The sequence below is a fragment of the Hibiscus syriacus genome, unplaced genomic scaffold, assembly GCF_006381635.1.
Source record: "Hibiscus syriacus cultivar Baekdansim isolate YM2019G1 unplaced genomic scaffold, ASM638163v2 tig00110450_pilon, whole genome shotgun sequence".
Classification (NCBI taxonomy): Eukaryota; Viridiplantae; Streptophyta; class Magnoliopsida; order Malvales; family Malvaceae; genus Hibiscus; species Hibiscus syriacus.
This window is the reverse complement of record NW_024062743.1, coordinates 11365078-11437166: the sequence shown is the minus strand read 5'-3', so window position 1 is coordinate 11437166 and position 72089 is coordinate 11365078. Positions and strand designations below refer to the sequence as shown.

The 72089-nt window shown below is 32.2% G+C and overlaps 1 pseudogene; it reads right to left on the bottom strand.

The window, feature by feature from the left end:
- Nucleotides 1–26344: 26344 nt before the first annotated feature.
- Nucleotides 26345–41305, bottom strand: LOC120126228 (annotated as a pseudogene).
- Between the last annotated feature and the right edge of the window lie 30784 nt (nucleotides 41306–72089).

Here is a 72089-nt window from a genome sequence, read left to right as displayed (position 1 = left end):
TAATTGTCGTAGAACTTCTTTTGCATGAGTCTAATATCGTGAACAAAATATGCAACAACAAATTTCTTTAAAACTTCACTAACTCAACCATAGTTTTAATACCACTTGTTAAGATTTTGGAAGCGGAAAAACAACCAAGCAAGACTAAAATAGAAAATATGACACACAATATGCAAGATTTAATGTGATTTGGCCTTGTCTACCTCTACAGATGAGAAAACAATGATCCACTATAAATGTAGATAACAAAAGATATATATACACAATATTTCATGATTCTAATATCTAATATTTATATCAAAATCTAGAGAATCTCAAATCATTCTCTTAATATCCTGACAAAATTTATCTCTACAATATAAATTCAAAAAATTACACAAACTATAAAAATATCATCTCTCCAATATAAATCTCTTATAACTATAAAGTCTATGAAATATTCTTTATTTATGAAAACACCATAAACTCGGTCTTTAGGAGAATCCCTTAGTTACAAGTAAACCAAACTATTTAATGGCCATGGCCTAAGTATTGTCGGACAACTAAACCAACAAAGTCAAAGCCTGCAAATTTTGATTTTTTTTCGGCATTGTTGTTTTCCAATAAGGAATTTTAGTAGTCTAAGTGGCACAAGTAGGTCTAGTTGACTCCGGTAAGTGGAGCTGAGTAAGATCTACCAGGATTACGAGGAAAAATTGATTAAGTTTTCAAATTAAATAATTTATGTTGTTGGAACTTTTTAATCAACTCAAATAATTATTTCGTATTAAATAATTTAAATCAGTGGATAATTAGAATTGCTAATTAGTGTTGACATAAATGGTTGTGATTCATGAATTTAAGCTTGTAAGACCAGTTTGAATCCTACTACTGTTACTTTTAGTGTATAATCTGTAAATAATTATTTAAATCATAATGAAATCTTAAATATACTCTAACCCTAGATTAAAAGAGCCACCCCTAACCTAATTTTTTTTTAGAAAAATAGATAATTATAATTGTTTAAATAATTAATTATAATGTGTTATATTCTCGGAAGAACTCCTGTCCAAGTCATTATTTCACAATCATTTTCTTTAAGATATTTACGGAAAAGTTCATCCACTATGAGAATTCTTTGAAGTCTCATATCTTTTGGCTGACCTTAAACTTTGACAAAGTTATTAATTGACCTACAAATTATATCTAATTTTATAGATAATCAACATAACCTCAAGTTTGACATCGTCATTGAAGATTAGTATATAAATCTTCATGTAAGACCGAGATTTTATATTGCATTCTCTTTTAAGTCTTGTTATTTATTGTCTTTAGCTCACTGTTAGTAAAATCACCGGATATAATCATATAAGTTTTTATTCAAACTAAAATAGATAAATCATCCACAACTGTCATAATCCAAATTTTACCATAATATAATTTAATCCTTAAAATTCAATATACCTACAATAAATATTTTGTATTTCTGTTGGAAATTCAGTGGAGCTAAAAAAATAAAAAAATCAAGTCGAGAGGGAATCGTCACTATAGATAATCATAAGTTTTAGGTGATTTACACCATAAAAAGAGATTATATTTTCGAGTAAACAACATATTTAGTACTTAAAGTTTCACTTTTGATACGCTTTAGTACCCAAACATTTAATTTTTACAAAACTATATTTAATGTTTACCCTTATATTTTCCATACATTGATTTTATAATATATCTTACATCATTTGATATTTTTCTTCATCACTAATCATAGGAGCACATTTTTCACGAATGCACTTGTGCAAGAACATTGATAATAAGATGACGGGTCAATATTTGATCAAATAAAAAAATAAATTAATTGAATTGAAAAGTTTTATTTTATCGTTTAATTTTATTTAAAAAAATTAATTGAGTTAAATTGATTAATTTTTATTCAAGATTAATTGTAATTAGTTATTAAATTATGATACCAATTAATTTTAATTTAAACGATTTTTTTCTAGTCATATAAGATATAATATATATTTCTTTATATTCTTTTTCACATGTCTGAGTAATGTTTGTAATGTTATTTAATAAATAAAATATTATCTAAAATTATAAAATATATTAATAATTTTATCTTTAAAATAATATATTTTGGGGATAAATTATTGATGGAAGTATAAACGAGTTAAGGAATTGATGAAAAGAAATAATTTGTAAAAATATGCGATCTCATGACCAAATTGAATAAAACGTAAAATCGATGGACTAAAGTAAAAAATTGTTGAAAATAGGGATTAAATTGATGTGTATATTTCATTGTGATAGAGGATTATGTGGTTCAAAATTAATCAAAATTAACCTAAAACGAAGGAAAATCAAACAAATAAATAAACCATATAAAGTTGAGGAACTAAACCACAAAAAGATGACATTTATTTTTTAACAAGAGGAGTTGAAGCTACTTGATATTTTAAGTGGTTTAAAAGTATGTGATTTAAATTGGATCACAAATAACTTAAAACGAATGAGGAGTTGAAGAGGTCAAAAAATTAAGGACCAAATTATAAAACAATCAAATTATTTAACTAAAGTCCAAAATAATTCATATTAATATTCATATTCTGTTGATTCGAATATTATAAATATAATTTAACTCAAACTCATAATTCCAACTAAAATTTAAACTAACTCGAAAGATTTTAAATTAGAAAAAATCTAATATAATTGAAGCTTACTTATCCTTAATAAGAATAGTGAGACAAATTTGTGAGAAGAGAAAATGTTAAAAAGGTGAAAATAGCATATAACTAACTTCCTCGTTCATATAGGGTTGTGTGAAAAATAATTTTCCTATACAAGACATTCACCATATTATTTTTTGAAGTAGGGCTTCTTATTGGTCTGAAGACATCATACATTCCTATAATCTTCTCCATTTACTTAAAGAAGTCATGCAATCGTGAGGTCTTCTTCATTTGTGTAAAAACATCATACAATTGTAGAGTCTTCATATTTAACTTGAAGACGCGTTGAGCACCTAAAGTCTTTAGATTTATATTGTACAATTCACTTTAGATGGGAAATAATACCCATATTAGATTATATTAAAAATTAAAAAAATCACTTATATTATCTCAGCCATTTTACCCATATAACTTTATAAAGTTAAAAATGAAATTTCAATAAATATATATATCCTAAAAAGGAATATTGAAAAGGGAAAAAGAAGAGGATTGAAATGACTCCTCAGCAGACAAAAAGGAGAAGCTAATGACACCACCTCTCTTGGTGATGTTTGTCAATTCAATTATAAAATAATTATACCATGAATATTATATTTTTAATATAAATTAAACAACGCGTGACAGTACAATTTTAAGCGTGTTGTTGTACATACCGATAGTAGCTATAATTTTAGAATGTATGTCAAACATTGATAGTACAATTAATATTATAAGATAAAATTTATATTTAGACATTCAATTATGTTAAAATAATTTTTAGGCACTAAGCTTTCAAAATTTATGCAATAGGCATCAAATTTTAGATTTTATTATAAAACGACCATAACACTATTATCTATCTTTAAAGATGTGACTTGCATGTTAAATTAATATAAAATATCTCATTTAGCTCTTTAATTGTAACTAAAAATATTTTACCACAAATTTTTAATTAAAAATATTTTTTATATGTTTATTGAATTAAAAAATTAATATAAATAAGTTAAACATCATTTTTAGTGTCATATTATTTTTGATTAATTATTGTTGTAGTTACTCATTTTCATCCGGAGTTTTTTAGTATATATATATAAGATATAATATATAGTTTTTATAAAATTTAAAAAACATATATATATTATATAGTTTTTTTAAAAAAAACGTTTCAAAAATATGTATAATATATAGTTTTTAAAAAATATTTTAAAAATATATATAATATATAGTTTTTGAAAACATTTTAAAAACATATATATAATATATAGTTTTTCAAAATATAATAATATATAAATTTTGAAAATATTTTTAAAAAATATTTCATGCATTTTATTATTTATTATATTATTATTTATTTTATTTTCTTTTATTTTTTTGGTCCAAATAGGTTCAAGTCCAACAGTCCAAGAGGCCCAGTAGGGAACCCAACTTGGCGGGCAAGCCTGACCCAGCAAACCGAATCGACCAGGAGCCCAACACACCAAGCTGACCTAAGTTCCCCTGACCCAACGAATTAGGGTTTCCAATTCAAGAAAAAACATCGCACGATTTTCAGCCATAGGATCAAGCCAATCCAACGACCCAAAACAGAGATCGGTCTTAGGTTTTTCAATAGCCCTCATCCGTCGTGGAGTTTGGTCGATTTGAAGAAACCATCCCCTAGTGGGAAATAAATTTTTCCAGCAACAACAACAATCAACCCAACAACTTGATTCAATATGATTCAAAAACAAATATTTCTATCATAATGAAACACAAAAAACCGAATGTAAAATAAGGGACTCCTAATGCTATAAATCCCTGCAAAAAATGAAACCAAAGACAAAAGAGATCGAAGAAAAAAGACTTGTAACTCTTGAACATAAACACAATAAAAATGTATTTTTTTTTATCTTGCTCGGCATTTTCACTCGCATGAGATGTTTGATTGTTTGTTTCCTTTTGTTTTGACTAGAAAAATTACGAAAATAGGATAAACTGAGGATTGAGGGGAGAGGTTTTTCGAAAGGTCTTTTCTAGATCTAGCCCTCCCCGAGGCTCTTTTGTAAAAACCAAAGTTATTTTTGAAGATAGGTTGGAAAAAGCTTTCAAAGAGAAAAAAAATTCATCGCCGAGGAGCGACGGCCGACAAGGCCGCGCACAGTCAGAATCTGGGTTTTTATGAACCCTGGCGGAGTGTTCTTCATAAAATGAAGAATACGATGAATATGTTCAGAGAAAAAAGAAAAAAAAAGGGGTTTGATCTATTTGTGGGAAGAAGGAAAATGGATTTTTGTTTATGAATTTGGGATTTTATAGCCGACCCAAAAACCCGACCGAATCCCCTAAGGATCCGTGTGTTTTGTCGTGGATAGGGTCTAATCACAGAATTGGTCCGTTAATTATTTTTAAAACCCATTTTGTGCTTTCGATTTAATTTTAGTTACAGATTGGCTACTTAAATTTACCACTATTTTTTATTAATTCTTTAATTTGGTTATTCTTTTATTTAATTCATGTTTTCATTTAATTTTTTAGGTTATTATATCTTATGAGTTTTTAATCCAACATTTTTATTTATTTCTTTGATTTCCTTTTATTATTATTTTTTTATTCACTTTACTTTCTTTGTTTTAATTTAATTAATTTTCATATTTGTTTGTATTTAATTTTACAATTAACGTTTTTTTATTTAATTGACTTTTTCTTTACATTATTTTTTATTACTTTGTGTCTTCAATATGTGTTATTTTAAGTTTCCATTATGTCAATTCCTTATTTCTCGGCATGTATTTTTCTGTTTTGTCTAATATATTATAATTTAACTTTTGCATTTTTTTCTTTTGATCAATTCAGTACTTCATTTTTTAACATCATTTTTGACCTTTTAGGGATATTTTAAATCGATTAAAGGTAAGTAATTTGGATCGAATTTTTACTTTTTAATTTAACTTACAATTTTCTTAATTAAGACAACTAGAAATTAAATTAGTACCGAAAGGGCAGTACAAGGGTGCTAATCCTTCCATGACTGTAACCGACTCCTGAACCCGATATATTTTTTGTAAGACGCAAATTAGGTAAGAAAATAAACCAAGGTATCCGATCAACCTAGTTTTTATTTTTAAAAATAAATTATCTGTGGTGACTCTAACCCATTTATTTAAGTCGAAGCCCAATTCCGGACCCAACCCGAAAGACGGTTGTGACAACTTAGTGGCTCTGCTGGGGACAGGTAAGTGAGTCAGGCTAAGACTAATTTTCGGTTATCTTCTTAAGTGAAAATTGTAAGTTTAAATTTTAAGTTAATTTTTCGATCCTTATTACTTACCTTTGATTATTTTTCAAATAAATAGTTGTACTGACGTTTTTAATGATTTCAGATTATTAAACATTTTCATCTCAGGCTCTATACCCGAGCTCCAATCATTTTCTTAAGTGGAGGTGAAAGTGACGCCTTCGTGGGAATTTATTCTCCGTATAGGCCTAGCAAGTAACCTTCAGGATTCATATACCTTATGTCTTTGTGTGAATTTATTCTCCGTATGAACATAAGAGAACGTATCCTCTCGAGTTTAACTTGGTCCACATAAGCTTATAATGGCTTAGGACTGAGGGTTTGGCAAGCTCAATGTGACATCAACAATGAGAACTCTGGTATTTTTTTTAGAACCTAAACCAGAAGACTACAAGGAATTAGAGCCCACCCCAACACTCCATTTCAAAACCTAAGATGTTTTTACTTTTATCATGCAATTTATCATTTTTTTTTACTTTTTCTATCTTACTAACTGATTCTTCTTTCATTTTTTTATCATTTGCATCATAAAAAGAGGTAATTGACCAAAAAATGTATTTGTTACACACAAATAAACCGCATTAATGGACAAAGGGGTTGTAATTCAAGAGGTGAAAAATGCCGAGGTATGACTATGGTCAAAAAATACTCAAAAATAAAAGGAAAACAGTCTGCAAGAAAACTATGTGTCAAATCTGGTTGACTATGCTTTTGTCAGCCTAAAGCAGAATGATGTTTAAGAACTACAGAGTATTTGGGACAGCTGGAAAAGTGACCAGAAAAGGAGGTTTTTCCAGTGGTATGGTGATATTGCACTTCTACTCTATGTCAAGACAGATGAGCCCCTAATTCGAGCCCTAGTACAATTCTGGAATCCGGGGTGCAATTGTTTCACATTTAACCAAGAAGACATGGTACCCACAATCAAAGAATATACTGCTTTGCGAAGGAATTAGAATGGATCGGGTTTACATCAAACACATCAAAAGTCAACCTTTCAAGAACGGGTTGGCAAAAATGGCAGGGGTAGATGAGAAATGGGTAATTGACCTGATTCAGCATAAATATAGGGGGGGAACAATTGCTTGGACATATATCAAGAAACTAATGAAGAATCACCCCGATGAATGGAGGGCAATGGAACTTTTTGTACTGGGCATTTATGGTTTGGTTATCTTCCCAAAGACTTTGGGATACATTGAAGCGGTTGTGGTGGAACTGTTCGAACAACTCCTGAAACATGTAAATCCAGCACTGGAAATTTTAGCTGAAACTTTTCTCTCCCTCAACCATTACAGGAAGACTGGTGGAGGAAGATTTATAGGGTGTGCACAACTTCTTCAAGTTTGGATCCATAGTCACTTCTAAAAGACTAATGGAATTTCTTACCGCCGATTCAACACCACTTATTCTTCTTTGGGGGAATTCCTCACATTGAAATGGAAAGAATGTATTCACACACCTTCAAGATAGGGATATTATCTGAAGAACCCCCTGGTTAACCTATAGCGACATTCTTTTTCTATGTGGAGACTCAGAAACTATGACTTTACTCGAATTATGGGAAGGAGTCGGATACTCTCCACTTTTGGCACTTTGAAAGTATGGGGCACGCCAGTTTGTCCCAACAACACATGGAATATCTGGATCAGAATTTGCATATCATGGGGACAATTACAAGAAAAAGGTCAAAGAAGTAACTGAGTCATGGAAGAAAATGTTCCGTATGGATGTCGTGGCCACTAAAGACATGCTTATTCCTGACTATTTGGAATGATGAAGGTTAAGAAAAAATGACACCATCCCAGTGCCAGACCATGAAGACACTCGAACCATAGAAGAACATCTTAAGCATGTTCCCTCCGAGATAGAGATATCAAGGAAAGAATTTGAAGCCAAAAAGCAGGAGCTGAAACAAAGTCTGAGGGAACTCGAGGCTGAAAGATTCTAGTGGAAGTTGGATGCTGATACCCAGAAGGATCAGGCAGATAAGTTAGAGAATGAACAAAAGAGAATTTATTTTGAGCTTAAGGATTTGAGAAAGGGATATCAAGAACAAGTCCAGAGTAATTCCAATCTGAAGAGGTCTTCTGAGCACTGGAAAAGTGAAGCTAGCAGCCTGAAAAGGAAGTTTGAAGAGCAAAATGAAATAGATACCTTGAAAGAATAGCTAAAGACTTCCCAGAGACGTTTGTTAGACAGCCAGTACCAGAATAAGTGTTTGAGGATCCAGGTCACTGATTTAGAGAAATATCTTCAGAAACAACAAGAACGGGATAGCAAAACCATAGCTGAGTTGGAGGCCATTGTGAACGTGTTCAAGAAACAAGCAAGTGAGCTTCAGATAGTTCCATTTGATGGGGTATTTGAGTGGCGCTTTTGTTGGGAACATGCCAGCAAAGGTTGAAAGCTAGAAATGCAGTTATCCGAGATTTATTGGAACAAGTACAAAAAGTAGCTCGTCACTTGCACAATTTAGCAAGGGAAGCCGGAGTGGTCCGACAAGGTATTCAACCAGTGATAGATGAAGGAAGAAGACTTGTTAGCCTGTTAGAAGTTGTTCGGGGTTTAAAGGATTTAGTTAGGATATACCTTTAAGATATCTTTGTCTCTTAAAAAAATAAAATACTTTTGTCTCAATAAAGATTGTTTATAATAACAGACACATTTCCTGGATCAATGCCTCTAATTCTAATGCATCATACATTATTTTCATACCTTGCATTTAATTTTTTATTTTCTATATTTTTACATTCACATTAGCTAACAAAAAATGTCTAGGGAAGAGACATCGGGTATACCTCCACAAGCCCTGGACACACATCATACTTACAACACTCGCACAAAGAAAAGATAAATAGAAGCCAAAATTGCTCAACTCAAAGATAACATGTTGAAGTTGCAAAGGGAGTTAGAAGAAAAGATAATCCAAAATAATCAAAGTACTCTGGAATTGATCACTAAAAGCCAAGAGTCTTTGGTTGATCAAATTGTTGCCAGGCTATCTGGCTTGAATCAGGCAAGCACGCCTGTGACAGGATCATCTGAAGGGGTAGCTATTATTTCACCTGGAATTTTACCATGACTATAGGGGGACTCGTCTCATACAAAAGAGAAAGCCTCGTCTGTTGTAAAGATACAAACTTCTATATCCAACCCTAAGAATAATCCGGATGATTACCATATATCGGATTTTGATGAAAAAGACAAGGCAAAGAAAATAGAAGAAAAGATCAAACTGCTGGAAGACCAAATGAAGATGGTTAAGGGGGACCATAATTATTATGAAGTTGATGCTTTAGAGTTGAGTTTAGTCCCAGATTTGGTGCACTCACCAAAATTCAAAACTCCTGAATTTGAGAAATTTGATGGGAACAGTTGCCCTTCAGCCCATATTACCATGTTCTTTCAAAAGATGACATGATATGTAGAAAATGATCAACTCCTGATTCATTGCTTCCAGGAAAGTATGTCTGGTTCATCCATTTGATGGTACAGTCAATTGAATCGATCTCATAGCAAGACCTGGAAAGATCTAGCCAAGTCATTCTTGGAGCAATACAAGCACATAAACGATATGTGACTAGATCGAGTCACGCTACAAAGCATGAAGAGGAATCATAATGAGAGTTTCAAACAATATGCACAGAGATGGAAGGATTTAGTTGTGCAAGTTCATCCACCCTTGGATGAGAAAGAAACCAAGAAGCTCTTTGTGTAAACCCTGAAGGCTTCTTATTTCAGGCATCTGGTTGCAATCACGTCAGGAAATTTTTCTGACTTACTTATGGCCGGGGAAATGATTGAAATGGCCATAAAATAAGGCAATATAGAGGGAGAGGAATCAAGCAAGAAACCTTATATGAAGAAGAAAGAGGGAGAAATTAATATCATCAATACCTACAATGCCAATAAATTTGTTACAATCTCCAACTCAAAAACAGCTACAGCTATACCATCAGGTACTTCTAGTCAAAATCCAAGGGAACCTAGGAAAGAAAGAGAAAATAAGCATTTCGATCCTATTTACATGACAGATAAGGAACTGTATCAGCAACTCTTTGACACTCATGTAGTGTCACCATACCCGGTGGAACCTATGAAGCCCCCATACCCCAGATGGTATGATGAGAATGCTCAATGTGAATATCATGGTGGTGTGTCGGGGCATACTATTGAGAATTGCCTCGCGTTCAATAGGATCTTGCAAAGAATGCGTAACAAGAATTCGATCCACTTTGACTCAGGAGCACCGAATGTTGCACAAAATCATTTGCCTAACCATCAAGAGGTTGGGATTAACGGAGTTACTACAGATAAAGGCATGAAAGTTAAGACTGATATTTCTGAAATAAAGTCTCATTTGGCTTGGGTATGGAGATAAATAGCGAAAGCAGGGTTTCCTGCACCACATTTTGATTCATGAAGGAGTGAATATGGTAACCATTGTTGTTACCACAATGAAGAAGGGCATGAAGTGTAAGATTTGATCTAGCTCATGATGGATAGGAAGAAGCTGGAATTCTATGACAAAATCCAAGATTCTCCAGAAGTAGATGTTTGTGCAACTGAATAGTCATCCAAAAACGGATATGGTATGGTCGTCCTTTGGTAATTACCCCTAAAGCGAAGATAGCAGAGAAAACACAAACAAATGTGGTGATCACAGCACCCTGACCTTTTTCCTACAATGACAACAGGCAAGTGCTTTGGAAGTATGAATGCCAAGCACCCTGAAAGAAGATAATAACAAAGTGGAGCATGCTATGGGGAAGCACTACTTCTAAGAGGCTAAGTCCCCCAGAGACCACTTGAGCCCTTCAAAGGGGATGTGCTGACAATAAACGTGCCAATAAAGGAGGAAGAAGCTATAAAGTTCCTGAAATTTTTAAATCACAACGAATATAGCGTCATAAACCAATTACATAGTCTGTCGACACATGTTTCAATATTGGCATTGATGCTAAGTTCAGAGGCACTCAGGGAAACACTTTTGAAAGTCCTAAATCAGACTTTTGTGCCAAAAGGCATACCAGTCAACAAGATGGATCGACTAGTTAACAATATTCAAGCTGATAATCTCATCTCAATTTCTGATGATGAGATCCCGGTAGGTGGAAGAGGTCGAGCTAAGGCATTATACATCATCACTCATTATAAAGGGCACGCATTACCGAGTGTGTTGATTGAAAATGGTTCAACCCTTAATGTGATGCCTTTGGTTACGTTGAAAAGGTTGCCAATAGATGCTTCCTACATGAGAACATGCCAGAGTGTGGTCCAAACATTTGACGAGACCAAGAGGGAGGTAATTGGCAAGATTGAGGTGCCTTTAACCATTAGACCTGCTACTTACAATGTTAAATTTTTAATAATGGACATCATGCCTTCTTACAACTACCTTTTGGGAAGGCCCTAGATCCATCAAGCTGGAGCAGTACCATCTACGCGGTAACATCCATATCTCGTATACGAAATACAAATGTCACATCACTTTAAAAATGTTTACTCATTTAAAAACCCTTAAAATTTTGTTTCAATCTTAAATCCACCTAAGTTAACACAGTAAATAAATATTCATTGAGAACACACTACAAAATATTTGATTAAAATTTAATTACATGCCAAATAAGTTTCCAAAATGATCACTATTGTCATAATGTTACTGACAGGTCAACCTTAATTGATGATATATGCTGCTATGAGTGCACTCCTTACTTGATTAGTCTCCTCTTTAACCTACGCGTGAAATCAACACACGTTAAATATTTTCTTAGTGAGACATAATATTGTAAAGTAACCTTTATGAATACATAAGTATGTCATATTATTTAGTTTAAACCAAATTATATATTCTTTGAGGATTCTATAATCCTTCTCAATTAAACTGTATTTCATTCACAATCATTATAATTAGTTTTAGTATGCATAGCATACCTATCTTTCTTTATATTTTTCTATTTCCCTTTAACTCTTTAGTCATTATTCTTTATTTTCATTAATAACATCCATTCATGCTTATAATGCACCATTATGCATTTTCATTTATAAAATCTTTTAATGCCAATAATGCACCCATATGCATTTCAATTATGGCATCTTTTTATGCCAATAATGCACCCATATGCATTTCAAATATGTCATCCTTTCATGACAATAATGCACCCATATGCATTTCAATAATGACATCCTTTCATGCCAATAACGCACCCATATGCATTTCAATTATGGCATCATTTCATGCCAATAATGCACCCATATGCATTATTTAATACATTCATTTTAGAGCAGTTCATACTCTAAAACTCATTCACAATATCCTTTCCATACATGAAATGAAAACATATTACTACTGTAAAACATACATTAAATTAAAACATTCTAACTTGACTCATTGTGAATCATCTTCATCTCAGTTACATACAATAAATGTACTCACCTGGTAATCCCCGCTACGAAGATGTAGAAACGTATGGCTAATCAGCAACTTTATCTTTCCCCCCCTTTTTTTTGCTAGATTAAGGAGATTGGTTACAATCTACGTAAGTGTCCATTAAGTACACATAAGATACCAATATTAGTATACTCCTTACTTTATACTTTAATAATATTCAAAGTATTATTATTTCAATTTCTATAACAATTTCAACCTATCTTGCCTTTCCAAGCTCAATAGTATCGGTACTACTACCCTGATATCGATACTTCTATATTATGGTACCGATACTCCCTTTCAGATCGATACCCTTCTGTCAGTATCGATACTACTATACTATGGTACCGATACTCCCTTTCAGTATAGATACCATTTTGACATTCTGGATCCATGGTATCAATACTTCCCATTGTTAGTATCGATACCCCATCAGTATCGATACCACTTGCATCGGTACCGTTATTGATCATCCAATTTTTATCTATTTACACATATAGTATTGGTACTGTTCTATCAGTACTGATACCATTGACCATATTTACCATTTTTCAACTCGATTATCACTTAATTTTCCCTCTAACTTTAAACTTTTACCTCCTACAATACTATTTAACTTTTCTTTACTTATCCCAACTAACTTTACTTCATTTTACCACCTTTAACATCTAACATCTTCATGGAACATCTCAACTCAAGAATCATACCATTTTTCTAAACATGTTTTTAATCATATCTTATGCTTCTAATATCTTGTTCAATCCTTTGACATGTCAATTTTACTAATAAACCTCAATAAAAACACATATATCAATATATCATTCAAAAACTCATTTATTTAAATCTCCTATAAAACATCCACCATTTAGTTTTAGTCTTCTTTAATCATTCCTTAAGCTTACATATCACTTAATGTTACCACAACAACCCATAATTTAAAGGAAAAACTAACAAATGAAAGTTTACCTTATGCTAGAGAGGAGAGCACTACCACGAGAGTGAAGAAGAATGAGTGAAATATGGCTAACTTTCCCCTTTTCCCCCTTTAAAATCCCTAATAAGGGAAAATATTAAAAAATCATTTTCCTTCTTAAAAGACCAAAGTGCCCTATTAATTTATCTATTGTTACAATTTATTCTAAACACTATTCCAAATCATTTCCTCATCTTTTACCACTTATTTAATAAATCTTCAATTTTTAATTCTTTTCAATTAAGTCTCTGACATGATATTTGGGGTATTACATACGTTGCACCAGAAAGTCAAGTTTGTCATCGACGGGGTTGTGGTAATTGTTAATACTGAAAAAAATATCGTGGTGAGTGTGACCACTGATGCCCCATACATAGAAGCAAATGATGAAGCGGTAAAATGTTCATTCTTCTCCTTAGAGTTTGTGAATGGCATATTTGTGGTTGAAGGATGAAAGATTTCTAAACCACGACTCTCTAAATGCACTAAAATAGAGATCAAGCAGACCTTGGGAAGAGGTGCCAAGGTAGGAAGAGGATTTGGGAGTCTGTTACAAGGAAGGATCAATCTCGTCCTTCCTATAACAAAGCTAGACCAGTTCGGGCTTGGTTTTCAGCCCAGTCAACAACAAAAGAGGAAGGAAATCCATAAAGGCTGAGATAGAAGGTTAGCCATATTAAACAGGAAAGATTTTCAAAGGGAATCCATGATTTTTCCACTTCTTTATAAAACATTTAAATCCGGTGGTTATGAGTTTGGGACGATTTCACCAAATTTAGAGGCTGCTTTGAAAGATTGAAATGTTAATGCTATAATAACAGAAAATGTCGAAAATACTAACGGGTTAGGAATCCACCCTTTGCCACCTGGATCGGTGCTTAGCAACTGGACGCTGAAGAATTACCTATGGTTTTCAAATTTCTTTCAGAGTAATACTTAAACTATCCCTATTTTCTTACACTAGGGGCAATAGGTGATCTTTTGTAAGGGTGAATAAATGTTTTTTTAAATTCAATAAAAGATGCAATTTCTTTCATGACAAACATTTTTCTTATTTCTTTTGAACTCAATTTTCTTTCATTTTGTACTTTTCTTTTGAATTCAATTTTTTTCGTTTAGTACTTCGTTTCATTCTCTTGGGAATTTAATCTTCGGTCATTTCGTGTGGGATATTTTTCTCTCACACATAAAAGTTTCATTTCTCCTTCAGGTCTCAAGATAATGATAATGCAGGCGTTGATGATACTGGCCCAAAAGTGGATTTTGAACAGTTTGTTTGTCTTAGGGAAGTTGATGAATGTGATAATGAAGACGAGTGCAGTTTATCCTCTGAATTGTTAAGGATGGTAGAAAGAGAAGACAAGAAAATATTCCCACATAAAGAGAAAATCAAAATCCTGAATCTGGGTAGAGAAGAGGAAAGAAAGGAAGTCAAAATTGGCACAACTCTTTCGACTGAAGCAAGACAAAATTTAATATTCTTACTTCAAAAATATAGGGATATGTTTGCAAGGTCGTATCAAGACATGTCGGGGCTAGATACATATATAGTAGTCCATAAGATGCCTATCAAGCTAGAATTCAAACTCGTGCAACAAAAGTTAAGGAGGATGAGACCTGAAATGCTCCTTAAGATCAAGGAAAAGGACAAGAAACAATTCGATGCCGGCTTCCTTCAAGTGGCCAAATATACATAATGGGTGGCTAACATAGTGTCGGTTTTGAAAAAAGACTGAAAATACGCATGTGTGTCGATTACCGAGATCTTAACAAGGCGAGTCCCAAATATAACTTTCCTCTGCCGCACATAGACACTTTGGTGGATAATACTACCGGGAACGCTTTCTTCTCATTCATAGACGGATTCTCATGATATAACCATATTAAGATGCATTCTGAGGACATGGAAAAGACCACATTTGTTACAATATGGGGAACTTTCTGCTACAAGGTGAGGCCCTTCGGATTGAAGAATGTTGGGGCAACATATCAAAGAGCTATGGTGACCTTGTTTCATGACATGATGCATAAGGAAATCGAGGTTTATGTTGATGACATGATTGTCAAAGCACAAACCGAAAATGAATATGTCGAGAATTTGAGAAAGCTCATTCAAAGATTAAGAAAGTTCCAGTTGAAACTGAACCCCAACAAGTGTACCTTTGACATCTAGAAAGTTGTTAGGCTTTGTGGTCAACATGAGAGGTATCGAAGTCGATCCAGATAAAGTCAAAGCCATCCAGAATTTACTCCCTTATAAACACAGAAAGAGGTTCGAGGTTTTTTGGGCAGGTTAAATTACATAGCTCGGTTCATATCTCAACTGACTAACCAGTGTGACCTAATTTTTCGCCATCTTTGAAAAATAACTATGAATCATGGGATGAGGATTTCCAGACTGCATTCGAGAAAATAAAATAATATTTATCTCGCACTCCTATCTTAATATCCCCCATCCATGCAAACCTTTGTTCTTGTACTTATCCGTATTCGAGAATTCAATGGGGTTTGTTTTGGGTCAACATGATGAATCCGGGAGGAAGAAAAGGGTCATTTACTTCCTAAGAAATAATTTTACTGATTACGAAGTCAGATATCCTCTCATCAAAAAGGTTTCTTGTGCTTTAGTCTGGGCTACACGTAGACTCAGACAATACATGATGTACCACACCACTTGGCTGGTTTCCAAGTTAGACCCACTAAAGTATATGATGGGTGTACCTGCTCTCTCTGGAAGGTTAGCCCGATGAAAGATGCTATTGTCTGAATTTGACATCGAGTACGAGAGCCAAAAAGCTATAAAGGGAAGTGTCATATCGGATTTCTTGGCAAGCAAAATTGTTGAAAATTACGAGCCACTGGACTTTGACTTCCCAGACAAAGACTTGATGGTCATATCATTAGAAGAAGTAAATATTTCCACATATAATTCCTTGAATATGCATTTTGATGGTGCATCAAATGCATTATGACATGGCATTGGGGCAATACTAGTCTCCCCTGAAGGAAATCATTACACATTCACTTGCAGACTGAATTTTTATTGCACCAACAACATGGCAGACTGAAGGAAATCATTATAGCTACTATTGGAAAAAAATATAAAGACCTTACGGGTCTATAGAGATTCGGATTTAGTGATCTATCAGCTCTGCGGAGAATGGGAAATGAAGGATGTAAAGCTGGTGGAGTACCAAAAGCTAATATTGGATCTACTTGAAGAATTTGATGAAGTCTCCTTCCATTATGTGACAAGAAAAGAAAACAAAATGGTCGATGCTTTAACTACCTTGACAGTCGCATTCAAGGTTAGCGATGAGTCTGATATGATTCCAATTGACATGCAGTCGTGTGAGTACCCGTCTCATTGTTACCAAATTGAGGAAGTAAAAGACATTAAACCCTAGTATCATGACATTCTGCAATACATCAAAAATTGAAGTTATCCAGAGGAAGCCACCGAAACAGATAAAAGAACTATTAGAAGGATGGCGGCTGTATATGTTCTTGATGGAGAGGTCTTGTACAAGAAAAGCCATGATTAGATCCTGTTAAGATGTGTAGATGCAGAAGATGCAAAGATGATATTAGAAGAGGTACATAATGGAGTTTGCGGAACACATGCGAATAGACATATGATGTAGAGGCAAATTATGAGATGCGGATATTTATGGTCCACATTGGAAAGCGACTACATCAATTATGCTAGAAGATGTCACAAATGTCAAATTTATTGAGATAAAGTCAATGTTCCACCTCAACCTCTTCATGTAATGACCGCACCATGGCCATTCTCTATGTGGGGCATGTATATTATCGGGCAAATTCATCCAAAGGCTTCAAATGGTCGTTGTTTTATTCTTGTGGCAATTGACTATTTCACAAAATGGGTAGAGGCTAGATCATATACCAGTGTCACATAGTTCACTATTTGTAAGTTCTTGAAAAAGGAGATTATATGTCGGTATGGTTTACCTGAAAGAATCATTATCGATAATGTCACGAACCTGAACAATAAGATGATGGACACTACTTGTGAACAATTTAACATAAATCATCACAATTCTACTGATTATATACCGAAGATGAATAGAGTAGTAGAAGCAGCAAACAAAAACATCAAGAAGATAGTGGAGAAAACAATTGAGACATATAAGGATTGGCATGAGAAATTACCTTTTACTCTATTTGGTTATCGAACCTCGATACAAACTTTGACTGGGGTAACCCCGTTCTCATTAGCATATGGGATGGAGGCAGTACTACCCATTGAGGTAGAGATTCCATCACTCCGAGTCCTGCCAAAAGTTAAACTAGATGATGCAGAATGGGTCCAAACTCGATATGATCAGTTGAACCTAGTAGAGGAAAAAAGGTTGAAAGCTATTCACCATGGTCAACTCTACCAAAAACGAATGATTCGAGCACATAATAAAAAGGTGCGCCCAATCGTATTCCATGAAGGGGATCTTGTACTAAAGATGATTTGGCCAATCTAAAAAGATTTTAGAGGAAAATAGATGCCAAATTGGGAATGACCTTATATCGTAAAAAAAGATTTCTTCAGAGGAGAACTGATTCTGGCTGAAATGGATGGGCTGAAATTACTAAATCCCATTAATTTAGATGCAGTAAAAATATTTCACTTAGGATGAAAACCCGAAAAGACGCCCTAAGTTGAAAAAAAAACGTTTAGGGTGAAAACCCGAAAGGGTGCCTTAAATTAAAAAAAATGTAGGTCCAAGATGAAAACCCGCAAAAGGCGTCCTAAAACCAAGGATGGATCCAAGTTGAAAACCCAAAGAGAAATTTGGATGAGGATTCAGGAAAGGTTATGTGTCACGACATCTAAATATTCTACAGACTTAAAAATTCGAGGAAATATGGCACTTTCGAACATTGTCGCATTTTCAAAGTCCCCTTGATAAAGACTGTACTCAAAAGTCATCTAACGATATATCAGTTCAAAGGTGTTCGCATTATTGTGATCTAAGGCATCTACTTATATTTCTTTTTTGACTTTCCAAAAATGTTTGTCATATACTTTGTTCCTTTTTCCTTATAAATAAATATGGCCATTTCTCCAAGTCAATTCCTTTTAAGCATATTGGGTTGAATTTAAACTTAATGATTTATTCACTCTTGAAAAGATAATTGTGTATTACTGTACAACAATTTTCTTGAAAGGTACATGTATTTAGAAGCCGATCAAGGCATATGCACTATACTTGAGATAACTAAAAGGCATTGCCTAAACCAAGACTAGAAATAAAACTTTGTACATCGGTTTTAAACATAATGAAGAATCCAAGATCAAGATCAGAAATTCAAGATTCCAGAATCAAGAGTCATCAGGACCAACAACCAGAGATTGAAGATTTCCCTCCAAATCCTAAAATAACAAATTTCATGTATGTATTTTAGGCACACATAAACATTGCATCCATAGCATCACATATATGCATAATTTTGTAGATTCTTGTTAGATTCAATTTCAACTTCATAGCAAAGGATATTAAACTCGAGACAATGAAATTTACAAGATTTAATTTCAACTTCACAACGAAAGACATCCAATTCAAAGCTCAACTTCACAGTGAAGGAGCCATCCATGATGTCAATTTCATGAAGAAGGATATCGTGCTCAATGAATTGACTTAGTGTCATAGTAAATGAGTCATCCACAACAACAGGGGCTACCTCCCAGCCTAGTACAACATAACTCAAGGTGAGAAGAGTTATCTATTAACAAGAACCTTCGATTTCGATTCCATTCAGCTCGAGGACATATTTACTGCAAGGTTATATCAAGGGATTACTCTCCGGTCAAAATTTTCAGAGCAAGGTCTTTAAATCGAGAAGAGGATCAAGGTTGACTATGATTTGGCAACAAGAAGCCACTTTTCGATTCAAATCTTGAATTACGATTTCAACTTCAAAATGAAGGATATCATGTTCAAAGAAATCTCAAGAGTCACCCGCGGGTACGACTCAAAAACAAGGAGTCATCATTTTTCTTCAAGTCTCAATTCCACAGTAGATGGTAGTTGATAAGGATTCAACGACAACATAGAGTTGGATTTCAAACTCAGAAGTCGACAACTCCCACAGGAACATGTTTGTTTCCAAGCCCATATGTCGAACGAAAATTTGTGTCTTTTTGTCTTTGCCCTGTTTTCGTTACACGATAATGGGCAAAGAGGGGCAGTTGTAGTAACTCATTTTCGTCCGGGTTTTTTTTAGTATATATATATAGTTTTTTTTATAAAATTTTGAAAACATATATATAATATATAGTTTTTAAAAAAATATTTTGAAAATATATATAATATATAGTTTTTGAAAACATTTTAAAAACATATATATAATATATAGTTTTTGAAAATATATATAACATATATTTTTTGAAAATGTTTTGAAAATATACATAATATTTAGTTTTTGAAAACATTTTAAAAATATATATAATATATAGTTTTTGAAAATGTTTTGAAAATATATATAATATATAGTTTTTTAAAACATTTTAAAAATATATAATATATAGTTTTTGAAAATATTTTGAAAAAAATATATAATATATAGTTTTTGAAAACATTTTGAAAATATTTATAATATATAATTTTTAAAAATATTTTTTAAAAAAACATTTTCATGTATTTTATTATTTATTATATTATTATTTATTATATTATTATTTATTTATTTTATTTATTATTTTTATTTTGGTCCAAATAGGTTCAAGTCCAACAGTCTAAGAAGCACAGCAGGGAACCCAACCGGGCGGGGAAGCCTGACCTAGCAAACCGACTTAACCAGGAGCCCAGCACACCAACCCGACCCGACTTCGCCTGACCTATCAAATTAAGGTTTCCAATTCAAGCAAAAAAGCCACACGTATTCAGCCATAGGATCAAGCCAATCCAATGGCCCAAAATAGAGACTGATCTTAAGTTTTTCAACAGCCCTCAACCGCCGTGGAGTTCGGCCGATTTGAAGAAACCATCCCCTAGTAGAAAACAATTTTTTCCAACAACAACAACAATCAACCCAACAACGTGATTCAATAGGATTCAAAAACATATATTTTTATCTTAATGAGAAACAAAAAACCTAATGTAAAATAAGGGACTCCTAATGCTATAAATCCCCACAAAAAATGAAACAAAAGACAGAAGAGATCGAAGCAAAAAGACTTGTAACTCTCTAACATAAACTCAATAAAAAAGGTATTTTTTGTCTTGCTCGGCTTTTTTCACTCGCATGTGATGTTTGGTTGTTTGTTTTCTTTTGTTTTGACTCGAAAAATTACGAAAATAGGTGAAGCCGAGGATTGAGGGGAAAGGTTTTTCAAAAGTTCTTTTATAGATCTAGCCCTCCCCGAGGCTCATTTGTAAAAACCAAAGTTATTTTTGAAGAGAGGTTGGAAAAAGCTTTCGAAGAGTAAAAAAAAATTCATCGCTAAGGAGCGGCGGTCGGCGAGGCGACGTACAGTCGAAATTTGGGTTCGTATGAACCCCGGCGGAGTGTTCTTCATAAAATGAAGAACATGATGAACATGTTCAGAGAAAAAAGAAGTTTGATCTATTTGTGGGGAAGAAGGAAAATGAATTTTTGTTTATGAATTTGGGCTTTTATAGTCGACCCGAAAACCTGACCGGATCCCCTAAGGATCCTCGTGTTTTGTCGTGGATAGGGTCTAATCACAGAATTGGTCCCTTAATTATTTTTAAAACCCATTTTGTGCTTTCGATTTAATTTTAGTTACAGTCTGGCTACTTAAATTTACCACTTATTTTATTAATTCTTTAATTTGGTTATTCTTTTATTTAATTCATGTTTTCATTTAATTTTTTTAGGTTATTATATCTTATAAGTTTTTAATCCAACATTTTTATTTATTTCTTTGATTTCCTTTTATTATTATATTTATTCACTTTACTTTCTTTGTTTTAATTTAATTAACTTTCATCTTTGTTTGATTTAGTTGACTTTTTTTACATTATTTTTATTACTTTGTGTCTTATATATACGTGTGATTTCAAGTTTCCATTATGTTAATTCCTTATTTTTCGGCATGCATATGTTTCTTTTTTATGTTTTGTCTAAAATATTATAATTTAACTTTTACTTCTTTTTATTTTGATCAATTCAGTAATTCGTTTTTAGCATCTTTTTTGACCTTTTATAGATATTTTAGATCGATTAAAGGTACGTAATTTTGATCGGATTTTTATTTTTTTAATTTAACTTACAATTTTCTTAATTAAGACAATTGGAAATTAAATTAGTACCGAAAGGGCAGTACAAGGGTGCTAATTTTTCCTTGACTATAACTGAATCCTGAACGTGATATATTTTTTGTAAGACGCAGATTAGGTAAGAACATAAACCAAGGTATCTGATCAACCTAGTTTTATTTTTAAAAATAAATGATCGGTGTCAACTCTAACCATTTATTTAAATCGAAGCCCAATTACGGGCCTAACCTAAAAGACAGTTGTGACAATTGTCATATTATAAACATTGAATTTATACCATATAAATTATTTGATACATCATTAAAAGTTAAGGATTGTTTTGATTATTTTTTATTTAAGTCTGGATGTATTTTTTCTTATTAATATGATACTGTAAATTAATTTCTAGATATTTTTTTTAAAAATTGTGTTTAAACTTCTTAAACAAAAGTCAATTACTTGAATTACATTGTTTATTAAAAATTAATTATATTGTTTGATAAATTTTTTGAATCTCAAAAAAATTAAACTTTTTATTTTATAAATACAATAACAATTAATAAATAATTAGTTATAAAACAATTTGATAAATGAAAAAATTAAAAATTAAAAATTTTTAATTTTAAAAAAAAAATTTAATTTTTCATATGATTTTTAAAAAACTAAATTTTTTTATTTTTTCTTAAAAATATTACTTAAAAATATTGAAAAACATCAAAAATAACATCTTAGTTATAATTAAGGGGTTAAATAAGATATTTCTTATTAATTTAGTATATCTCGTCATTCTCTTAACAATATTTCATGGTCGCTACATATTTTTTTAATAAAATATTAAGTTTAATATCTATTTTGTAATTATTAAAAATCTAATAAAAATAAAATTATTTTAATAAATTTAATGATTATTTATTAATGTTATCATAATTGTATATTAATAGTGCATATCGGACATAATTAATGGTGCACATTAATGTGAGTCATTCACTCTCAATTAATCCCTTGACCAATTACATGATAAAATGTGTTTCCAAAGAGGATAGATCTCTAGCTACATACAATTTGATAAACGATATTTTGATTTTAGCAAACGTTAGAAAATAAGGGTAAACTACATGTATGGCCATTCAACTATTATCTCCTTTTACTTTGATAACTAATATTTTGATTTTATCAATCATATTATCTATTTAAATGCTTCAATCAAGTTAATAGAATGTTAAGTTTTAATTAAAAAAGTGACATGATAATTAAAATATTTTAGTTGAATTACATATTTAATCACTATTATTTACATATTATATCATTTTAGTTCTAATTTTTAACTGTTGACATGTCTTTTTTTAATTTTTTAATGATGATGTGATATTATATTATGGTAACACATCAACATCATCATTAATTTTAACAATGAGTGACCAAAATAAAACTGAAAGACAACATTAGGTATCATTTTGTAACAAAAAATAGTTGATGACCAAAACTGAATAAAAATAATAATTTTGGCATTAAGCACACAGTTTACCCTAAAATAAATTACATACGTAAGAGGATAGTCGTATAAGCAAAAAGAAGAAGAAATGTAGGAAGCTGGGTCTGATGAGAGGAGAGGGCGTGTGGGTGAAGGGTAGAAACGACAAGTCAAACGTCAAATCGAGCTCATCAAAGATCACAGTGTGCTGTCAATCCGTCAGATTTTCTTGTTTTTATTTATACTATTCTTAGCCTTTCTTTTTCCCAGAAACAAGACAACTGCTGCTCTGCTCTCCTTGTTTTTTTTTTTTGGTGATTTTACTGCGTAACAATTTAATATAAGATTTTGAGGTGTAATTAAAAATATAATAAGAATTATAGTATTTTATGTTGGTTGTATCTTAAAATATTATAATCATTTAAATATTTTTATTTAAATTTAAAATATTCCAAAAAATATAAAATTTTCTAAAAATATAATGAAAAAAGTAATATTTTCAGTTAATCGAAAATATTAAAAAAAGATAACATTTTATATTATGATTAATCTAAATATTATAATTTTTATCATATTTTCGATTATACCTAATATTATTAATTTTAAATTTTAAATTAAGTTGTATGTAAATCCTTTATTTATATGTATTATTTTGTATGTAATCTTAAATTAGATTATCGTTTCCATTTTTTATAGTGTTTTATATTTGTATGTGATACTTTCTCCTTGTGCACGTCCTCACACTTGCCTTATTGCAGGTTTTGGTCGCCTAACCCGTTTACATATTCAGCTCTAGTGTAAACAAAATTTGATTCAATTTATTTAAAAAATATTTTTAAAATTTAGATTATTTGAATTAATTTTAAATGATGATTTAAATTTTAAGTTTGAAAAAAAATTTAGATTTAATCAATATATAATATTGATGCTAAGGTGATTACAATATAATAAATGTTCTATATATTATTAACCATTTAACTATAAATGCTCAATTACCCTGCTACAACTACTGATGCTCGAACCATTGACCTCTAGAAATAATAATGATTTTTTTTAACCATTGAGATAAGTTGGTTCTTGCAAATTCTATTTAATTTTCATAAAATAAAAAATTAATATATAAAATATTTGTAGCAACAAATGGTTATTTTAATTAATTATAAATTTAATTCTAGTCTTACATAGAGGGAATGAGAATGGAATGGAGGACTATAGGAAAAGGAAGTGGAGTGTTTCAAGTAAGTCTAGAACCATGACTTATGAGAACATGAGGAAGCAAAGATAAACAACTTGATTAAACGATCAAATATGTTTATTCAATGACTAAATGTTTTTTGAAATTTTTTTTGAAATTTTTTTATTCGTTATTATATATCCTACAATAACATATGTGATACCACTAACAAAGCGAAATCAAGTCAAAATTTGAAAATTTTGAGTTAATCGAAAAATAAAAAAATTAGCTTATTATTTTGATATTTTTACAATCTGATCTTTGATTTTCTTATTTCTTTAATTCATCCTTCATTTAAACTTCATCTTTTAATCAAATTTGAATCACATGATCTTAAATAATTAAAGAATACATATGTATCTTCAATTCCTCTTTTTGATAACAAATGTTCTATTTTTTTAATTTAATCTCTCAACTTTGTATGATTTCCTCCTTCATTAATTCCTCCCACATTTTAAGACAATTTTTATCAAACTTGGACTGCATTTTTCTAAATCATTGTAGAAAAGCTATGTATCATCGATTCCTATTTTTAATAACACATTTTTATATTTTTCAATTTAGTCCCCCAACTTTGCTTGATTTACTCGTTCCTTCAATTCCTCGTTAATTTTAAGTCATTTTTTCATCTTTGAACCAAGCCCTCCTAAATCATAGTAGAATGAATATGTATCTTCGACTCTTTTTTATAACAATATTTTTTTATTTTTCAATTTAGTCCCTTAACTTTATATGATTTCCTCATTTCTTCAATTAATCTTTCGAAATGACCATCCAACTCAGTTGGTAGAGCACAAGGTTCTTAATCTTGAGGTCGTGGGATCGAGTCCCATGGAGGGTATTTTATAATTTGGAGGTCTCCTACGAAAGCTGCTCTCAACCTAGTGTTGGGGGCAGCCTACTATCTTACCTCCCCCTTACCCCATTACATATGGGAACATGGGACAACCAATCTTTCATTTTAAGTCTATTTTAACCAAATGTGAACCACATAATCCTATACCACTATAGAATATCTATATAACTTTAGTTCCTATTTTACCTACAAATTTACTCTTTTTTTAATTTAGTCCTTAACTTTGCAATTTATTTAATTTGATCATTTGACTTTATCTTCTTACAAATTCTTTGTTTCCATCAATTTCTTAACCACTCTATACTATCATCAATAGGGATGGGCATGGGTTGGGTTTGGTTCGGGGCTCTGTAAACCAGTACGACACACAGTCGACCAATTAGGTTGCTACAGGCTCATTCAACCCGACTTGAAAATTATACATCTTCCACCCGACTGACCCAGGAAATATACACCCTCCACTCGACCTGAAATAACCTGACTTTTTGAGATGAAATCCCGACCCGACCTAAAATAATATATTTATTAAAAATATTATTTTATTCAATAAATATAGGGCATTTAATTGAAAAATAATATATAAAAGCGTATTATTGTAATTATCCCTAAATATATAAGGCAAAATTATATTTTTTTGGAGTCAAGCCAGGTTGGGTATTTTTCACCCTAAACCCAAACCCGACCCAAATATAACCTCTAAAAAACTAACCGACTTGACCTGAATCTGAACCCAAGTTTTAAAAAAAAAATCGACCCAGTCGAGTTCAGGTCCCGTGCTCATTCCTAATCATCAATATTTTATCCTCAAAATACATTCTTTGAAAAATAATATTATAATTAAATTTTATAATTTTAGATTGTATTTAATCTAATAAAAACATTACAATGTGAAAAATAATATGAACAAATATATACTTATATAATATATACATATATCTTATATGGTTAGAGAAAATCAATAAATTAAAACCAATTCATATCATAACATGATAAATAATTACAATTAAACTTATACATAAACTTAAAATCCTCTATTTAACTTGACTCTACTCTATTTTATTTTCTAAAAATTAACTCATAAAATATGACTAGTAAACAATCCCTTATAATAAAATCCTCAGTTAACTTAAATTTTTTTTTTGCTAGAATCCACTCGATCAAATGTTAACCCTTAGTTTATTCTACATTGTGTGATCTGTCTTGAATGTTTCCATTGTTGAAAAAGCACCTCAATGCAATCTCATAAGCAGAAAATATAGCCCCATTGACTACAAAAGCTCGAGCAATAGCAATCCCAAGTCCTCTCCATAGAACGTTATGCCCTTCCTGCTTCACAGTTTTTTGAAGACAATCAAAGATGCCGTTGTACTTGTGTGCGGTGACCGGCGACTGAGCCTGCAGTCTAGTCTTCACAACATCCAAGGGATAGCAGCAAACCCCGCTAGCAACCCCCGCTAAACCTACTGCCATCACCATTATTCTGAGCGTTTCTTGGCCGCTCCTTCTGCACCCCGGATGAAGCTGTTCTCGCACGAACTCGTACGTCCAAAAGTAGAACTTGTCATAACGTCTCCCTCGGGATTCATTAAACTTAAAAAATTTAATTCGGAGAAAGATGATGAAATTTAGGTTTGAAACAATTTGATTTTGGAGTCACCACCGATCTTTAAGTTACGTAGGTTGAAAACGTAAAATATCATTTTAATGAGAAAAATCATTAAAAGACGAAAATATGGTATGCGTTTCACCAAAAATTCATCTTTTAAGAGTTCAGGAGTTGATTACGTGTGGGGAAGGGTGAACACCCCCACAACTCTTAAGTTTGATACCTAAACAATTATACGATGTTTAAATATTAGGAATTACAAACTCAAATATATATTTAAATTATGATCATTCTATTCATTCAAATTTATTTAAAAAGATGTCAATTTTCTCAAACTAAAACAACGTTGCTTTTCCAAATAAAAATATGATGACAAATAATAAACATAATGGGCACAAAAATTAACGAGCAAAAATATATTTTATGGAATAAAACAGTTTTATTTACCAAAAAAAATTTACAATTATTTTTATAAGAGAAATCACGTCATTTTGTACGAACAATCCTTGAAAATGCACTTCCTTTATAGTTAGGAGAATTTTTCAAAAATTTCCCTCACAAAATTATGTTTCTTTGATTTTATGGATGATATAGTTTAAAAGCGTATAATATTATATTAAATTTCTAGAAATGTTAAGATAAAAATGTTTTTTGTGCGAACAATCCTCGGGGATGCACTTCCTTTATAGTTATGAGACTTTTCCATAGATTCCCCTCACAAAAAGACATTGCTTCACATTTTTTATATCAAAGATAAAAAATAAAATGAAATAAAAAAATAAAAATAGAATGAGATAAAATAAAAAAGGTAAAAACCAAGAAGACTATCGAATACAAAAAACTTTTTGTTCGAAAAATCTTCGAAAAGATACTTTCTCTTGTAGTTGGTAGATGTATTTATAGATTTCCCTCACAACAAAAATTTATCTTTTCTATATATAACAAAAAATGAGGATATATATATATAATAAGGTTTAAATACGAGTTAAACATTGATAGCCTACTAGCCTAAACAAGTGACTGACATGCAAACTTTCTAAACCAACAACCAAGATTAAAAATACCAGCCAAATAAGAGGATAAATAAATAAGGTTGAAACGTAAATAGTGAAAAGTATAGGCACTGGATGTAAATATACCACAAGTAAGATCAGTGACTAAAATAAAATGAAGTGTAAGTTAATATGCTTAAATGCAAATACAGAAAATAAAATGTTGGAAATTAAAAAAGGACTGAAATAAAATGTTGGAAAATTATAGGACAGAAAATAAAGTACTGGAATTTAAAGTGCTAGAAAATTAAAAAAAATTGAAATAAATTATGTAAATAAAGGGTTAGTTTGTGCAATAAAATAAAGGGTTAGTAAGTTTAAGAATAACAGTAAAAATAAAAATTAGTATGTTAGTATGAACAAATAAAATAAAAAGTTTGAATGTTAGTTCGAACGATAAGATAAATGTTAGAATGTTAGTATATTAGTGACCAAATTAAAAGAAACGAAAATAAAGCACCAAAATTAAAATTAATAAAATAGCAAATATAGCATGTTAGTAATTAGATTAAAAGTACTGAAACTAAAAGTGCCAAAAATGAAATAAATAAAAATGCAGAGCTTCGGGGGATGGAATGTAAAAATGCGACAATCTTAGGAGGGCTTCAGCGTGATTTTACATAAAGGTTTGATCGTCATTTTGTAAAAACACGACAAAGGTGAGAGGGCTTAAATACGATTTTCCCAATTTTCGGCTTATAAATACCCTATTTTGGGTAAAGAAATCAAATCCTAGCCCCCTTTAGATATCATCCTCTTTTTTTTCTCTCCCTACTCTCCTTCAACCTTCTCCAGACGAAGCTTCACAACCTTAAAAAAATCGACCGACCACCGTATATCGGTGGCTAACCCTTTTTCGATAACCCTAAAAAAACTCCCTTCATTCTATTCTAACCAAAACGAGCCTAAAGAACCCAAAAGAAACAAAGCACCCATTATCTTTGTTGACTGAACCCTAAAATCCAAGCACCACTGTGAAACAACGACCTTTCACTTTCCAGCCACCATCATCGATGGCCGATCTAATCAAAACAAGCCATGAAACAACCAAGGCTCGAAACTTTCTCTACATCACTAACCTAAATATCCTTTTGGAAGGTGCAAAGACTCATAACGGCCGAAAAGTCTCCACATTTGGACTTCCGACCACTCGAAACTCTTAAAGAATACGCCTTTACCCCTCCGACGACCTTTGATCGACGGTGCATTCCAAAATCGAAGGTAAAAAGCTCACTTTATTTCATTTTGCTTCTTATATTTTTTTTGTTATTTTCTTTCGAAAAGAAGAGTAAAATAGGTGTATAAAAAAATGAAAATACCTTGTTATTGTGGGTTTCCCTTGAATCTGGAAATTTTGGGTATTTTTATTTTATTTTCAAATAGTTTTTCTTGGTGTCTTACACTATTTTTTTATAGGGCTTTTTATAGCCCGATTTTGTTTACATGAAATGAGAAAAATAGTAATATATTTTCTTTACTTTTTATTACATGACCGAGAGAGGAAATGGCTTTTCGGCGGAAACCACGCTTGATCTGTGTAGTTGGACATACATGCAAGAAAATCACGGTGACCGGTGCAAATCTTATCGGACGATGACGCGCGTGGAAGCTCTACGTTTGGTGGTGGCGGCTAGTGGGGTTTAGAAGAAAACCCTAACTGCTGTTAGGTTATCACATGGGCCTGTATTATTCTGGGCTCCCGGGATTAGGTTTTATTTCAGGTCATTTGTAAATGGACCCAAATGTAATCCAGATAAAATATAGTGTCTACAGATGCCCCTCTTTGCCCATTATCATGTAATGGAAATAGGGCAAAGATCAAATACACTAATTTTGTCTGGTTTCTCTGGTTATTTTGATTTTGGGGATTAAGTCCTTCGATATTCTTCCTTCATGTTGAGGAGTTTAGTCGTATTTTGACGGGTTGATCCCTCATTTTAGGATAACAAGCTTGTTGACGACGTTGTTCCTTCCTGTTGAGGACGATTGGTCATGCTTGAATAGTTGTGATCATGAAGACAACATTATTCCTTCGTGATGAGGAAATCGGGTTAATCCGGAGATAATACGGTGTTGAAGATGACTCTGCTAATTCGTGTTGAAGAGTTCTAGCCGCTTTCAAGTAAATTGTTTGCTGAAGATGTCGATGTTCCTTCTTGCTGAGGAAGTTGGGTTAATATGGAGATAATTTGGTATTGAAGACGACTCTGCTCATCCATGTTGAAGGGATTTGGCCGCTTTTAGATAAATTGTTCATTTAAGATTAAGTTGTTTCTTCTCGTTGAGGAAATCGGGTCAATCTGGAAATAATTTGGTGTTGAAGACAACACTGTTCATCCAAGTTGAAGTGATATGGCCGTTTTAAGATAAATTGTTCCTTGAAGATAACGTTTTTCCTTCTCATTGAGGAAATCAAGTCAATCTGGAGATAATTTGGTGTTAAAGATGTTCTAGAAGTATTTAGGTAGTTTGGAGACAATACGAATCCTTTGCGTTGAGGAAATCTGATTGTCTAAGGATGACCCTACTCATTGACTTTCAGGAGATCTGGTGGATGGATGGCATTGTTCCTCCATGTTAAGGAAGTCTAGCCATTTTAGAAGATAATTTGGAGATAACACGGTTCCTTCGTGTTGAGGAAGTCTGATTGTTTGAGGATCACATTGTTCCTTCGCGTTAAGGAGATCTAGTCGGTGGACGACATTGTTCCTTCGTGTTAAGGACTTCTAGTCATCTAGAGGTAATTTTTCTTTGAAAACGACATTGCTCCTTCAGGTTGAGGAAAACTAGTCATAGTTGCTAATGATTGACTTGAAATAGAATATTCTTCTTCGACATGGAATTGAGAAATGAAGTCTTTGTTAACGTTGAGTTCAATTTGCTCTTGCATGTTGAGGAGAACTAGTTGCCTTTGGAAGATCTGATCGTTCACTTTAGGATGTCAAATCTGTGGATGCATTTTTCCTTCGTGTTGAGGATGTCTAATCATCACCGAACTTTTATTTCCTGAAATATCAATGTAAAAATGATGCATTTATGACTGACTATCTTGAATGCTTTTATAAATTTCAAGATGAAGTTTATTTCATGTATTTGATTTGATTTTTACTTTAATAAAAATAGCCTTTTGAATTCGTCCTCACGAGAGGAGAAAATGAAATTGAGGGAGGAAAATTAAATGATGCCTTCATGAGAGGAGAAAAATGTATTTTAAGGATTTAAGGGAAAAACAATCTTAAGAAGGACTAGATTGATGTTTTTGGATGAACAATCTTGATAAAGACAAAACTAGTTTCTCAAAAGAGATTATAAAAACATATTTACTAGAAGGGAAAAAAACCTTTTTTATTGTATGCGGTGATGAATGTATGATGCAAATGTGCAAACGCATGTGATGTGTATGTTTATGTTGATACATGTTTTCTTGATCTGTGATGCGAATGGTTGCATGAGAAGTCTTCATTCTATTCCTGATTTGGTTGACACTTTTTGTTTGCTCCAGTGTGCACTTTTTCACTTCTTGCCTTGTGTTAATTTCTTCTTGCCCCGACAAATTTTTGCCCCTGATAAAAGTTTGTTTTCATTTGTCTAGACTTGTATAGGAATCCAATAGATCTTTCCTAAGGATATCATCCTCATCTTTTCCATATGGTTTGCAAAGAGAATCTATCATTTCAAGCTTTGGAGATTGTGTACGGACAGTTTCCCTGTAGCGACAAATCAAAGACCACTGCCTGGAGCTGACCACTGCAGTAATTGATGGAATATCAGACTGTCCTGGAGAACCATGAGACACATCTATTCCAAGGATGATAGTTGGACCCTTAGAAACAACTAGAATTGAAGGTGTTTTCTCAATTGCTAACATCGAATTCAGTCCTCCAAGTTTTATATTGATTTTTAGAAGCAAATTCGTATGGTATTGATCATTGACCCTAATTGAAGTCATACACTGTGTCACTTTGCCAAACTCGGCAAGATTCATAAATATTGGAATTTTTCTTATCAGCTAAAATACAAAGGAGGAACTGTGGAGCTTCATGAAGTTCAGTTGGGTTTCCCTGATCATTTCTTCAAATTCTTTCAACAAGATAATAGTGTTTGCTCTGATTGGGCTCTTGACTCACCTTGAATATAGGAGCTATTTGAATTGAATCCTGAATGAGGCTATTTGTATCACATTGTGTTGAGAAGTTAACGACAACGCGTCGCTAAATCTTAATTGGCTCCACTAGTTTCTTATTATTAAGATTTTATTGGATATTTCATGGCAATAAAATTTCGTCACTTTTAACCTTGGCACCGAAAGAACACGACCTTACATTTGAGTAAAATTGAAATTTAGAAACCTCATATGATCAAATCATTGGTCTAGCACCATAATTACTGGTATGTGATACATTCATAAACTTATTCATCATTTCATGTGGCTTCTGTCTAGATTTTCAACCAGGGAAACTCTTTGCATGGTGTTCAGAGATTTTGTATAGAATTGCAAGGACACCGAAGAGCAAAACTCAGTGGTAATGTAAATGGGATGCTTTGGCTTGCCAACATTAATGCATGGGAAATCACTAGAATAATGCAATTGTTTGTTGTGATGATGGACAAAACAATAATATATAGTAAGTTCCACTGTCTCTGATTCACCATTTTCATTTTTCATGCCTTACTGCCTCATAAATGTCTGCTCAATTCAATGATCTTATCTTTCTAGAATATATGGCCTTCAAAAATGCCCCAACATTTATTATTTTTGGATGATATGGGCCTAAAAAATGCCCCCAACACTTATCATTTCTGGCTCTAGCACTGATTCTAAGCCCGAGCTTTATGTCTGAGAGCCACGTATCAACCACCAAGATCAACTCTGAAGAGATTGTCTTGTTTGAAAATGTTTTTCTTCTTCCTTTATTTTCAAAATTTTGAAAAATATCAATTAAAAGCATTTTGAAAAATGTTTAATAAAAAATTTGAAAAAATATTGCCCCTTAATTCAAGCTCACAATTGAAGCAAATCATATACATGAGTTCACATAATATCAAAAAAATCAATTGTTCTTTAAATTTTCATTATTATATTCTTTTGACAAGAGTCAAGACTGATGGGTTAACTTCAGGTTGACTTCCTATTTTCTAAGGTTTTAGTCATCGAGATATCATCATTTGTTTATATGCCCATGTGAACCTTGTGACATGCCCTTCTTTCTCGGCTTGGCATATTGAGTGGATACAGACAAAACAAAGCAATTAGCATATTTAATTGCTAGACTTTTTGGAACATTTATGTTTCAGTTCTCTGAAATCTTCCATTTGTTCAAGCTTATTGGACTCCTCTAGCAAAGGTAGTGCATAAATATTAGTCTAAAAATGAAATTCCCGAGTGCTCGTGTGAAATTGACTATAATAGGCATTCCTCAACTCCCTTAGTCCATCTTCACCGAAACTCCTTATTTAGTAAATTCAGTTTAATTTGCCATTGTTTGGCTAGCTGAATTCATCTTTATTGTACATATATGTTTTAAAATTGCATTTATTTGGCTAGCTGAAGGATTTATGTCGTCACAAAGTATTTGACTTGACAATCACAGTGGACCAAACACCGAATTGCTAGGTACCTGATCAATTTCATTGTTTGAATGTAATCTATTCATAAAGCCATGGCTTTTGGGTTTCCTCTATAACCAATTGCTTTAGCGGAATAGCTCAGCTTTATTGTATACATATATAATTATATTATGGGTATACATATTCAATTTATTAAGCTTGTCAAGAAGAACCTGTTATAGTCTAGGTGTTGATGAATGTCAGAAAATCTCATCGTTAGAGTTTAATTTCCAAGTAACTGACCCAAACAAGATTCACCTACATGACAATTTCATCTGTGAAGATCATGATCATCATTAAACGTCATTAACAAAAGTAGAAACCAATCAGCTTTGCAATCTCGTGTAGAAGATGCCATGTTTTGTCTACATCCTTACATACCTGAATGCCAAGCCGTTAACTATCTCTTCATACGAGGAGAGGGCTAGCTCGGTCCCTGCAATATAAGGGTATGTATTCGAGTGTAACTTTTGGGTAAGATCAAGGGTCCTTGTTTTATCAATTTTCAATCTTGTCACTTTGTCAAAGATTTATAACTCTAATTATTTAAAGAACCTTTAATTCAGTTGATATTAAAAGAATTTCAAGATTGCAAATTTGATTCAATGTTCACAATCATTAAAGTAGCGTAAGTTCATTTAAATATCTTTACAAGAAAGCTGAGAAAAAAACAAATTCAAACAAAACAGTCTCAGCGTAAGGCACAACTGTAGTGGATAACAATCTCCGCTTGCTCATCTAGAATACCCCATTATTCCTAGAATGTTGGGTGTCTAATTAGATTATGGTTTTTACCCTCATTTTCTCCCCATCTCTTGATCATTCCTCGTGTCAGGACTCCCTTGTTAACGAGCCTTACTATCTCTTCCATCAATGGTATGCACTTGTCAATAGGATGACCCAATGCCCCTAGATGAAAATCGCAAGCACTATTCAGGTCATAGCTGTAAGCAGATAGGCTAGTCCTCATTCTCAAGGGCCTAGGGGTGAGGTATTAATTCTTGATTAAAGGGGATAACAAGTAAGAAATTGGCACTTGAAAATCCCCGAGGGTCGTATTTTTCCAAGACATCTTTTACGGGCAATCTCGGATTACTTCTATTTTGATTTCTTTCTTATCGTTTCTCATTTTATTCTCCTTTTTTAGAATCAAAGAAATCATGAGAGTTGAATCCTTTAACTCTACCTCACATACCCTACTTTCCTTGATTTTGCTCTTTTATTTATTCACACATTTTTCTATATGCACTTAATTTGTTTTGGCCATATCAACTCCGTTTTGGGGTTTGACTCCTAACTATTTGACTGAAACTAAATGATTTTTGACATCCACCTCTATAACTCCATGAACCAAAAGATCTTAGACTTTTTTTTGAAGTTACCACAATTCTTATTGGAGTGTCCTCGGGCCCCAACATGATATTTATAGGAAACTTTCTCATTATACCAACTCGGATAAGGGGGTAATAGAGGCTTAGCTAGACGTGTAGTAATAAAATGGGCTTCGAGCAACTTGGGATATAATTTGCTGATCATCCTGAAGTCCTAATGAATGATCATTGAGATATTCATTTTGAAGGTTCAACTTTTGACTAACGTCTTGTGGGAGACATTGGTTTTCAGATCTCTCTTCATCGATAAGTTTTGAGCTTCCAAGGAGTTTAGGCTTTCCATCTTCAAAGCATAACAACCATTCCGTGATGAGGTTTTAAACCTTTAATCTCATAATTGTACAACTTTCTGTAAAGTGGCTAAAATCTCCAGAATGATAATTGCATGAATTTTTTACACCTCGCCAATCTGGACGCAAATAAGTATTAGGCCTTGGAGGAATAGGTGTTAGAAGGCCACTTTTGAAGAGAAAGGGTAACAAGTCTGAATATGACCTTGGAATCGAAACGAGATGTATCATTTTTTCTTCTTGTTCTTTTTAGCCTTCTTTACTAGCATTTGAACTTCCTCTATGCCTCTCTTATTTGAGTCAGACTCAACTTTCATGTTAGAAGTTTCACCCTTAATTTTCATTTTTCCCGGCATGATCTCTATCATATTTTCTGGAATCACACCATACCTCTCAATAGGTTCTTGATCATCTGCTGTCATTACTTTGGCTGCACAACCCACATTCAAAGTCTCAATGAAAGTCTCTATAGCAGGATCTTCTGGTGGCTTCTCTCCATGAATAAAGACAAACATATGTGCATCAATTTAGACATATACTCTCTTGACTTGTCCTGAAACTTCTTTGCTTGAACATTAATTTCTTGCTGAATCTTAACAAGTTGTTCTTGGAGTTTCTCAATTCTATTAACACGTTACGAAATCTTATTCATGGCTCTTATCTTTCCCTAAGAAGACCAAGTTGACTTTAATTTATTTTTTTCTTTTTTAATCTCTGCCATGGAATTCTCTATGAATTACTCCCAAATTTCATGTGTAGAAAATATTAGAAACGAACAATATGCGAATATATACTGTAAAAAATGCAAATATAAAAAAAACAAAATGCAAATGCAAAAACGAAAATGCAAATGCAAATGCAAAAATGTTGATCCCAACGATGAACCTTATAGAATAATTTTCATCAGAGATAAAAATCTTCACTTTACAAGATAGTCCATTTTACAGACATGTTTTCACTTGGATGATGAGTCTGAAATGGGTCGATGTTTCATCTTAGAGCTTCGTCCTAAAAAATTATGTCCCTCAAGCGCTAAAACCTAACTCGGTTAATGCTCCTGCAGTGCTAGAATCACACGTCACTCCTTGGTGATTAGCAATAGAACGATCGTAGATAAGACTTTACTACTGGATTACTTTTCAGATTAGTGGATCATCTTTCTAGTCTCGAATTTGCTTGTTCTTCGAGTAAGTTTCTTTCTTGTACTCTTTGAACTTCTTTTAGCCATAGGTGTCTGTCTACGCGACTTCTTGATTGAAAACTTTTATCTCTCTATATGAAAGTTTTCACTTAAATATCCTCTTGCGGATCAATACTTTTGCATTATGTCATGTTGATGGAATGTAATGCAAAAAAATATGAAAATGGCACAAAAATAAAAGAAACCAGTTAGTACATGTAAGATAATCGATAGAATTAAAAAAATGTTATTTAAATATAACACCTATCCAATCATGGTATTTACCCGAGCATGCTTTCATTGAATAGCAATCCTACCCGGGAATGCTTTCTACCCAAAATGATTTATCTTCTCGAAATTGATCCTAACCGCATGGTATCTAATTCACAACTTTAAAAAAATTATTCTATGAATTTAAAGCAAAAAGTAAAGGTTTAGAGTCGTTCTTCCTTCGTGTACACCTATTTTGGCATGTACTAAAGGACAGAGGTTCTGCATGGCTCTACCTAGGATGACCGTTCTACGGTTCACTACATATATGGTTTAGGCTCTAATGGGAAGAGGTACTCGAATTGTCCTTGATGTCATCTCCCCCTTGAGCTACCAAACCCTAAACCATTACAAGCTCATACAGATCGAGTTCAATTCGAGATGATACATTCCTTTGTGTCCCTACGGGAAAATAATTTATCTCACGTAGACATAAGGTATATAAACCCTAAAGGTTACTTGCTAAAATCCATTTAGAGAAACAAGTTATCTCACATAGGCTAAGCTTTCACCTCAACTTAAAAGGGACAAAGCTCATAAATGAGCTTATGGTATGTAAATGCAAATGTTGTGTGTGAGGAGAACTCACAAACCTTTAAAAACATGACAAAACACAACATTTTGACAATTTCAAAAAATTTGTTCAAATATGAAGACCAATAAAATCAAAAATTAAATAGTTAAAAATAGAATAATGCATGATATGTTGAAAATCAAAATAAACAAAATGATCATAAATTAAATGCAATTTAAGTTTATAATTCCCAAGAATAAAAACAATGTATAATCATTTATGGCTTGACTCTCTAAAGTCCCCAGTGGAGTCGCTAAGTTATCAAACGTCTCCCTCGGGGATTTGTTAGACTTAAAAATTTAATTTGGGGAAAGACGATGAAATTTAGGTTTGATACAATTTGATTTTGGAGTCGCCACCAACCTTTAAGTTAGGTAGGTTGAAAACCTAAAATATCATTTTAATGATTTAGAAAAATCATTAAAAGATAAAAGATGAAAAAATGGTATGCGTTTTACCAAAAATTTATTTTTAAGAGTTTCGGGAGTCGATTAAGTGTGGGGAAGGATGAGCACCCCCACAACGCCCAAGTTTGGTACCTAAACGATTATATGATGTTTAAATATTGGGAATTACAAACTCACATATATATTTTCTCAAACTAAAATAACGTTGCTTTTCCAAATAAGAATATGATGACAAATAATAAATGCAATGGGCATAAAAATTAACGAGCAAAAATATATTTTTATGGAATAAAACTATTTATTTACCCCAAAAATTACAATTATTTTTATAAGAGAAATCACATCATTTTGTATGAACAATCATTGAAAATGCATTTCCTTTATAGTTAGGAGATTTTTTCATGAATTCCCCTCACAAAATGATGTTTCTTTGATTTTATGGATGATATAGTTTAAAAGTGTATAATATTATATTAAATTTCTAGAAATGTTAAGATAAAAATGGTTTTTGTGCGAACAATCCTCAGGAATGCATTTCCTTTATAGTATTGAGAATTTTTCATAGATTCCCCTCACGAAAAGACATTGCTTCACATTTTTTATATTAAAGATAAAAATGAAATGAAATAAAATAAAATAAAAATAGAATGAGATAAAATAAAAAAAATGTAAAAACAAAGAAGACTATCGAATACAAAAAACCTTTTGTGCGAAAAATCTTCAAAAAAACACTTTCCCTTGTGGTTGGGAGATGTCTTCATAGATTTCCCTCACAACAATAATTTATATTTTCTATATATAACAAAATATGAGGATTTATATATAAAAAAAATAAGGTTAATATATATATATATATATATATATATATTCGAGTAAAAAGATGACAATAATAAAGATAACCAAGCTCGATTGTGAATCTAAAATACGAGTTAAACATTGGTAGTCTACTAGCCTAAACAAAGGATCGATATGCAAACTTTCTAAACCAACAACCAAGATTAAAAATACCAGCCAAATAAGAGGATAAATAAATAATGTTGAAACGTAAATAGTGAAAAGTATAGACACTAGATGTAAATATACCACAAGAAAGATCAGTGACTAAAATAAAATGAATTGTAAGTTAATATGCTTAAATGTAAATACAGAAAATAAAATTATGGAAATTAAAAAATGACTGAAATAAAATGCTGGAAAATTAAAGGGAAGAAAAATAAAGTATTGGAAAATAAATAAAAAAACATAAATAAATTGCGTAAATTTAAAAGTTAAGGGGTTGTTTTTAACCGTTTAACCTGGACATAAATAATGCGGATCATTCCCCAGGGCAGGTCACCACAAGGTCGTTGAATATTCGAATGTTAGAAACTTAGCAGGTTAGTTTGTGCAATAAAATAAAGGGTTAGAAACTTTAATAATAACAATAAAAATAAAAATTAGTATGTTAGTATGAACAAATAAAATAAAAATTTTGAATGTTAGTTCGAACAATAAGATAAATGTTAGAATGTTAGTAGGTTAGTGACTAAATTAAAAGAAACGAAAATAAAGTGCTTAGAATGTTAGTGATTAGATTAAAAGTAATGAAACTAATAAAAATGCAGAGCTTCGGGGGCTGGAATGTAAAAACACGATAATCTTAAGAGGGCTTCAGTGTGATTTTACGCAAAGGTTTGGTGGTCATTTTCTAAAAACACGACAAAGGTGAGAGGGCTTAAATGCGATTTTCCCAAATTTCGGCTTATATATATCTTATTTTAGGTAAAGAAATCAAACCCTAGCCCCTTTTAGATATAACCCTCTTTCTTTTCTCTCCCCACTCTCCTTCTACCATCATTGGTCGAAGCTTCACAACCACAAAAAAACCAACCGGCCATCGTATATCGGTGGCCAACCCTTCTCCGATGACCCTAAAAAAACTCCCTTCCTTCTATTATAACCAAAACCAAGCCCAAACACCCAAAATGAAACAAAACACCCGAGCGCCGCCGTGGAACAACGACCTTTCACTTTCTGAAAACAACCATAAGTGGTCGACCTAACCAAAACAAGCCATGAAATAACCAAGGCTCGAACCTTTCTCTACATCGCTAACCTAAATATCCTTTTAGAAGGTGCAAAGAATCCTAACGGCAGAAAAGTCTCCACCTTTGGACTTCCGACCACCCGAAACTCTTAAAGGAGATGCCTTTACCCCTCCGACGAACCTTTGATCGACGGTGCATTCCAAAATCGAAGGTAAAAATCTCACTTTATTTCATTTTGCTTCTTTTTTTTGTTATTTCCTTTCGAAAAAGAAGAGTAAAAGAGGTGTATAAAAAATGAAAATACCTTGTTATTGTGGGTTTCCCTTGAATCTGGAAATTTTGGGTATTTTGTATTTTATTTTCAAATTGTTTTTCTTGATGTCTTACACTTTTTTGGTGGGGCTTTTTATAGCCTGATTTTGTTTACAAGAAAGGAGAAAAAGCAGTAATATATTTTCTTCACTTTTTGTTGCATGGCTGAGAGAGGAAAGGGCTTTTCGATAGAAACCACGCCTGATCTGGGTAGTTGGGCATGCATGTAAGTGAATCATGGTGACTGTCGCAAATCTCACCTGGCGACGACACGCGTGGAAGCTCCACGTTTAGTGGCGGTGGGTGGTAGGGTTTAGGAGAAAACCCCAATCGATGTTGGGCTATCACGTGGGCCTGCATTATTCTGGGCTCTCAGGATTGGGTTTTTATTTTGGGTCATTTGTAAATGGACCCAAATGTAATCCGGATAAAATATAATGTCTACAGAACCCATGAGCAGGGGCATCTCGAAGCGTAGTGATGGTGAAACCCTTGTATAATCCACTCAACCCTTCTGTTTTTAGTATGGTTTTAGCGACACTCATCGGCCCTGTATGAGAACTTATGTTCTGCAATTATAGGTGGATTGTTACTAGTTCTACATGAGAAAACATGATGATTTGTAAGGCCCCGGTTCCAATTCCTCATAGTGCAACACCTTTGTAGGAAGGTGGATCGTTGCCAGAAGTAGACGAGTCGAATGCTCGTGAAAGAATGTCGTTTATCAAGAAAACCATAGTGTTCTGAAAGGTTACTAACGCCAATGGTTCAGCCAGGGTTTCAAATCACGGTCCAAAAAATGTGATAGCGCCCACATAATAGCGGTTTCACCGCAGTCTGAGTTACCCGCTACAACCGCAATAGCGCCCGCGACGGTCGCAATAACACCCGCGACGGTTTTAAATCGCAATCACGGTCGCGTTTTCGGTCATTTCGAGTTTACTGTGATTGTGGCCGTCGCGGGCGCTATTGGGTGTTGTTACGGGTGTAGCGGGTAACTCAGACGGCGGTGAAACTGCTATTTCGCGGGCGCTATCACGTTATCGGACCGTGATTTGAAACCCTGGCTCCCGCGACGACCACAATCACGGTAAACCCGAAATGACTGAAAACGCGACTGCGACCGCGATTTGAAACTCTGGGTGTAGCCATGCCTCCATAGAGTACACCAGTTCCTTCCCTGGAAACCACCCGACGTAGGATGCTATGGGCGGAGCCTGAATCCATGCTTTGGTGCCGGACTCTAAAGGTGTCGAGTGGATAACCAGAGACGATACCGACCATGCCACCGAAACCTCCGGCCACAAATTCTTTTCCCCAACTGCTTCAAAGAATCTCGGACCAGAAATCCATTATATCCACCAATTTAATCACCCAAAATAATCGAAATATGAAGTTTTCTTGCATTTATATACATGCAACACTGACACCTAGGGTGCGTTTGGTTCTTGAAATGTAAGATTACCAGTGGGAATAAAAGATTACCAGGAAATAAGATTACTGGGAATGTTGTATTTTGTGTTTGGTTTGTTCAGCAGAAATGTAAGATTACCATGTTTGGTTAAAGGAATAAAAGAGTATTGGAATGTATATTTTACCAAATTGACCTTATTATATATTTGTTTTTTAACAAGTTGAATTCTACTCTAATATTACTATAATTAATTTATATATTTTCTTTAAAAATTTTAAATTTATATAATGTATATAATTTTTTTTTACAAAATTGAAAAGATAAATAGGTTTAATGAAAGGGTAAAATTTTATTTTAACCCCTGAACTTCATATAAAATTTTAATTATGGATTTTTTTTGTAAATCTAAAATAATTTAAGGATAAATTTGTAATTTAAACTTCATAAAATTTTTATTATTCAACGACAGAAGAAGGATAATTTTTTAAAAAAATTTAAGGGCATTTTAGTCCAAAACGTCGGTAATCCAACAATACCTAAGGGAAGAGGGAAATCACATTCCTGATAATATACCCCAAAAAATCCACTGTTGGTAATAAAAGATTACCGGGAATAAGATTACCGGCCAACTAAACAGGGGAATGAAGATTTCATTCCCCCGGTAATCATGAATGCCGTGAACCAAACGATCCCTATAGTTTTCTTTTCTTCCATGGTTTTGAATCTCCTTCTCATGTGTTTTTTTAAATACTCAAATAAGGATATAATATTTTTACAGAAATTTTGTTTTATTTATTACTTGATAAAGTTAAAATTGTTATGGTCTTATTCGAGTAGATTTAAAATATTAAGTATTAATTTAATTATTTTAAAAAAATATGTTATTATTTAAATATATTCGAAAAGATTAGATATTTATTTAATAATTTTAAAATATTAAGCTTTCTTGTAAGTAATCCTTATAAAATCAGACTAACATTATTTAAACATTTAATCTTTATAAATTATGGATAATATTTACGTGATTTTATAATTTACGTAGTTTTATAAGTTAAATCTTACTACACGATATAAAAAAATGAAAATTATTAGTATTAAAACAAATATTATTTTTTAACATTCTAATTTTTTATAATGTAATTCTATTTTGAACATATTTCAACTTTATTTTAGAATAAAGATCACCCTCAATCATGACTTAATTCTCGTGTTCGAAAGAACAAGATGATCCCTAAATTTGACATCCTCATATGAATAATCAATTATTCAATTTCGACTTAATGTGTCTGCGTACAAAGGGTAAAATCCATTTTTGACAACATTGCACATAAACACTATTATTGACTAAAATGGTACACAAACAATATTATTGACCAAAACGATACTTTTTTTTTTTTGATAAAGACGCAATTACATGAAAATGTCTTTCGAAAGGCGCTTTATGAAAGGCACACTTGTATTACGTGCAGGGCATATGCATTAGGGGTCAGTTTGTTTCATTGAAAACGTTTTCTGGAAAATAAAATCTAGAAAATGTTTTACAAAAATATAAATCATTTTTCAGAAAATATTTTTCAGTGTTTGGATGGTACATTGTAAAATGTTTTACACTGTTTGTATAATTTTCCTGAAAACTATTTTTAGAATATGTTTTTAATGAAAAAACTGTACATATTGAATGTTTTATTATTTATTATTTTTTAAAGGTTCATTTTTTATATATAATTATATTTTATAAAAATATGTATTTTAGATAATATTAATAATTGATTAAAAATATATTATAAAAGTTTATAAATCCTAAAAATATTTAATTAATAGTACACCAAATTAAAACAATAATAGTACATAACATTGTACTAATAATAATATTGTCAGAATATATAATTAAAGGGTTTATCACATTAAAATAACAATAATATTCAACCGTAATAATACATAATTTAATTCATAATTAGTTAAAAATCATCTGAAACAATATAAAATTGTCATTAATTAAAATGCCTAAGGTTGAAACAATCAAAACTTGATCAACATGAATTATTCTTCATACACCACAAATATAAAAAGGTACCCAAACCACGTAGAAGTGACTTATTTTAGAGGAGTGAACCTAGAAGAGTGGGTGGCACCGATACTAGGTCTACCGTGCTTCATCGGCTTGTACGAAATAGAAAACTCGGCGAGGTAATGGCTGATCATCTCGGGCTTGATTTCAACTTGATTGAATGTATTGCCGTTGTACACACTGATTATGCTTCAAATCATTTCGAGCACAATGATCATATTACGCAGGTGGGTTCTAACTGGCTCTAGTTTCTCATCAGGTGGTGCCTCCCTTTTCTATATCAATACATCAAAGTAAGATTAAACTTTCACAGAATAATCAAAACACTGATGCATCTAATGCAGTTCGATCAAAGATAATATGCGCTAAAGCTATAGAAATTTTCAAGACACTGATGCATCTAATGCAGTTCGATCAAAATATTGATGCATCTAATGCAGTTCGATTAAAACATTGATGCATCTAATGCAGTTCGATCACCATATATTGTTGACATCGAAAGGAGTAAAAGATCAACTTTAGCTCAGTGATAAGGTAATTAGAACAACCTATTCCTTAAAAACGACATCTGACCATTATATGACTCCTTTTGTTTAGAACACCCAGAAGTAGTTCAAGGCATGTTTTCCAAGAACAGATAAGCATATGCCACTACATAAGATCAAACCTGCAATACTTACCAATTCTCTTTAATTCCAAAGCTATCATTCAACTTCCTTACAGGTTCGGTTAATCGGTCCTTGAGGTTTTTATTTCCTAAAGTTTGTCTTGAATAAGTTTAGTGTACGAAACGGAAGGGACAAACTGCTACTTCTAACAAGGACATGTAATTCTAGTGAGTTATTACTCAACGAAGAAAACTGATTAAATCAAAACGATCAGCTTCAACACACATAGATGATAATTGGCATGCCAACATAAACCCTTTTTTTCTTTTCAGCTAAACAAAATCCAAACTACCGTGTCGATAAATAACAAATTCTTAACAACTCCAGCAGACAAAAATGTCCCAACAAAATAGTTAAGAATTATAAATCTAACAGTTAGAGCATAAATCTCTGAAACTTGAAATATACCACAGATCCTACGAGAAACTCCAGAAAAAGTTCAAGCAAATGCAAAGACAAACTGCCTCTAGATTCCAATTCACATCAGACACAGAATTGCAGACGACTAATCACTTCTAATGGTTAAAAGAAATTTTATCCCCTAAATTCACCCAAATCAAATACTTTACCCATAACCCAAAATAGAAATTTGCACAAAGATGTCCATGAATTTAAAAAAAAAAATAAGAGCTTTCCAAATCATTAGAGAAAAGTCAAAAAAAAAACAAAGAAGAAGAAAGAGTAGATCTTTACCCTAGAAATGGTGGGTGTTGATTCAATCTGGCCTTCTCTGCTCAAAATGACGATGAGAACCAAAACTAAAATCCCGCACACTGTAAACGAAGGAGGCCACTGGATCGCAAGATATTTCGGTTTGGAGCAAGGGACGGGAAAACGAAGGAAAATGACTTACCCTTTTCCAAACGGTAAGTCATTTTACCGTGTTTTGCTTTGAGTTTTCCATTGACCGTAAAACAAATTCCATTGACTTTTCTATTTTACGGGAACCAAACACAGGAAAACGGAGAAAACATTTTCCGTAAAACGTTTCCCCCCCCCCAACCAAATAGAGTCTAAGCTTCAAGTGCATCCTCATTAATTAAAAAAAAGGTAAAATTTAATTTAATATGATAAGGAAAATGGAAAAATTAAAATTTTTACATACCCATTATTTTTAAGAAAATGATATCTCATTCTTAAATTTCTAGATCCGCCACTGATTACGTGATAGGTCGTCCAAACAATATGTTCCATGCTTATATCACTCAAGGTCAAAATTAAAGAAACACATAATAATGGAATAAAAACACAAAAAAAGTATGAATTTCATTATAAAAAGAAATGAGTGCAGTATGCATCTTTGACAGTATTTGTAAGAGTATGAGCCTCACGTCAATATCGATATATATATGTGTATGTCTTATTTTCAATCACTATGAGTATATATTTAGAAGACGATATTGAAATACTTTAAATATATATATATATAAACAATGTGAGATTTAAAAAAATCATGATAAAAATTTGTTCTTTTTGAGCTATCAAAGATAGTTTTTAAACTTGATCAGATCTGTCTTAATACAATAGTCAAAGATAATTTTAGATACTCACATCCCGAGTATTTCAAAAGGTTAAATTTATCTTTGACTATACTATTGGTATGAGTGTGATAAAGTTTAAGAATTGATTTTGACAGTTCAAAAGTAATAAGTTTTTGTATTTTCTCAAATCTCACATTATTTATATATGACTTTTTAAAATTATTTAAACAAAGTCTTCTAAAATGTAAAATAATTGAGTGATTAGATTTAAGACTATAAATTTCATTGTTCAACTAGCTTGTGATTTTATTGTTTTTTTTCTTTTTAATAAATATTTTTTTGTTTTCAGCTCATTATTCTTTATTTCTTCGATTTTGATTCTGAGCGACATCAATGTGGGATGTTATCCATAGCACTTCTTTTCGGAAAGTGATTACATGTGGATGCACCTTTGCCAAAAGAGTTTCATTTTAGTCAATAAGTGTATTATAATAAAAAAACTTAAAAAGACTATTATTGTTATAATATAACCTATAATTTGCTTAAAAGCTATTGTTTTTAGAAATATGACATTAATTTATTAGTCTAATAATTTGAATATTATAAAGATTACTTCAGAGAATCATGTTGAGTCAATCAAACCAACGAAATGGTCAAGAGGAGGTGAATTGACAATAAACATATTGATGGAAGCTTTTTGCAAGAAAATGAAAATTTTGACACAAATAATTTTAGAGTAATTCAACCTCTACAATGAAGTTTACATCCACTACCTTATATTCCACACTAAGGATTTCAACAAATTCACTAATTTGTTCAAACCTTTTAGGACAAGGTGTAACCTTACAACACATTTACACTTACACCCCAAAGTCTCAAGTGTACAATCCTTCCTAAGAAGAAATTATAAATAACAAACTTTGAAAAATGCTTTATAAGAAATGTGTTTGCACAATTCAAAACAAATAGAACACTTAAAATAATGAAACAAAGAAGAACAAAAATGTTCATGAAAGCAAAAATAATATTTGAGAATATTAACTTGAATTTTTGATTATATGTGATTGCTGATAACTCCGTAAAAAAACTATATTTTTAGGTCTTTTTACTAAAGTTATTGATTGTCTAAAAGCTATTGACATAGCATTCTAGCTGCATATAGTTGCATTTAGGACACATTTGCATGTGGTGGATAAGTTTTGTCGAGGTAAAGTTTATTTGACTAAACTAATGATGTTGAGGAGAAGGGTTGTTTGTTGGTTGTGAAGTTGCAGAAAATAACTGAGGAAGAATTTATTTCCGAGACAAATTAATTTATTAGGGCCAACAGCATAGAAGACAAAGACAGCGAGGAACAAATTTTCTTGCCAAGACGAGTTTTTATCTCACAAGTATGACGCAGAACAAGATGAAACTACTGATGTCACTTGGCCAGATATCCTATATACCTCATGTGAAACCATGCCCTTGCTAAGGAATTTTGGACCACCACCAGTTGCCATATTATTCACACAATGGGCATAAAACCAATAGTATTTAGGGTATTTCCAAAGGCACTAAACCCTAAAAATTCTCATTATAAATATCTTATTATACCACCCTAAAGGAAGGAGGAGAGAAAATAACCTAAAAGTGAGGCTTGGAGAAAGGCGACTGCATCACATTGTTTCCACCCTCCCCCACTTGACTGTCCTTGGTGACCATCATAGTTAGGCTTCGCCGGAGCAGCGAATAGGCCCTCGAGAGAGGCCAGCCACTGGAGCAGTCATGGTGGTGGTCTGATGTCACAGTAGAGCTCTATTCTGAGAGTTTTTCTTCCTCTTGTTCTTCATTTACATATCATTTAAGGGCTTGTATTTAAATATTATTTTTGGGATGATGTTTTCCATACCATAATTTTATTTGGTGTTGAAAATTCTTGAATGATACTTTATTCGATTGTTAATGAATGATTAAGTATGTTTTGTTGAATGTTGTTTTGTTTACTGTTTTAATATTTTGCCTTGGCAATGTAAGAGTTTTTGAAAGATTTCCATTTTTCTAGGAGTTGATTCCTAATATTCGAAAGAGTTAGGTTAGATTTACATGAACAAGGGAAATAAATCAAGATGGTGAGATTCTAATATGCCTTAGAGATAAGGAGAGGGTTTCATTCGACTAATAAGAGTAAATGCTTAAGTAGATAGGCTAGAGCTACAATTTATGTTGAGGAATATTGATGCAGCAACAATTTGACAAACCAAGGGCTGCAGTTCATGTTGGGTAGTATTGTCGTAGCAAAAGTTCTAGAAACACTCTTGTAAATCCTGTCGGACAACATAGTCATAGCATACTAAATCATCCTAGACATAGAATAATTTCTTGCCGTAGCAAATCCAACGAAAGTGGTCCGTTAGAGGTCTGATTGTGTGAGGTTTTTCAGAATATATTAAAATAAACATTTTTTTGCCTTGAAAATTTTTATTTGTTTACATTCACATATTTTTCTCGCCACAACAAAACTTTTCTGCTCACTTCTCTTTACAAGTTTTTATCCTCGACCATATTTTTTCATCTGTTTGCTACTACTTGCTTTTTCCTTTGTGAATACCATTAGACAATAATTTTAGGACTAGTTAGTGACACATAGTTCTATCTATAACAATAATAAAAAATTGTCACCAATCCATGTGGAGACGATAACTCACTTACTACTATATTACTTGCTTCGATTATGTATACTTGCACAAAATTGCGTGCCACAACACACATTTACACACGATCAATTGCTTTGGCATTCTCTTTGATTTCTTGTCTTTTTTTTATACCTCATTCAATTCTAGCCGTTTGATTTGTATTGAAAGTTAATAGAGTCGTAGGAAAGAAATTTCCCGCAATAAATGCTGCCCAAATGCTTTGAGTATTGGTACTCGTGCTTGGAGTATCAGTACTACTTGTATTAAATACAAAAATCTAGCCGTTGGGGAAAGGAAGTATTGATATTGATCGAGGGAGTATCGATACTAAAATTGTATGCTAGAATTTTTCATTTTTCAAAACATAAGGGTTGTATTAGTATTGTTATAAAGAGTATCGATACTAGTATTAATACTAAAAGAGTAATGGAACCAAAATATCTTATTGGAATTTGCATAGAATAAGCAGTATCGATACTTCTTTATTTTTTTAAGTTATTTGTATTGATAGTATATCTATACGATATGAACAATATCATTTCTGTTCTTGCAATATTGGTACAGTTGGATTAAAAATTAGTTTTTTACTCGATTAAAATTTAAAACCCTTTTTAAAAATGTTTGAAAGTTATTTCCAATATACGACTAAAATTTTCATTAGAGTAAGGACTAAAAATGATTTTTTGGACCTTAAAAAGAATTTGTATATTCGAATGACCGAATCGAATATAATCTTAAAATTAAAAAGTGTTAATTACTTTTAGTATATCAAAATATCAAATATATTTAACAATATTCCCCTTTTTGATATAACAAAACCTTTGAAAAATTTTAAGATTTTCTTGAAAAATACCCCTTTACTCTAACATTTCTCCGCTTTTTTATTAAATGAAAAAGACTAAAAACAAGATACATATACATACATATATATACACATATATATATATATAAGTTATGAAGATCAAAATTGCCAAATAAGGTTAGTCAACAATATTAAATATCCTTAAATAATAAACATGCCTTAAGTAAAAAAAATATCAAATATCATAAATCCATAATATATCAAATACCCAACATAAAAATAAAATAAAAGCATCCAAATATCATAAATATCCAAATATCCAATCACCTAAAATAAAAATAACCAAATCAAAGTATGATTAGACAATATCCAAAAACATCCAAAATATAAGCAGTCAAAATGGAAAAGCGATCAGGTATTCGAAGGAGGAGGATCAAGATCTGAAGACAGGGCGTAGAAAGAAGCAAGGTTACGATATATAGTGTCTATCCTATCTGTAACCGTGTTGAATATGGCAAGTAAATCATGTCGGGTGTCCACATGCATCGCATTCAATGTCAACTTGAGAAGCAATCTCTGAAATATGAGTTCCGAAAGTAGTGAAGTGAGACTATATAGTAGTAAACCTCAATTCTAACATCTCTTTTATCGTCTGAAAGTAAAGAGGCATCGCACTATCACTCTCACTATCGACGTGAGGAGGATCGACATAAACGCGATTCACCGGATCATCAATGTTATGCATCACTTCATTGTCATGAGGCTAAGGCTGAACTACTCCAAAAGAACCAACACATTTCTTCCCTTTCTCCTTTCTTTGCCAAGAAGTGCCAACTTTCTCCCATCCCGATTTACGAAGAGATTTTAGATCGATGAAGGAGGTCAAGGGAATAACAACATCGAGATCAATATTAATACCAACTTTGACACAAAATGACTTAGAATATAACCATAGATTAAGGTATCGATTTTCTTTGACTAGGAACTGTTTATGGTGTGAACTAACTCACCGAAGACAATTTGGGCAAAATGATTTTTTTTATTATGCTCAATACAATGAAGCCACCAGATGTCAACAATGTGAAGAGAAAATTAGTTACTTTCGGATTGTCGAAACCACCAAGAGATAATAAGGTGTAGGATACGCTCATGAATATCTAAGATGCTAGCACTTTTATCGACCTATAATGGGGATACTACAAAATCTCTCTCATTATCTATACCTTGAGCTCTAGACCTAAGTCTCTAGTTATGGAAACGACATCTAAGGTAATGTATCACCCCATAAGATAGGAGCGAATATTGGTAGTGTATTGTTGGGCCTTAACCTGAACACATACAACATTGGAGTTAAAGATGCAGACAAGCTGATGGAAGACAACATGCTTGATCTTAAAGGAGTTATCTAATTTCCAGGCCTTGAGAGTGCTAAGATATTTGAAATTTAGTTTGGTCATGGTAGAGAGAGAAGGCATATGCTCACTCTGAATGGGAAAAGTTTCAAATGTTTTCACATAACGCTCCAAATGGTTTGTTTGACCGGGTTCATTGAAACATGAGTTTTGTATGGTTAGTTTATTTGGGTCTTGATTAGGGTTAAGAATAGGATTAGGAGGAGGGGCTCAAAGAGGTGGATTGCCTTGGGAAGTATGAGGACGCTTAAAAAGTTTAGGAAAAATCAGGATAAAGAACCTGTAAAATAAAATGATATATATATGTGTGTGTGTGTGTATGTATTCAACCATCAATCCCAATTCACAACAATGTTAAAAAAATTCAAGGTATTAAAAATGATGGGCTTAAAATTAAAGAATTATGTAAAAGAAAATATATACATATATAGATAAAAAATAGTAAAACAATATATATATATAGGGGCAAAATCCACTTACACAATGTAAAACTGTTTTAGTTTTACACAGATTTAGAATCATTGGATGAGTGAAAACAGATGACTAAGACTAAAAGTAGGAAATATGAAATATTTACTTGGAAAACAATAAGGAGTTAATATCAAATATGTATTTTTACTCATCTAACGGTTCTAAATATGTGTAAAGCTAAAGAATTTTTCATTGTGTAAGTGGATCCTAACCCATATTTATGATTGAAAATATATGGATGAGATTAAAAGTAAGTAATGTGAAGATATTTACAAGAAAAAAAACGAGTCAATCTCAACCATAGATTTTCAATCATCCAATACATATACATATTTATATATAATATACATGACATGAAATTAAAAAAAATCATGTATCTGTAATTTGTATATGGTAAAGTTATAACAAATAGTAAATGTAAATGAATTTTACAAAAGTATATAAAAAAATAATCCCTAAATTCGAAAATCTAGGATTTTTTAAATTCTTGAATATTTTGCAAAACTTAAAGAGTATATATGTAGATTTATGCATGAAAATAGGATTAAAAACAAGCCCAATTAATATTAAACATTAATTAAAAAAAATTGAAATGGGTTTTGAAAAAGATTTACCTTGAATCACTGAAATTTGCAAGAAAATAATGATGTTGGCATGAGAAAATGATGTTTGCTGAATTAGAAGCGAAATTCTGGTGAAGAATCAACCCAACAACGACGAAGGCTGACATCATTTGGAGATGGGAGAAGGATATTCTTAACGTCGAGTTGCTTAGGGTTTGATAAAATGAGACAAATTTGGAAATTTTGGGAGTTTTAACATAAACCCAACCCCAATTATTGATACTCATTAAATGAGTATCGATACTTCTAAACTGAAAAAAGTTGGTATAAATACACAATATCGGCACTCCTATCAATACTATAATAACAATATCAGTACTGGATGAACAATATCGATGTTGTAGGAAGAACAATACCAGTATTGGAGGAACAATACTAGTACCAATTGCATAAGATGTTTAAAAAATGCATCAAATAAGTCATAAAATGTCAATTTTTATCACCAATTAAGCATATACAACATATATGACCACATGAGAAATGAAATTATGACCAATATATTATCATTCATTCATACAAGATTAAACAACAAAAACACCTATGAATGTTGTAGTTGCATGAATTTCTAGTTAAATAGCACCAAAAGATTAAAAGTCATAATTTATACTTTAGGGCAACAATAATGGTATAGGTAACTCCAAATTGGCAAGTCAAACATGTCCAAGCAAACAAATACACATTTAAGCATACTTTGAACATTTTGTCAATTTTAATGAAAATTCTATACTCCCCCTAACCAATTACATAGTAGGCATCAAAGAAGTCATTTAGCATTTTTTTTCATAAATTCATAAAAGTACATAAAATATTTAAACAAAAAATCAAAATAGGTTTGTTAAACACAATTCTATCCTAAGTGCCCAAAATCTTTCTTTATATATAGGTTTTGTAAAGATATCCGCTACTTGTTGCAAAAGTGTCAATATACTCCATAAATATATCTCCCTTCGAGACATGATCTATAATGAAATTATGTCTGATTTCAATGTAATTAGTTCTAGAATGTTGGATGAGATTTTTAGTGAGACAAATAGAACTAGTGTTGTCACACTTGATAAGGATAGTACCTACATCAATTCCATAGTCCATTAGTTATTGTTTCATCGATAAAACTTGAGCACAACTATCAACTGAAATGTATTCCGCCTTGGTGGTTGATAATGTTACACTATTTTGTTTCTTTGAAAACTAGGAAATCAACATGTTACCAAGGAATTGGCAAGTACTAGAGGTGTTTTTCCTATCTAATTTACAACATCCATAATCGGAATCTGAGAAGGCATGCAAGCTAAAGCTAGAGTTTCTAGGATACCAAAGTCATACACTAGTAGTGTCTCTAAGTTAACTAAAGATTCTCTTAATGATTGATAAATGTGATTCCTTAGGACATTATTGAAATATAGCACATAATCAAACACTAAAAAAATGTCATGACTACTTACGGTAAGATAAAGCAAATATATAATCATTAACCTATAAATTTTAAGATCTACCTTCTTCATCATTGCCAAACTTTCTAGATAAAAGTGGCTTGGGTTTCACATCTTCCAATCCAAACTTCTTGAGAATATATTTGATGTAGTTTGCTTGATGGATGAAGATACCATCTTTCATTTGCTTGATTTGGATCCCCAAGAAAAATGAAAGCCCTCTATCATGCTCATCTCAAATCCACCTTGCATTAACTTAACAAATTCTTGGCAAAGAATGTCATCAGTAGATCCAAAAGTAATATCATCAACATAAATTTGAACTACTAATAAATATTTACCTTTAATTTTTATAAATATTGTAGTGTAAAAAATCCTTTTTGAAAAACCTTTTTCAACATAAAAAATTGACAATTTTTATACCAAGCTCTAGGAGCTTGTTTTAAACCATATAAAGCTTTAGTTAATTTAAAAACATGATTCAAAAAAATTTTAATCCTCAAAATCTAGAGGTTGTTCCACATACACCTCTTCTTTTATAAAACCATGTAAAAATGTATTTTTAACATCCATTTGATATAATGTAAAACTATGATAACATGCAAATGCTAATAACATTCTAATAGCCTTCATTCTAGCTACGGAAGCATATGTTTCATCAAAATTTATTCATTCTTCTTGAGTATACACTTGAGTAACATGTATAGCCTTGTTCCTCACTACATTAAAATCTTCATGTAATTTATTCATAAATACCCAATTAGTACCTATAGTATATTTGTCACTAGGCCTTTCAACTGATATTTATACTTGACTTCTCTCAAATTGATTTTACTCATCTTGCACAATCATAATCCAATGTTTCTTACTTAATGCTTCTTTAATATTCTTAGGCTCTATACATGATATAAATGTAACAAAATTACAAATATTTTTAAGAGAATATCTAGTGGTTACCTTTTTGGATGGATCACCTGAAATTTCACCGCCTTTGACTTAGTTGTACTCTTTTGAGTAGGAGACCTCAATTTCCTCTAGAGTTAGATTCTTGAGAGCATCTTGAGTTTTCTCATTCTTTACTTCTCTCAATGATGATTCACAACTTCATTTGAGTTTATGATACTTACATCATCATCAACACAAGAATCATTCCTTGGAAGAAGGTTATCATCGAAAACAACATGAATAAACACTACCACTAGAGTAATTTTATTAAAAATTCAATAAACTTTACAGTTCATGGAATATCTAAGAAATATTCCTACATCACTCTTTACATCAAATGTTATGCCTTTTATTTTAAAAGGTCCATATTCTTTTTTTTAAATCCATCTAATCATTGCTTTATTTACAATATAACAAACGATGTTTGTAGCTTCTGTCAAAAAGTCTTTTGGCAAATTATTTTCACAAAGCATGATTCTAGCTATTTCCTTTAAAGTTTTATTTTTTTCCTCTCAACAACTTCATTTTGTTGAGGGGTTTTAGGAGATGAAAAATTATGGCTTATATCACTAGAGTTGCGAAATCTTCGAAACCAAGATTTTGAAATTCGGTTTCATGGTCACTATTAACACTAGAAATTGAGTAACCCCTTTCATTTTGGTTTTGTTTTTGAAAATGTGATGTATGTATCTAAAGCTTCATCCACTACAGTAGAATGGGTCTATAGTGACGTTATTAGCGGCGTTTTGATAGTAAACACCACAAACTTTACACATATCGTAGCGTTCACTGCCAAAACGCCACAAAATAGTAATATTAACGACATTTTTAACACAAACATCGTAATAAATATAATAAATAGTGGCGATTTTAACAAAATGCCATAATTGTTCAATACACTAATGGTGTTTTTAAATATAAATGCCGCCAGTTTTGAGTCTTTTATCGTCCCTGACTCTTTAGTGGCATTTTGTTAGATAAACATTGCAAACTTTCAGTACAGTAGTGGCATTTATAATTACAAACGTCGCAAATTTTGAGTTTATCTTTCCCCTTTTCATTTTTTGACTTTACTCTGCCGCTCTCACTCCCCTTCAGTTCTTAATAAGAAGCTGTTTCAAAAAAAAAATAGAGAAGCAGCTGAAGTTTACGTTTTCCATGAAACCACACCGGTCAAATTGTTTCTTTTGAAAGGGTAACTTTTTCCACTCATTCGTTATCTGCTTCAGATTGTTTCTTGTTTTTGCCTTACAAATTGTTTTTTGTTTCTCTTTAATTTTGCCATTTCGAAATCTGCTTCAAATTGGGATGATATCTTTCAGCAAATTTCATTTCCTGCGATCCATTGGAGGGGCACAAATATCTCAGCCACAAGAGACCTCCAAAATCTAGAAGTTGAACCCTAAATAAGTACAATTGAAATAACTACTTCAACCTTTTGGGTAATGCCCTATCATTTGATTTCACTTTCTTTTGCTCATTTGAAATCCTATGTATTCCAGTAAGTAATAATTTTCCTAGGGAAACACTAGACCTTTTTTAACTGTATTTTCCTTGTTTCTTTGGTTAAATTCATTGCTTTGGTTTCTTTCATAAATTTAATTCATTTGGTGATTTTGTCTTTCTCTCTATAAATTGTTCTTGAACTGATTTTCTCTTTGTAAATGTTTGTTGTAGATTTTGATAGTGAAAGTTCCTCAACATCTGGATCTGATACTGGACATTCACCTAGATCTTAAGCCTATTCAGGTATGCTGAAATGTCCCGTGAGATACAAACATACATCATGCATTTATAGTTTATTTATATTGCTTTCCTTGCAAGCAGTGTGATTGTTGTTTACCGATAATGTAAATGATTGTGAATATCCTTGTTGATTAGTTGCACTGTATAAAAGTTCCCTGTGACACACAGTGAAATGGCCAGCTACGTCGCCATTTCTTGGAAGTTATTATTAACACACTAAACTTTGAGATTTAATTTTATAACCCCCTATACTCAACCTAGGAGTTACAACTGAATCGCGGTGACTACACTGATCACATAAACGATCCACGAACAAAAAATATTGATAAGTTGTTTTGAAAACATTTACCGAATATGAAATCAAAAATAAACTCATGCCACATCTTAAAATTGTTGAAAAATAAATATGAAACACATACAACATATAATACACCACACCTCCAATAACCAAACTGGTCTTATAAATGGATAATCTGAAAAAGAAAGACAAACAAAGTGAGCTACGAGGCCCAGTGTGCCTCTACAGTAAAAAATTATCATTAGATATATAACAATACCAATAATGCGTAAACGGATACATAAATATCTAATCATCAGAGAGCAGTATCAATTATACACAACCATACCTTTCGCCACGGATAAACATGATAGGGACTTTCCCTCTGAAGAGGATCCCGGCTAGAAACAAAAATCAAAGTGGGGATTTAACCCTCAAATGAGAATCCTAAGTAGAACACAATGGAGATATAATCTCATGCAAGTGTCAGAACAGGGAATTTATCCCATTCAGAATCACTACAGCAAAACTGATATGTAGCGGCGTTTTTAGCGACGATTGGAGAGAAAACGCAACAAAAGTTAAACATATAGCGGCGTTTATAATCGTAGCGCCACAAATTGATACTTTAGCGGCGTTTGTTGTAAAAATGCTGCAATAGAGTTGAAATATAGAGGCGTTTTTACAACAAACGCCGCAATAGAGTGATAAATTAGCGGCGTTTATACCACAAACGCTGCAATAGATTAACATATAGTGGCGTTTTAGCCAAAACGCTGCAATAGATCGGTAAATTAGCGGCGTTTATACCACAAACGCCGCAATAGATACACATATAGTGGCATTTATTCTTAAAACGCCGCAATAGTTATAATAAATAGTGGTGTTTTTAGACAAACACCGCAATAGTGTTAATCAATAGTGGTTTTTTTACAAAAACGCCGCAATAGTTTTAATCAATAGTGGCGTTATTTTAACAAACGCCACAATAATGTAATCAATAGTGGCGTTTTTTTGTATAAACACCACAAAATGTTAAATATATAGTCCTCCTTTTTTTCTACCCGAACCTTAAAATCATTTAAACTCTTCTTCATCAAAGCTTCTTCTCTGGAACAACAATAGCTCTCAAACGATTCCTACGACGTCGTCGTTTGTATGTCCCGGCGACCAAATCGGGCCTCTCACCGACGAACTATAACACAACTGCACGGTTTGATCCCTCTTATCATTAATGATCTTTTTCATTTTTTTGGTCTTCTGAAAATGGGGAAAACCCAAAAAGCTAACGTATTTGAGAAAAAAGAGCAGGTGTTGCCTTGAGTAAGAGAAATTATCGTCGACGGAATGTCTAAGTGGCGTTTGTATTATCTGAAAATGGGGAAAACCCAAAAAGCGAACATAAAATCAACTAATGTTTCTCCATATACTGTTTATACATATATCAGTCAATTTAGTTGATGTACAGTAGAAATGAAATATGTAAAATATACTAATATTATCTAAATAAAAGGTAATTAGCGGCGTTTGTATCTAGAAACGCCGCTATAGATCTAACATTTTGTGGCATTTGTATCCAAAAACGCCGCTATAAACTCTACTTTAGTGGCGTTTTGAATGCAAACGCCGCTAAAGACTCGTACTTTAGTAGCATTTTTATATAAATGCCGCTATAGACTAGTACTTTAGTGGCATTTTTATACAAACGCCGCTATAGACTCGTACTTTAGTGGCGTTTTGAATGCAAACGTCGCTATAGACTCGTACTTTAGTAGCGTTTTGAATACAAACGCTGCTAATGAATCGTACTTTAGTGGCATTTTTATACAAACGCCGCTATAGACTCGTACTTTAGTGGCGTTTTGAATGCAAATGCCGCTATAGACTCGTACTTTAGTGGCGTTTTGAATACAAACGCTGCTAATGACTCGTACTTTAGTGGCGTTTGTATTTACAAACGCCGTAATTTTACAGTTTCTAAGTCCCACGCCCCTTTAACCCTTTTCCATTTTTTTCTCCCACCTAATTTTCATTCCCGCCATTATCTGATTCAAAACTCTAATTCAATACGCCTTTTCTCATTCTCTTCCAACAATCTTCGGTTGATAACTAAAATCCCAAATCCAACCCACCTTTTTCTTAACCCTTCTTCCCTTGTTAAGCTTTCTTCCTTGAGACTCGGATCAAAAATTTCGCGACGAAAACGAGAAGCTTTTCGCGATACCCAGGTTAGGCTTTCTTTGTCTTCAATCGTGTTTTGGTTGAGTTGTTTATAAGCTTTTGGCGATACCCATCTTCTTTTGAGTAGTATTTATGACTTCCTTGAAACTATATGGGATTTGGTTGAAGATGAGTGTTGGCCTTGATCAGGATAGAGGCAGTGATGTTGATCGCATTTTGCTTCTATTAAAAAAAAATCCATTTTTTATGTTTGTTTGTATTGAGGATCATTGCTTATGTTGATGAATGAGCTGGCTGGGATTTATGGAGTTGGATACGTTTATCATATATAAGTAAGTTATAGTTCATTGTTGTATCGTGTTCTATTGATTGGAATTTTCAATAATATACATCGTAACCTAAACCTAAAGAGTTTATGATTAATGGAATTTTCAATTTGTGTGAGAGACAACCATGTAAATTTGTTTTTCTGTTATTATCACATAAAATCGCAAGGTTTAGATATTAGGAAAGGAAGTAGCTCATTGGTTTTTTGCATATGATTGCAAGGTAAGTAAATCCAGAAGATCTTATGCCTATGACCATGTAATGGAAAATGGAACTTCCCAGATCCAGTGATTTTGGATTGTCACATGAAACATTGAAATTGAACTGCTTGAATTGCGAATGTAAGTTCTTTTTGTTTGTGATTTAACAGGAAAATATGTTGTGATGCAGGAGAAGTTGCCAAACTATGTTTCCCCTGTTTTGGAAAATTAATGCTTGAATGGCTAAAGCGCACATGTAGTAAAGTCGGTTTGTTTCCATTAAGAGCTTTTACATATGGCTTTAATTAGTTAATATTGAGTACAGATTCAAGGAACGCCCAATTTTTGGCTTTTCCATTTGCCTTCTCAATGGAATTATGTTGTTGTAGGTTCATTCTATATAAATTGCTCTTCACATAAGCACATCCATGTATCTTGTAAAATTGTAATATAATGTACGACTTGTATAACATACTAACATATGGTTAGTTTTTTATCAACATAAAATTAGCTAACAAGAAAATGAGTATTAACTAAACTGACAGGGTGACATCCTGGGAGCCATTCTCCCCTGCATATCTGATAAAGAACAGAAAATTAGTGTGGTTAGCTTATTTCTTCTATAGTCTCCTTAATGCATCTTCAATAACCAGCTGCAATTCCTTTTATAAACTCGGCTGGAGTTTTCTGTGTCATTTTGTGTGTTTGTTTTCAAATTCTTATATTAGGTTGCTTGTGAAACCAAAGAATCGCTTCGTGCAATTGAGGCTAATCCGATAGAAAACTTTGATGTGGGTGCCATTCTCCCATTATGAGGAGGTGTAGTCTTTGTTACGTAGGGAAAATGCTATGTTTAAAATGTTACTGGTTGTCTGCACTTTGGGAATATTTAGCTCTACTGAATTATGAAGAGCTCTAGAAAAGTGTTTTAAATGAGTTTCTAATTCTTTTTAAATTATTTCACTTTGCAATTATTTTTTATTAATTACCATCTGTTTTGACTGATCAGGCAACTAGATAGTCAGTGGGAGGCCACTAGAATTGAAGCATTGAACTGGATATTAACCCTTTTAAACAGATACCTGCTGAGGTGAGGAAGCAGTTATTTTCTCTTTTTTTAATTATGTGCATATTGTTCATGTGTTTTTCTCATATTTTGTTTTTCTTTTTACTATCAGTTTTGACTGTTCATGTGCATACTGGATATTTTAGCATTTTTGGTTGAAGAACATCTGATGCTTCCTAAAATCTTATCATGTAAAAAAATGTAAACCTTAAATTATTCTTCCATGTTTACTGCTTGGAACTTAAATGATTTAAATTTTACAGTCCGGTTTTGGGACTGTCTCAGATTCTTTTGGACACTATAATTTATAAATAAGGATTGTGCAAAAGATCCAGTATTAGTTATTCTCTTGGCTATCTTGCGCTGATCCTTTTGGATAGAATGACTCTTCAGAACTATTGTGCCATCACTATCGTGGATAAGGATATTAGTATAATAAACAAATTAGTCTTGTTTAATGGATACTAACCCTAAACTTTTCATCACTAAAACTACATGTTCTGGTCCTGATGAATCAGGTTCATGTTTAGATTTTCTTTTTCACCTCTTCTCTCTGGTAGCAACTATTGATTGCAAAGGAATCTGTACCAAGTTCCATAAGACTTCTTAATAAATATTTACTTATTAAATAAAATTAATCACCAATTAATCTTCTTTCTTAATGAAGCAAGGGAAGCAGAGAGAGCAGCAGCCAGAGCAGCAGCGGAAGCAGAGAAAGAAGCAGCGAAAGCACAGAGAGAAGCAGCGGCAGCACAGAGAGAAGCAACATATCAGAAGAGATGTGAAGAATTTGAAAAACGACTCAATGATATGATGCTGATGATTTAGAAAACGCAACTCAGAATCCATCATTGTAGTCTCATTTATGTTATGAGCATTCTACTGAACCTTCTGTAACTGAACTTATATTACGTTAATGAAAACATTTATTTATTATATTGGAATTGATGTTGTTTGTTATGGATATAGAGTTTGATATTCTTATTGTTTTGTTTGTTGGATAATGGAACAGGTTGAAAAAAATAGTTTTGGGGTAATTAAGCATAATTTTTAGGATTGTTAAATTCTCTGTTATTTAGCGGCGTTTGTAAAAAAAGCCGCAATATACCATACATTTAGCGACGTTTTTATCCTACAAACGCCGCTATATACAGACCTGTACCGGTGTTTTTAGCAAAAACACCGCAAAACATCAATACCTACTGTGGCGTTTGTGAAAAAAATGTCGCAAGACATCAACACCTACTGCGGCATTTTAGCGAAAAACGCCGCTAAACATCATAACCTATTACGGCGTTTGTCTGAAAAACGCTGCTAAATATTTACACCTATTGCGACGTTTTTATGACAAACGTCGGTAAATATTAATACCTATTGCGGCGTTTTTATGACAAACGCCGCTAAATATCAACACCTATTGCACAAACGCCGCTAAATATCAATACCTATTGCGGCGTTTTTTGTGAAAAAATGCCGCGAACTTTAGCGGCGCTATTTTCAACGACGGTTTTTGTGGCGTTTGTCTTAACGCCGCATGTGTTTTTAGCGGCGCTTATAAACGCCGCTAAAGGTTAAAAAAACGCTGCAAAAAGCCTGTTTTGTTGTAGTGAATGAAAATAAAACCTCATGCAGAATCAGGACGGGCACTAAGCCCATATAGAATCAGGACAAGGTCTGAGCCCATGCAAAATCAAGATGGGACTTAGTCCATGCAGAATCAGGATACGGTCAGAGCCCATGCAGAATTATGATAGGGACTAAGCCAATGCAGAATCAGGACGGGGATTATGCCTTTCGTAGAGGATCCCATGCAGAAACATAAATGCATAAATGTACATATTTAAAATGATGCTGCAATAGTTAGAATCAATCATAATCCAAACACACGTAACCAAAATACGTACTACATACAGATAATATCATACAATATAATAACAAACAATATTAGAAGTACCAAAAAGGTAAAAGGGACACACATATATTAGTTAAACGATACCATCTAAGTCTTATGCTTTCCATGGCCGGTACCACTAGGTCCTACGGAATAGGAATATGTATCTTGAGTCGAATATGTATAATCAAATTGAGGTGAACGAGATGGTGTGAATCTACTAGAGAGTGGTACAGTAAACAAATTAATCAAACAAGTTAAGGCATTACAGATCAGATCACATATTTATATATATGTTCGAGTTTAATCTGGATGCAAGCTGCATTAAAGCCTAACATGTTACCATATTCTTACTACCTTTATTATTGTAAAATAATAATAGTATATCTTTTGGTTTTAAACCAAAATCTCAATATATAAATGTATTCGAGATCTAAAGGGCACCTTACAAATGAATAAAATAAATAAATATTACAATTATTTTTCTTCACTCCCAATTACACGTTTCACGGGGCAAAAGCAGGCACCAAAGTTCAACTTACAAATTAAGGAATATGGCAATTGGGGTGGGTTACACATTTCACCAGGCAAAGGTATTCACCAATGTTCATATTACAAATTAAGGATGATGGGAATTTACGTGGGCTTCGAACAATTTATATCAACAGATGATGACTCGCCTCTAGTTGACAGAACGATAGTATAATGACATGGACGAAAAGGGTTATGAATCATAACAGCAAATCAGGTTGGCATAGATGAAACTCAACAACAATATACATTTATTTTTCTTTTAAAAAATAGAATTAAACCAGGTCTTACCTAAAGCTATACGCATGATTCATCAGACAAATGACCGGACTAAGGTAGCAATGGCAATACAATATTTATGGTTTCAAATAGCATGGCCGTGGAAGATACACAATGGATGAAATAGAGATCTGGGCAAACGAATGGCAAGAAAGGGCGCTGCTCACACTGGTCAGGTAGCTCAATCGAACTAAAGAGGCTTGGTTCACGAACAGATGATTGAATGATGGAGGGTTGGTAACTAAAGATACACAATGGAGTCCTGGGTTTTTTTTACAAAGTATTGAGTGGCTGAAAAATATCCCTTTGGGTTTGAAATTAGACTTATAAATAAAAACGGTTAGTTTACCAAACAAGCCACTCATCTTTTCAGGATTTCCAAAATAGAACAAACTTCATGTACTATAAACAAATAACCATCAATTTCTGAATTTTTCCCAAAATTACTCTACAATTTAATTTTCACTTAACAAGTTACAATTAAATTCTAGAACTTCAACCCCTACTTAGAAAAAATTTCAACCTCAAAATTTTACCTGACATGAAATAATAAGAAAACTTTAATCATAGCTATAATTGACAACACAAGGGTCTCTCAGGTGCATGCACAAGGCTACAATCGCGCTTAAAAATTCTAACTATCGATGCGCACAAAGAATCCTTATGCATGGTCTCCTTTGGAATACTTCAGAACTTATACGTGAGCTTTAGAATAACGAACATCAAATACATAGTTATCAATGCCAAAGGGAGAAGTATGACAGTGTTGGGTCATTTTCCTCAAGGCATGCTGAATCAGAATATGTCAAATATTATATTCTTTCAGTTTTTAGAACATATTCATTAACCTGAATAAGAGTACCTTTATCAACGTCAGAATTGATTTACAGAGAGTTGAGAACTCCTTTTGATGATGATGATGGAGTCTTCTTTTCACTTTCTTTTCTTTTTGTTTTTTTAACTTTTTCTTCATTGGCACTTCGCACTTGTATAGGGCTCTCAATATAGGGATTTGCTTACTTCCAGAAAAAACTATGATTACAAAATGATAGTAGGAAGATGGTGCACTCTTTGGATGTTGGTTTGTAAGGCTCCCTTTGATTGTTAAGGAAGGCAATAAGTATACCTGCAATAAGATAAGCTCAAAAGAAGGGGTTGAGGTAGGTTGATGTAAGTTTGAAAAGGTGGGCTAGAAATAAAAGAAGATAGGAGAAAGGAAATGAAGTTTTGAGGGTTGTTTATATGATGTATGTGCGTGGTGATGGTTGAAGAAAGAAAGGTGGAAGATGGTGATAATAAAGGAGGATAGTATGAACAATGAAATAAGGTAGAACCTACGCTATATGAAGCCTAACCCCACACCTTATATATTCAAATTATGGGGGGTATAAAGGACTTGGATCCGTTGGTTATAAAGAACCAAGAACCACAAGTATCAAAGTGGGAAAAAAGTGACGCAATAAGCACAAAGTACTTGATAAGTCGATCTAGTTCTTAAAAGAACTTGAAGAGAGAAAATTCTCATAAATTTTAAGTAAATTGATAAGAAATGAGATGGCTTACAAATCCAAGTCATTGGCTTTATATATTTTTTTCAAGGGACATGGCCGAATAGATAAGTAATGGTTCGGCTAAGGTTGATGCCCCTTTGTAAATATATGATTAATGAATGAATGCTTTGGACTCTTGGTGAATGCATTTGGCCGAAAAGCATGGAGTTGGCTCGGCCTAGGCTTCTGATTCTATGTAACAACATTTAACGCAAGTGCACGTGTCGTATATCAAGTAATAAAAGTAGATACACAAGGTGTATTGGATGTCGAACACAGATAAAGCAAGGAATCACATATTAGAATTGTTAACTTTGAATATAAAAAGGTAAATGTTGTGATTAGATAGTAACAAAGATATAGTAAATATATTAAAAACATGATAGAAATGTTAGGTAATGTAATAGCAATCAGGAGAGTAAACAGACCACTGGACTAATAAATGTTGTTGTCATTTGGTAGCTGACAGAATGATTTTACTGTGGCAATACAATTATGAGTCATGCTATGATTAATACATTAATTCTCTCTCAAAACTAAACACCTAACCTAAGACACTAAGAATCATATGTCTCCATATGATTTACTTTCATAATCACTGATGCTGGAACTAAAGTAACATGTAATCTCAATGATTATCATCTATAAAAATAATCAAGATTAACACACATAAGGATGTATTCATCTCTAAAAATTCCAATTAAATTTCAGCTTATAATAATACTTATAATAATACTGCCAAAGCAAAAACCTTAAGTCAAGCATTTCATAGAACAATATATGTTTGAATCCAAACAACACCATAAAAGAAATCATTCAAACTTAACAAAGTTCTTATCTCTTTCAAGTAAAAGTAATATAGAAAGCTTGAACCCCAAATGGTCACCGTTGCTACTACAATATTGCTGCTCGAGCTACTGCTACACTCTTTAGCATATTCAAACCTCCCTGGCCAGTGGAGCAAAGAAGAAAATAAAATGCAGATGAATAAATTTTGAAGAATGGTATGAAAAGTGTAAAGGGACGCCTTATTTATAATCTCCAAAGGTCAAAGCATCCATCATAGGAAAAATATGATTTTCCTATATTTTCCAACCATTTTACTATTGTATTAGACATCTGTTCAAATTCTAGAATTTTCTAAAATTTCCTGGAGTCAATAGTTGTTGCAGATTCGGCTTAACAATCCAGTACAACATTGTCTCATAGCAACATCTATAGAATCGATAATGTCACATTATCAGTGTACCAAATTACAACAAAATATCATAAAATAGCCCAAAAGATATAAACTCACTCCCAATGTGCAAATGATGTAAAATATGATCAAATAAAACTAAAATGATCCTAATGATGCTAAAGTTCAAGCTTAATCTAGGTAAAAAAGATTCTAAATAATAAAATCTTTTGGAGGGTTATCAGCTTCCTTTGAATGTTTGTGTTGCTTGATGGCCAAGTGATGATATTGGTTCGGAAATAGTCACTCATATTGGTGATGTATGTGACTTGGCATGTGACTTGTTCTTTGGCCTAATAGTCTTGTGATGGTTCAACCATAGGTTTGTCTTGCACATGACTTGGTGTTTGGTGCCAAGGATGATGTCTAGGTAGCTAGCTAGGTAGATCCAAGCTAGCTGCCTAGTGTTATTCCAGCTCCTCAGCTCACACACCAGCTTATTTGCAACTAGCTACAATCTAGTGGTCAGTTGCTTTGTCTTTAACTCTCCTTCAACTAGTTTCAACTCCTTAGCTTAGCCCCGAGCTACCCTTTAGCTGGTTCATCTACTCTCCATATGCTTAAGCATTCTTTAAGCTGAATGAGTTATCAAGCTTTATCCATGAGCTGCCAGAGCTCCTATCCTTTAGCATGGTACCTAGGAAAGTCATACAAACAACCAAGTTAGATAAAAAGAAGATAAGAATGTTAAAGAAACATAATGCATGCTTTAAAAAGTGTGCAAATGCAAAACATAAGTAAATGATGTGTAACATGAAGCATGCATTTAACAATTAAGTATAAGCATAAATATAAAGATGTGGACTATATAGTATATCACATGTCAACAAAATATAAAGATGTGGACTATAAGTTAAGTATAACTTATCATTTAAGGTTGAAACTTCATTAAAGGATTTAAAAGCATGAATGCTTTTATAAGTAAGTACTTCCCTGAATTGCATAGCCTTAGATCGAGTGATAGGCCCTTGTGGCATGACCTCTAGATCCAATGATGGTTGGTTCACATCAGTATTGCTATGAGCAGTATCGATACTACGCTATATTTTTAAGCTATTTGTATTGATAGCGTATCGATATCACATTAATAATATTTATACTGTTGAGTTAAAAATTAATTTTTTGACTTGATTAAAATCCAAAACCCTTTGTAAAAATGTATAAAATTATTTTCAATATATGACTCAATTTTTCAATAGAGTAAGAAGTAAAAATTAAGTTTTAACCTTAAAAAGAATTTCTATATTTGAATTCTGAATTGAATATAATTGTAAAATTTCTTTAAAATATTAATTACTTTTGGTATATCAAAATATCAATAGTTCAATAAATCCATTTACAATATTAAAATTCACATTATAAACATTATTTAATGGATTTAACATCTGTCCATTTAATAAATCAAAATAGAAATTTAAGGGTCTGTTTGGTTCTAGAAAATATAAACTATTTTTATTTTTATTTTCTTAAAAAAAACGTTGAAGAAATGTGTTTGGGTATAAAATTAGAAAATGATTTATGGAAAATGAAAATAAAAATGAGTGAAAATATGAAAACTTCAAAATTTGTTTTTATTGTTTTCCTTAAAATTATTTTGAAAATTTGAAAACAAATGAAACAGGGGATCTAGACTTCTAAATTAACTTGCATATATTTAAATACTTATAACAACAATTTTTTGACTTAACGGTATATGAAGCCCTCAAACTTTAAAAAAAATCAATATGGTCATTGAGTTTTTTTACACTCAATGTGGTCTTTAAATTGATTTTTTAAATAATTTAATTTTATAGTATTTTTATATTTAATATATTAAATATCTTAATAATTGTATATATTTAAATCCAAATAATTTATTAAATTTTCTATAAAAAACTAAATAAGTTCTCAAACATTCTAAAAAATCAATTAGGCTCTCAAACTTAGTAAAAATCAATTAGGTTCATCTATCACATCATCGTGTACTACCACAACAACATCGTGAACTATCACATCAACATTCTAGGCTATCATGTAAACTTTGTGAATTGTCATGTAAGCGTTGTGACGATCAATGTTCTATTCTATTGGTCAGATGGTTAGATTGATATTTTTCTCAGTTTAAGGATTATATTTAGTGTAAAAAAAGTTATGGGGTTACACTAGTTTTTTCTCCAAAAATTTGAGCGACTACCACTAAACATATTTTTAATTTTAATGACACTTTTGTGTGCTCTTGTTTACAACAATATGTTTTTGTGTATTTTTTTTAATTTAATTGATATCCAATTCAATAACATTATATTTTTATTATAAACTAAAATAATTTTTTTGTTATGTAATTTTTTTTATCAGCTTTATTGTTTTATATTTGCATAACTCACGTGTTAAATTTATGTAATGTAGTTTTTAATAATTTTGTTCATCTCTATTTTAGGAAATTAACGTCAAATATATTTTTATTATTTTTATTTTTTGAATTGAAATTTTCATTTGTATTAACCAAACATGTTTTTCTAATTTTCAAAAAATTGAGAATGAAAACTTATTTATGAAATTAAAATCATAAAACAACTAGAGAAAATATTTTCTAAAACCAAACCAACCCTAATATTTTATAAAATATTGAAAATGCTTTACATTAAGCATATGCATATGGCACCATAGGGAGCCAAATGCATACCCATTATTTTAGATTAGATATTAAAGGAAGAAGGAAAAAAATAAGAAATTTGTATAGTCATTATATTGAAAAAAAAGAGTATTAAAATTTTTAGACCCCTATCTAAATTTTTTGAATCCACCACTAACATCAAGCAAGTAATCGATGTGAGAATAAACCCATACATTTCATATAACTAATGTGAGGTCAAAAGCAAGATATTAGAATAAACCCATGCATTTCATATAATTGGGTTGAGAGTGTCGCTTTTACCTCTGTAGTATCTGAGATCAGTAGATCGTATATCGGTTATTATAAAAAAGCAAGATATTATAACAAAGTTAAAAGTAACAATGTCAGCCTCTAAGTTGTGATGATTTCCTTGAAATCACTACAGCAAAAATGTTTTACAGCGGCGTTTTCAGTGGCGTTTTTATAGTAAATACCCCTAATTTTAATCATATAGTGGCGTTCACACTCTAAACGCCACAAAATGTTAATTTTAGTGGCGTTTTGACTAAAAACGCCGCGATAGAGTAGGACTTTAGTGACGTTTTCATACACACACCGCAATAGGTTCATCCATAGTGTCATTTTTCCAACAAACACCGTTACAGAGTAGTGCTTTAGCGGCGTTTATATAAAAATGTTGCAATATGGTTCATCTATAGTGGCGTTTACAACAAACGCCGATATAGAATAGTACGTTAGCGGCATTTTTATACAAACACTGCAATAGATGTAATCTATAGTGGCGTTTTTTCAACAAACACCGCAACATAGTTGTACGTTAGTGGCATTTTTATCAAAACACCGCTAAATAGTCATACATTAGTGGCATTTTTAAACAAAAAACGCCGCTAAAGTTTAAAGTTTACATTTTTTTCATTCCCGCTCCCTCCCTTTCTGAAAAATCAAAATGTTTCATTTTCTTTCTTCACGATCCGTAACATCGATCAATCGCATGAAGGCACCTTCTCCGCCAAGGGTTTGTCACATAGAGATTGAAATCACCATTATTCCTCCATCCGTTTACATCAGTAACCATGGAGACTGAAATATGCATATCCTTCATGGAGTTTAAAGTTCAAGAGTTGTTGAAAGAGGTTCATCTCCATTATTTTCTTGAACTAACTAAGCTAGTCGATGATGCCGTTGCCGCAATCAAATTTTCCCTAGATAAAATTCCTAAAGATCTTCAGGTATTTTAATTCTTTTTTTAATTAGTTGTTTTTACCCCATCCAGTTTCAAAGGGTTGACTTTGTTCCCCTTTCAAATTACTGTGGGGGCATTTGGTTATGGGTATATCACATTACCGGGGGGAATGGAACGTCATTCCCCCGTTTGGTTCGCAAACATTCCCAACCCCGGTAATAAGTTATTCCCAGTGATATTTTGGGGGGTATATTAGCGGGAATGTGATTCCCCCTTCTCTTAGGTATTGTTACATTCCCGGTGTTTTGGACTAAAATATCCTTAATTATTTTCCTGATAAAGGGTTTAATTTATGATTTTTAGTGGTCTTTTTTATCAAACGCCGCAAATAAATATATCTATCCATATATATTGTGTTTATTTTTAACTTGAAGCATTAAGTGTTGTAACCTCGACTTTTACGTCGCAAGCTTTGTTGAATTCTATATATTGTGTTTATTTTTAACTTGAAGCATTAAGTGTTGTAACCTCGACTTTTACCTCGTAAGCTTTGTTGAATTCTAGCAACTATTTAATTCATAAAATGTCCCTGCTCATCTTGCTGATTCTGGGTTTGCAGTTATACAATATTTTTAACGTTTTTGGTTGTGTAGTCTCTGGGTTTGTTTGTTTCAATGTTTGCCCATCTTGCTGTGTACACGAATATGGTGTTTGTTTCTTGCTGCTGTAAGATTCTGCCATTTCTATATGTTATCTTCAAGCTATCTGAGTCGTGCAATTTTGTTCTTTTTTCATGATTGTAAAATTGATCCTTGTGAATGTGAAGTCATTCCAGTTAACATTGTGGCATTAAATTAACGTCTGGTGTAGCACCAATGGTGGGTATATAACACACTATTTCTATTTGGTTTGTTACTGCATCGGGCAAATGAAAACTCCTGTAGAAATGAGTGAAAGACATCACACATCTTTTATTAATGGGAATATGTCATTTCTTTTATTAATATGAGGTGAGTATAAGGTAGTCTTTGTTCAAATATATCTCGATCAATTGATAATAAATACACGTACTTTATAGATGTAGTTACTCGAACTTGAAATCTTCATTTTACTACTAAAGTTGTTCAATGGATTATGTATAGTGTTAAAGATTTGTAAACCAGAATATACAAATAATGTTATAAGATTGACTTACACGTATATTTGTATGCTTTAGATTAAAGTTCATATTAAGTGTTTTCAAATTGATTTAAAAATGATATTACTTCATTTAGTTCATTTAATAAAAATGTTTGACTTGATATGATCAAACTTATGGTATTGTACTCAAATACCCATTCTACCTTGACTTGTTTGCATATTGGCTATTGCATTTGCTTGTTGCTGACACTTCACAAACTTGAATTGCGTAAATGTCTCAAATTTTTAAATTGTTTATATTACTTCACTTATACTTTATTTAATTATTATTTTGTGATAAAATTTTATTTGACTTTGAATTGTTATCATTTTAATATTTGAACGAAACTATTTATATTTGGACTATACATCCTGATTGAATAGAAGTGTTACATCCTGATTGAATAGAAAAATTACCATGTTTTATTTATTTAAAATTAAAAAAAAAACATGTCTAAAAAATGTACTCAAAATAAAAAGGACACATTGTAAAGTCATAATACGGCTTCTGTTTGCTGAGTTTTCCTTAATGGCTGGTAGATATAATAAATATGCATTTTGTATCATTAGGGGGAATATTAATGAGTTTTTATTAGGGGGAAAGATATATTAGGTAACCTCCCTTGGTTTGCTGTGTTCTTGTAATCTAGTTCTTGAAGACTGTAATTTTGACAAGTGAAGATTACAAAAATTACTAGGATTGGCCTAGGTCAAATTAGTGACATATGTCTTTGCAGTTCAAAATTATGCTTTTGATAATTATGTTCATCCACTTAAATATGCATTTTGTATCATTAGGGGAATATTAATGTTTGTTTATTACTTGAATTCATTATTTTGGCAAAATGGGTCTAATTGAGTATAAGTGATTAAAATCAATAATTCATCCGTTTCTCTCTTCCTAGGTGCTAATTGAGTTGAGCAGCTCGAATTTAATTCGTTTGTGAGGAACTCGTTTGTCAGGAAACAAAGGTAATCTTCTCTTCGTTATACTTTTGGGTTATTGTTTTTCTTTATTTCTTGAACCTTTCTCACATGGAACAAAGGTAATCAACTTCGTTTTAAGTTCTTCATGCCTCTCTCTCTTTAAGAATGAAACATGAGTTTGTTTAGATCTAAATGCTTGATTTCGATGAAACATCAGTGAAAGTGATTAGTTCTATACTATGAAGTTGTATATATGCACCCTTATAATTTTTATAAAATAACAGAGATACACTTGCTCCCATAAAATTTTATCAATTTAAAAGTTTTATAATTTAGGAGTGATTAGTTCTATACTATGCAATTATTATTATACACTAAATCTGATAGTTTTAATGCTTATGTTTAGGTTCTAAGATTCTCTATAATATTAACAATTAACATTTGAAATTGAAACTCCAGAAATACGAAATGGATAAGAGTTGGATGGATTTCTCAAGGGTAAGCGTCGAATATCAAAATGGAGTCAAAAACTTTCTAAATTTAGCTTTTTTGAATGCAAGCAAGAGAATATGATTCTTTGCCCTTGTAAGAAGTGTGTTAACATTAATTGGCACATTCGTGAAGTTGTGTACGAGCATCTAGTTGTTTTTGGATTTGTTCGGGGGTATAGAAAATGGATGTTACGAGCACACCGATATGTTCGAGCTCATTCTCAACATCTAGTTGTTTGGAAGTTATGGTCAACCACTAGGGAAAGTTGAAATTGTACACTTAGATGACACGTCTTGGGTACAAGCACACCGATATGTTCGAGCTTCTGAAGAGCATGAACAAACAAATAATGAGGAATCGAATGTTGTTGACTCTTCGGAAGTTCCTATAATTGTTGAAGAAGCTGTAAAAATTCAAGGTAATGTTCGACACTTTATTTAATAGTATGTTCATTTTGAAAACTTACATTTAATAATTTCTTATATAGTTGAAAATGATGGAACACGCAAGACTAGAGGACGTACAACGTTGAAGGA